This window comes from Zootoca vivipara, chromosome 11 (assembly GCF_963506605.1).
Source record: "Zootoca vivipara chromosome 11, rZooViv1.1, whole genome shotgun sequence".
Classification (NCBI taxonomy): domain Eukaryota; kingdom Metazoa; phylum Chordata; class Lepidosauria; order Squamata; family Lacertidae; genus Zootoca; species Zootoca vivipara.
The window spans coordinates 62764520-62834868 of NC_083286.1; the positions used below are offsets into that span (position 1 = coordinate 62764520).

The 70349-nt window shown below is 51.9% G+C and overlaps 2 protein-coding genes across 9 annotated transcripts in view; one reads left to right on the top strand and one right to left on the bottom strand.

Annotated features, from left to right (window-relative positions):
- Positions 1 to 24222: 24222 nt before the first annotated feature.
- Positions 24223 to 50093, bottom strand: DNAJB5 (DnaJ heat shock protein family (Hsp40) member B5). 8 transcript variants are annotated; one of them, XM_035100765.2, is made up of 4 exons: positions 49937 to 50093; positions 34007 to 34269; positions 30654 to 31258; positions 24223 to 26738 (listed from the first exon to the last, which is right to left on the bottom strand). In XM_035100765.2, exons 2-4 carry the CDS (start codon positions 34215 to 34217, stop codon positions 26505 to 26507), a joined length of 1050 nt encoding a protein of 349 aa, XP_034956656.1. In that variant the 5' UTR covers positions 34218 to 34269; positions 49937 to 50093; the 3' UTR covers positions 24223 to 26504. The 8 variants fall into 8 exon arrangements, with proteins under 8 accessions (XP_034956656.1, XP_034956655.1, XP_034956653.1 ...); XM_035100764.2 differs by lacking the exon at positions 49937 to 50093 and adding an exon at positions 41659 to 41716; XM_035100762.2 differs by lacking the exon at positions 49937 to 50093 and adding an exon at positions 40537 to 40950.
- Positions 50094 to 66802: 16709 nt separating this feature from the next.
- Positions 66803 to 70349, top strand: part of LOC118077309 (protein huluwa-like) — a 5384-nt gene continuing 1837 nt past the window's right edge. Inside the window, exons 1-2 of the mRNA XM_035100910.2 lie at positions 66803 to 67315; positions 69641 to 69854. Of these exons, the coding sequence (XP_034956801.1) occupies positions 66803 to 67315; positions 69641 to 69854 (727 nt within the window). The remainder of the gene's footprint in view (positions 67316 to 69640; positions 69855 to 70349) is intronic.

Below are 70349 nucleotides of genomic sequence, written 5' to 3' on the forward strand. Positions count from 1 at the left end.
GGCAGGGGGGCATGAATCCCCTCAAGGTGTCTGCCTCTCTCCCTTCCATCTTTGGCAGCTGGAGCAAGCCAAAGGGGGCCCCATCTAATGACCCACCAGGTGCCCATTCCAGCGGCTGATGGCTTCTAATCCTGGAGGTGATCTATATACAGGATGGGGAACTATCAGGACTGGTGGCCATCAATTGCCTTATCCTCCATTAATTTGCTCAACCTGCTTTCAAGGCCACCCAAGTGGGGCGGCCATTGCTACATCTTGTGGTAGCCGAATCCATGGTTTAACTTTTGTGTTGTGTGAAGAAGTCTTTCTTGTCTGTTCAGTTTTGTTGAATGGAGAGCCCCCGTTGGGTTCCAATATTGGGAGAGAGGGTCTCCCACAGAGACTTGACGGAACAGAAGGTGGCAACTCGGACTTTGCCACGGTTGCCCAGCCAGCAGAGCCTCCCCAGGCCAGAGCAGGCCAGGCCAACTGGAAGGGATGACCTCACCTTAGGATAGGAATAGGCCATGTTGCAAATAATGCACCCCAGAGAGGTAGGTAGCCATATTGTTCAAAGCCAAAGGACCAGCCAAACATGTGCAGTGCAGACGTACAGCTCTCAAGCTGCACAGAACTTGCTTCTTAAACTCATTCAGTGATCTTTAGGGGGCCTTTTTCAGAGGACTCTGCAAAGATGATTAAACCCATGAGCAGGACGACAGGAAGTTTAGGCTCCTCTCTCTTCCTTTGCCCTCCCACTGCTCCTGCTCAGTTCTGTACCAAGGAAACCCAAATTCTGTGATCTGAATAAATGATGTCATTGAGCACGTTTGGTTTTTGCATAGTTTTTTTCCTGATTTTCGCAATGTTATTCTGGGTGTTGGACCTTTAAGCCTGAGGGTTTTTGCACAATTTATTCTGGTGGGGTTGGGTGGGGTAGGAGCCATCCAAAACTTTGGCCCACCACCAAAAATCCTCTCCCTCCCTCCCCCAGCTTCTGGGATTACACTCGGCATGGCCCAATATCTTTTCAGTCTCATCTCCTTGCCATGAGGCCTAGAAACTTGGCATTGGAGGCTAAACTTGAAAGCTAACATTTTGGACATTGATATTTGGATCAGATAGATAACCATTGTTCTGAAGTGTGTGGTTTGCATGCAGGTCTGTGATTCTCACATGCAATCCTTACACCCGGTGCGAAGCAACTCTGACATTGAGACATGGACAGACACACAGTGCAATTGTGACCTCTGTCCATGGGAGCAGAATAGGCACCCCAGTCCAGTCCAGTCCAGACTGGTGTGATCCCCCCCCCTCAACCCTCAAGGATCTTCCAAAAAGAGCCCCATCTTCAGACTCACTCCAAAGCTTTTTGCCAGCTCCTGACCAGCATCCTTCCGAAGGCAGCTCTGCACCACCGCATCAATGCGCGTCCCACGCCATTGCTCATCTCTTGATGACTCACAGCCGAATGTGTGAACTGGCCCCCACGGGGCAGCCTCTTTGCATCTGAGGTGATGATGGGTGCCGAGGAAGCTCTGTCTGCGGCGGTGGCATTGCCATGATTCATTCACACATTCATGTCGCCGCCGTCATCCTCGGGTGAGGAACATGCATGTACAATGCCAGCCCGTGGCCACAAAGAACTTGACACTCTCCTCTCTGCCAGCAGACAGAGCTGGGGATGGTCCTGGAAGTGGCTGAGCTGAATATTACTTCAAGGCGGGTGATGGGACAAGGGGGGCTGGCTGGGGGTGCAGGACAGGCTACGAACACACACACACACACACACACACACACACACACACACACACACACACACCATCTCTCAGCACCTGCCACTTGAGGCGGCTGCCTAACAGCAGAACTGGCCCTGGGAACTGGGATGGAGAGCACCCAAGGCAGACATGGGAAAACTGAGAACTTCGAATGAGGCCTTCTGACCATCTTTATGTGGCCCTTGGGAGTCGCCCTCATCTGGTGTTTTTGCCTGGCTACATTGAATGCAGAAACAGCTCAGTCAGCTCCTCTTCTTCCACCGGGAAACCAGATTTCCTCCCTGACATCCCATGTCACATGCTCAGGACCAGTGCTTTTTTTCTTTAAAAAATGTTTAGGGGTACTCTCATTTTCCTACTCTTATAGAAATAAAGGTAAAGGTAAAGGGGCCCCTGTCCATCAGGTCCAGTCGTGTCTGACTCTGGGGTGGCGGTGCTTATCTCGCTCTATAGGCCAAGGGAGCCGGCGTTTGTCCGCAGACAGCTTCCGGGTCATGTGGCCAGCATGACAAAGCTGCTTCTGGCGAACCAGAGCAGCGCACGGAAACACCGTTTACCTTCCCGCTGGAGCGGTCCCTATTTATCTATTTGCACTTTGATGTGCTTTCGAACTGCTAGGTTGGCAGGAGCTGGGACCGAGCAACGGGAGCTCACCCCGTCACAGGGATTCGAACCGCCGACCTTCTGATCAGCAAGCCCTAGACTCTGTGGTTTAACCCACAGCGCCACCTGGGTCCCTTATAGAAATACCACCCCTCAATGAGGCCAAACTTGGGTTCACAAAATGTTTCGAGGTATGCATACCCCAGGGTGGGGGGGGCACTACTCAGGACTGAAAGGGAGCTTCTGGTTTGACATCCGGCACCAAAGCCTTTGAGCAAGAAGCACGGCCACTGAGGGCACCGGGAAGGCAGACTCTTCCATCACGGCCCGCAGGGACTGTCAAGCGCTGCAGAAGACGCGTCAATATTTCAAGAGCGGCCTTCATGAGAAGGCACTTCAGAGAGGCAGGATAATATAGGGCAGCTCCCCCAGCCAGAAAGAGACTTTGAAGCAGATGTGCAGAAGGAACGTAAGAATTAAAATCCGGCAGAAGCAGAACGGAGTAAATGCTAGGTAGGAGCCTGAATGCATGGCTTTGCAATTTAGAAAGTGGTTTTTCCGGAGGAATGCAGAACACCAGGGATTAGGTTTTGGAGAACAATTGACCTGCCAAGGGGGTTATTGGTCGAGACGTGGGCCTCTTTCTCCTTTTGGATGGTGGCAGAGTCTCCCCTCTGCCTTTGGTGACGGGGATGAAACCTCAGTCAAGCGGCGAAGGCTCCCCATGTCAACATTCGCTTGATTTCAGGGCAACATCATGCCTATAATGTTACATACAGTGTGAGGAGGTGAAATCGTCTTGTGGCACCTTCAGGACTCACTCACTTATTGTGGGGGTGTGATAAAACAGCCTTTGGCTCAGTGGTTCCCAAACTTTTCCAGCCCCCCCCCATGGGTCTATAGATTCATCCCCCATGCTTCACACCGTACCCTATTAAAAAGCATTCTTCAAAAGAGCAGTTTGCGTGACCCACTGAGCAAGATAATAAGGCAATAAAATCCAAAGCAGTAACAATTAATTGCATATTGATTCAAAATCCAATTAAAACCATTCAGTCTAATTCATTTAACAAAACTGATGAACTCAACCCAGTGATACCGACTTTTCAGTCCGATAGTCATTGACACCTCCGGTGCCCCCTGCCACCCCCTACTCCCCTTGCCTCTTAGCGTGCGCCCACACACACCTGTAATCCCACTTCGCCCCCCCAGTGGGGGCACCACCCACTTTGGGAACCAGCATTTGCTGGTTTAACAGGCGCCAGGAGCCTCTTTTTGTCATTTTTGCTGCGAGAACAACATGCCTCACCCCCCCCCCCAATCCTGTGTGCCATGTTTCTGAAACATCTCCTTTGTTACCTAGTTCTACACAATCACTCTCTCTTGTTGACTATGGTAATATCCTGCTTAATCATATTCCTCTTGCTCAGCTCCAACCGATTATCTTCTCACTTAATTCTCCATGCATTAATCTGGTTACACCTCCGTTCTCACCTTTCCCGCTATTGTTTCATGCTAATAAATTTAAACACTCCTAAGCTTTCGTCTTGCTTTGTCTCTGTTCTCCACCACAGGCCTCCCATTCATCTAACAAGCACCTCTGCCCTCTCAGAGGGGGAGCACCTGCTCTGCATGCAGAATTGTAGGGTTGGGAGGGACCCTGAGGGACATCCAGTCCAACCCCCTGCAATGAGGAACCTCAGCTAAAGCATCCGTGAGAGATGTCCCAGGTTCAGTCCTCAGCCTCCCCAGACAGAGGCCTTGCCTGAAATGCTGGAGAGCCATGGCTGCCAGCCAGTGTCGACAGTCCTGGGCTAGAAGGCAGCATCCTCTGGAGACTCCGCCTCCCCTCCCTTGGCTCTTCTCGCCCGTCTGCATGGCCTCTTCTGCCCCACTGCAAGAAATGCTTAGAATGGACGTCTCCCAGCTGGGCCTTCTCCAGGTGTTTTGACCCGTATTTTCCAGCGTATAAGATGACTTTTTAACCCAGGAAAATCTTCTCAAAAGTCGGGGGTCGTCTTATACGCCAGGTCATCTTATACGCAGCCGCAGAAGCGATTTCTGGTGCTGTGGACATTTTGGAAATGGGAAACACGGCGCCGGAAATCGCTTCGGCGCATGTCCCGATGCGATTTTCGGCTTCGGGACATGTGCAGAAGCAATTTATGGCGCTGCGGACATTTTTGAAATGGGCAGTGCGGGCATGTCTGGCCCACGGACGATTGTAGGAAGAGGGGTAGTCTTATATGGCGAGTATATCCCAAACTCTATATTTTAACTGGAAAAGTTGGGGGTCGTCTTATACACCCAGTGGTCTTATACACCGGAAAATACGGTGCCAATCTTATTCCAGCTGACCTGGCTGGACCTGATGGGTGCTGGAGACCGAAACATCTGGGGGGGGGAGAAGCCAGCCTGAGGTTGCCTTTTTGTTCGGCCCGTTGTAAAGTGAAGCCAATGTCACCTGCTCCAGAATACAACCTCTGGATCTCAAGACTTGTGAGAACTAGCTCAAGATCTAGAGGAGCCTGACTGCTGAAGTGAAAAGGCAACTCCGGGTAGGGTGCAAGGAGGGTTCTGAGACACGCAGTAAAAAGGGGCTGAGTAAGTTGCATTTCATGGACACTGGCTGGGTGAAAGATGGTGCAGTATTGCGGTGGCAAAAGATGGTTGCAGCTGGGAAGATGGATTTGCCTATACAGTGGTACCTCGGTTTATGAACACAATTGGTTCCGGAAGTCTGTTCATAAACTGAAGCATTCATAAACTGAAGCGAACTTTCCCATTGAAAGTAATGGAAAGTGAATTAATCCGCTCCAGATGGGTCCACGGCATTCGTAAACCAAAAATTCGTAAACCGAGGTGTTCATAAACCAAGGTTCCACTGTACAGTCTGCATCCTAATGGAAATGCTCTCTCCAATTCCCATAATGCATTACTGAATAAAGTCTGACCAATTGGCCAATTGGCCATTGGGTGTGAGCCCCCATTCCTGAACACCCCAGGGGAATTTCCTTCCCAAAACACTCTTGCAAGTGCCTCTCCAGATGTTCTATTTGACTTCTCTTTCCTGCATGCAGCAGATTTTGTTTCAAACGTCTTGCCTCTCAGCTAATAGGTCGTCTCTTCCCCACCCCACCCCAATCTCCCCATCCCCTCCTCTCCCTCTCTTTCTCTCTCTTAATAAACAGAGCCTTCAGCTAAAGTCCTGCTTATTTTCCTTCCTGCGCAGCACCTAGGGGCACTTTTTAATTTACCATATTATATACTCGAGTACAAGCCTACTTTTTCAGCACCAAAAAAGTGCTGAAAAAGCCGCTCTCGACTTATATTTGAGTGAGGCGGGCGGCGTCAGAGAAAGGCACAGGACCGGGGGTTCGGAGAAGCACTGTTCCGTGACTCTCCGAACCCCCATCCTATGCCTGCTCTGTGCGAGGCGGCGGGGAGGGAGAAGCGGCGAGGAAGGGATCCTTCCTCACCGCTTCTCCCCCCACCCCGCCGCCGACAGCTGGGAAAGGCATAGAATAGTATTTATTTTTATTTTTGAAATTTACCAATAGCTGCTGCATTTCCCACCCTCGGCTTATTCTTGAGTCAATAAGTTTTCCCAGGTTTTTTTGAGGTAAAATTAGGTATTTGGCTTATATTCGGGTCGGCTTATACTCGAGTATATATGGGGATTTCCTTTAAGCAACGTGATTATTTTGTTCCCTTAGGCTGGTACCATAATTTGCAGCACTTTAAGTAAAAGGCTGTAGTACCATCTAGTGGCCACATGCAGAAGGCGTTATCACACACACAAAATGCAGAAATTTGGTTTTCCACTGACCACATGAACCTGGGCTAGTCAGTCACTCTCTAACCTACTTTACAGGCTTATTGGGGGGGAGTTAAAATGGATGGTTTTCCCAGTAGTGATGTATGGTAGTGAGAGCTGGACCATAAAGAAGGCTGAGCGCCGAAGAATTGATGCTTTTGAATTATGGTGCTGGAGGAGACTCTTGAGAGTCCCATGGACTGCAAGAAGATCAAACCTATCCATTCTTAAGGAAATCAGCCCTGAGTGCTCCCTGGAAGGACAGATCGTGAAGCTGAGGCTCCAATACTTTGGCCACCTCATGAGAAGAGAAGAATCCTTGGAAAAGACCCTGATGTTGGGAAAGATGGAGGGCACTAGGAGAAGGGGACGAGAGAGGATGAGATGGTTGGACAGTGTTCTCGAAGCTACGAACATGAGTTTGACCAAACTGCGGGAGGCGGTGGAAGACAGGAGTGCCTGGCGTGCTCTGGTCCATGGGGTCACAAAGAGTCGGACACGACTAAACGACTAAACAACAAAATGGATGAATCGTGTGACTTCTTGGAGGCAGGGAGGAACAAAAATGTAGTTTTAACAAATGGTTGTGGCTGACTAGTTAAGCACCACAACCAGCACAATCCAAAAGGTTGCTCTGTGACACAGAATGAACAGTCAGGTCTTCCCCTCCGCCCTGCAGCTGCTAGATAGAAGAACAAAAGCAGAAGTGGGAGAGAGCGGAGCTGGAAGCTGGAGACCCACAGACCTGCTTGCTCTGTGCTGGATCCAAAGCTTTGACTAAGATCTGCTGGGGTGTCGATCCTGTGAGCTCCTCTCTCTTATGCTCGGATTGTATATGTGTGTAAATAAAACTGTGCAATATTTAAAATGCAGTCAAACCAACCATTTGTGTTTTGCTAGACAGGCAGGATAGAAGCTGAAGCACAGAGTTTCCCTGCAAGTTTGCAAGAGGGAACTCTGTGAGAGAGGCTCCCACTGTGCCCTGACAGGCAGAGGGCATAGCTGTCGATATTCTCCTCCCTTCCTGGGCACACACCCTTGCTATCTTTCCCTGATGCCAGCAACATGAGAACATCTGCCAAGTCTAAGCTCCATGTTCTGCCTACATTTTAAGTTAGACTTCGGTATCTCTTTGTAACTGAATTACCATTTGAAGCTTCCTGAGCAAAGATGCTGAATTTTTTGCTCTTCAGCAAGTATTCAGCAAGCGAGCAAATGTGTGCTTTTTTTACCTTTTACAAGACTGTGTGAATATTGTTGAAAAGGGGAAAATATCAGGAGAATCCTGGATTACTTAAACTAAAAGGCTAAAACTAGCCTATCTAAGCTTCCCTTTTAAGCTGCAAAGGGATGGGCACTCTGCTGAACTCACAAACGTGAAGAAGGATGGATAATATCTCATAAATATATTTTCTCCTAGCATCCCAACAAAAACCATGTATCCTGAAGACACCCCTGTCTCCGCTGACCTTTACTGCAAGAAACCCCAACCTGGGCATTTGCCTGGAACCCCTAAGGTCTCTCGCCTCTTGGAGACTGGCATTTAACATTATTCTCTCATGGCTCAGGCTGTTTCCCCAGAGCTACCTGGAGGAGGAAAGGATTCCAAGAAGCATGATTACAATTAAAAAAGGTTGTTTATTGTTGCAAATGATTAAAAAGCAAGAACATTGCCTAGAAGAGGCTGGTTCATGCTGAAAGGTTAAAACATCCCATCACCTCCCATGGAACCATCCAGGTCATGGGGTGAGAGGGAACCACCAATGGGGTCCTGCCCCATAAGCTCCCAGGCTGGCCCAGCAGTGGGAAAAGGCCAAAGGGCTCCCACCAAGAGGGAACTAACAGACAAGGAGGGCAGGAGACCTTTGCTCAAGAGGCCCAGGCAGTGAGCAGAAGATGGGAGTGAAGGCGAGATGGGAGCCTGCTCAGGGCTTGGGCTCCTTAGAGGGACCGGGAAGGGGGGAAAGCTCCGCTGCCTCCCTGGGCTGGGCTGCCCTCCCAAATCTGGAAGGGGAGGTGGGGAGAGGGCTCTGTGGCTTCGGTGGGGACAGTGGAGAGTGACCTGGCGGGGACAAAGGCATCAGACTCTGCTGCAGAGATGCAGTGGCCGGCCTGGGGGCACCATGGGGGAGGTGGGTGGCAGCTAGAGGTGGGGGCCTGCTGCCCAGGGAGTCTGGGGCACCAGGAACAGATGGCAGTGGGAAGGGTGACAAAGGAGGCAAGATTGGGGTCAGGGGAGGGGGCGCTTTTAAAAGCCTGGGCAACCCACGGCTTCCAGGTTGGGATGGAGGTCCTGGAAGCTGGGATGAGGAGCCAGAGGGCAACGAGGAAGCCACAGGTAGGGTCAGGGGAGGAAGCCCGATAGCCTGATCCCCAGCCCCACTGGGGCCCATGAAGGATGTTAAAGGACGCAGAGGGCCGGTGCTAAGGGGTGGAGGTTGGCGCGGGGTCTGCAGCAGGGCCTGGGGGGGAGACGACGAGGGGCTCCCAGGTTGGGAAGTGGGCTTTGGAGCCAGAGAAGCAGCAGAGGACGGTGCCTCAACGCTGTCAGGATCAGGCCCTGCCAGGGAGGGTGGGTGAGGAGGCAAGGGGGCTGCTGTGGGGGGCTGGGGCAGAGGCAGAGGCTTCCATTGCCGAAACCTCCGTGGCCAGGGAGCGGGCTCGAGGACAATTTTGATGTCCAGGGGATATACAGAATTATTATGCCATCGGAAGGAGTAGAGTGAGACTGGCCCTGACCTGGCAAAGGCCCGTGGAATGTCCTGGGCATAGTATGGGGTCTGGGGCGACGGGTTCGGAAAGACCTGGGTGGGTGGCGCATAAGGTGGGGGTGGGAAGACAAAGTGCCCTTCGGGCCCCGGCGGGGCATGGAAGGAACCCGGAGGCTCGAAAGGCTGTGAGAAGAATGTCATGGCTTGGGCAGGGGGCTGCTGGGAGGGAGGGGAGTAAGGGGGAGACTGAGCTTGCTGCACGAGGGGGTCCTGGAGGGGAAAGGAGGCAGGAGGGGACTGCAAAGGGGGAAACATGGCGGCGGGGACAGGGACCCAGGAAGCCTTACCAAGCAGCGGCAGCTGGTACACAGGATCTGGCATGGGGAAGGACGGCCCCTGCTGGAACTGGGCTGGAGGAAGGGGGTATGGGAAGGGAGATGGAGAAGGAAGCAGCACTGGGATCCCAAGGGTGGGGTACTGCACGAGCGGGGGGCCCATTCGGTTCTCCCAGGAAGCCGTGGCTGAGGGAGGTTGGGTTGGAACACCAGCGCTACAAGTGTCTTCCTCCACCAACATGACCTCTTCTTCCTCTGGCGAATCTCCTGTGTCGCTCCCAGATACTGGGGAGCTGAGAGGGATTGGAGAACCTGGCCTCCTCTCCAGCCCAGCACCCGGGAGATTGTGTCCGGAGCTTCCTGAGGGTCTGGGGTGTAGCTCAAGTCGGGAGCTGCTGGTCAAGGGTCCAGGATGGGAGTCAGGTCTGGAGTTCCTCGAGGTCTCAGGGCCCGGATCTGGTCCAGAACTGCTGGTTGAGGGTCCAGGGTGGGGGTCAGGTTTGGAGCTCCTTGAAAATCGAGGGGGCAGTTTGTATTTGGTCTTTCTTGGAGGACCAGGACCCAGTTTGCATCCAGAGCTCTTCCCCGAGCGCCCAGAGTGGCGGTGACTTCTGGGGCTTTTGGGGGGCCTAGGGCACGGAGGTGATTCTGCAGAGTCAGGGGTATCAAGGGCTCTTGGCTCAGGGCTGCTTTTAGTCTCTGAGGAAGGGTCCAGTCCTGAGAGAGAGAGAGAGAGAGAGAGGGAGGGGGTTAGCAGCTTCCAACAAGGCAAGTGGCTCTGTAAGTCAGCTGTGCACTCACAAGTTCCAACCAACCCCCCCCCCCGCACCATCACAACTAGTCCTACATGAACGATGCTCCCCAGTGCCTCCAACCCTAAGGTCACCCTGTCCCAACCTCCAGGTTTTGAACATCTAGACCAGGGGTGGAGAACAGCCCTCCAGATATTGTGGGAATCCCAACTCTTTCCGTTCCAGCCAGCGTGGTCTGTGGTCATGGGTGAGGATGGGAATTGATTTCAGCCACTCAGGCTCCCCAAGGCCTGGTCTCCAAGGAGGCAGGGGTCCCTCTGACTAGTTCCTTCTTCAGAAGTGCCTGCCCACTGCCCATTCCAAACATTTCAGCTGCCGACGCCCAGGTGGTCCTCTTTCCTCTCCTAGGATGATGGGCTCACCTTGCCCAGAGGACCCAGGAAGGGCTCCTCCCTCTTCCGGGAGGGTGGCAGGCTTTCCTTGAGAGAGAACAGGTGGGCCAAGTTGGCAACCTGTTCTTGAGAAAGGATACCCACATCGACAAGATGTTGTGCCACCTCTGGGACAATAGGCTCGCCTTGACCAGAAGGCCCTGGATGGACATGTTCTGCTTCCTCTCCCTCCTCTGGGACAACTGGCTCACCTTGATCAAAATGACCAGAACGGACAAGTTCTCCTTCCTCTGGAGCAATAGCTTCTTCTTGACCAGAATGCCCAGGGATGACAAGCTCTTCTTCTTTCTCCCCCTCCTTTGAGACGGCCAGTGCTCCTGGACCAGAAGGCCCCGGAAGGACAAACACATCTTCAGCCCAACCAAGGTCAGGTGCAGTGGTGGCATTTGCTGTTGGCACCGGTTCCTGCTTAAATTGCCGCAATTGAAAGGCTGCTGTGGAGACATCATATCTCAGGATGTCATGCAGTTCCCAGTAGAAAGGGAAGCACCCGATTCCTCCCCAGAGCACGTCGGCCATGTAGTGTCGCAGGAGCGCATTCAGCTTGCTGCGACACTGCTCTGCAGAGCACCAGACTCCTGCCTGCCTGAGGGCCATGGACATCCTAGAAGGGCTGGGGATGTGGTCTGGTGCCTGGGAGGAGAGGCTCCTCCATGTCATCAGGAGAGCCTTCTCTTCCTTCTCGGTCCATCCTACAAAACAGTCATAGGAGTTGGAAGGTACCCAGAGTGGGATAATCTACAGTCAAAATGAACATTATGTTTGCTAAATAAGCATATGGAGGGGTTAAGACACTTTGAGTTCCTCCATTCCTAGAGAAGGCAGGTCTGGGTGGCGTTATATCATCTTGTGGTAGGATGTAGGACAAAGGATCTCAATCTTTTCTCCTTCCTCCTTGCCCCAGTCTCTCTCTTCCTTTCAAGTAAGCAATGTGAGCAGATGTAATCATAGAATTGTAGAGTTGGAAGGGACCTCAAGGGTCTTCTAGTCCAACCCCTTGCAACGCAGGAATCTCTTTTGCAACTTGGAGCTATTGGTTCAAATCCTACCCTCCAGAACAGGAGAAAACAAACTTGCTCCATCTTCCATGTGACAGCCCTTAAGATATTTGAAGATGGCTATCATATCTCCTCTCAATATCCTCTTCTCCAGGCTTAACACAACCAGATCTTTCAACCGTTCCTCATAAGGCTTGGTTTCCAGACCCTTGGTCATCTTGGTTGCCCTCCTCTGCACACCTTCCAGCTTGTCAACATCCTTCTTAAATTGTGGTGCTCAGAATTGGACACAGGATTCCAGGTGTGGTCTGACCAAGGCAGAATAGAGTGGTACTATTACTTCCCTTGATCAAGAAACTAGACTTGCGTTGATGCAACCTAGAATAGCATTAGCTGTTTTTACTGCTGCATCACACTGTGGACTCATGTTAAGCTTGTGGTCCACCAAGACCCCTAGATCCTTTTCTCATCTATTACTAATAAGTCAGGTTTTTTCTATCATATATTTGTGAATCTGGTTCGTCCTGCCTATGTGAAGGACCTTACATTTGTCCCTATTAAAATTCATTGTTAGCTTGCACCCATTTCTCCAATCTGTTGAGGTCATGCTCAAAGACCAGACTCCATTTTGGAAACTAGTTTTGTATATTGGAATTAAAAACATATTTGTTGTCTGCATTAAAATGTAAGTAAACATTTATGTTTTTACTAAAACATAAGGTTCAAATAAAGCTGTACCCGATGGATGAAAGGATATATGATTTTTTACATGATTGAGAATCACACAGCCAGGGACGGGGAACTTTAAAGCGTCAAGATCGGAATGTGGAAAATATGAGAAGAACAAGCAGGCAGCAGAAATGAAAATAGTGGAGATATACTTCAGAGGTCCAGACTATGGGAAGCCTGGAGAAAAAAATTTAATAATTTGGATTGTAATTTGGCTGTTTTTTATTTTATTTTATTATTTTTAATTGGATTATGATTTGATGGATTTGTTAATTGAATGCTTTTAATGGAAGACTAATAAAAATGATTTAAAAAAGAAAAAGACTGCAATATGCGCAAAGATGGAAAGCCACAGACCTACCCGCTCTAGAAGAATGCCCCATAAAATTATTGGATTTGGCTGAGATGGCTAAGCCAACTTTAATTAGAGGGAAATCATTACTAGCATCCGTTAAGGGTTGGAAATTTCTTGTGGACTTTTTGCATGAAAGAGAAGATGAACTTGTAATATCTGGATTTGAAGACTGAAAAAATACAGTACTGCTTTATAGAAGATAGAATGGTTGGAGCTTAAAAAGAATGAATATCATCTGTAGCTGCAGAGAGCTGGAAGTCCTCTTATTCTACTCTATCTTTCTTCTGTTTTTTCTTCCTTTCCTTTTCTCTTGCTTGCTCCTTTAGATTTCTCCTTCTCTTGTATTTTCTTCCTTCAGACTTGGCTCTTTTTTAGATTAAGCATCTGATTTATCTCAGTCTATTATAAAAAGAGACGTTGTAATGGGGAAACATTTCTGTGTATCTTTGAATTTATCTATCAATAAATGTTAAGACAAAATAGCCCTCAAGGCCAAGAGGTCCACCCACCCAAGGGAGCATACAGGAGGTCCAGTTGGAGATGGCAAGTGGGGAGGGTGTCCAGGAACTGCTGCAAAGTGGTCCCTGTGACCTTTCCTCCTCTCTCCCTGGAGATCTCCCAACTGCGGAACCAGAGCATCTGCAAAGGAGACCCAGACAGACACACAGCTCTCAGCTTCCGGAGCAGCCTTCCATCCGCTGAACCAAATCTGCCCCCCCCCTCCAATTCTGCAAACTGAGGCACCCGTCTCACCTTGGCTCATTATAGTGCTGGCCCACTTAACAAAGAAGTCGCACCCATGGATTACTGATTAAGTCTGTAGTCAGGGAGATTGAGAAATCCCTTAGCAATTTCCACCTGAGATACCCACCTCCCCACTTCCTCTATCTGGCTTCCGATTGGCAGGACTGAGCCAGCTGGTTGTCTGAACCACTGTGGGAAAAGGTAAAGGGACCCCTGACCATTAGGTCCAGTCGTGACCGACTCTGGGGTTGCGGCGCTCATCTCGCTTTACTGGCCGAGGGAGCCGGCGTACAGCTTCCGGGTCATGTGGCCAGCATGACAAAGCCGCTTCTGGCGAACCAGAGCAGCACATGGAAATGCCGTTTACCTTCCTGCTGTAGCTATTGATCTACTTGCAGTTTGACGTGCTTTTGAACTGCTAGGTTGGCAGGAGCTGGGACAGAGGAACTGGAGCTCACTCCGTCACAGGGATTTGAACCGCCAACAGAACCCCTTAAAAATGGCTCTACGGCCCTTGATCCCTCTTGGTCCTTGCCCCCAGCCTGCAGCTGATACCTGAACCAGAATCGGAAGCCCTGATTTAGGTAGCTGGATGTTCCTCCCAGCCGCATTATGGCATCTGCTGCCCTCAGTCCCCCGAGAGATGGGCTGCCTACCTTGACGCCGGGCTCATGCAGGTTGTCCCCATAGAGGGCTGAGATGGGGAGAAATAGCACCGTCTTGGGGTCCCTGTCCCACGCCCAGAGCCAGTCGCACACTTTCCCAACGATGTCTTTGTAGCGGTGGCAGTTGTAAGGCGCCGGCGTGGAGGAGTCCATCTTGTTGACGCACACCACAAGCTGCTTGACCGGGAGCTTGCAGGCTAACAGGATCTGCTTCTGGGTCACGTTCCAACGCGTTTCAAAGTCCCTCTTCTCTGCAGAGACCACAAACAGCAGGCAGTCGACCTGAGGGAGGGAGAAGAGGAAAGGAAAGGGGAGTCGCCTGGCCCTGTCTTTCTTCCCGGGAAGGGTATTCCATAAGTACACCAGAAGATGGCCATCTAGCTCAGCATCCTCTTCTCACAACGGCCAAGCAGATGCCTCAATGGGAAACCGGCAAACAGGATTCTCCCTTCATGTGGCTTTATTGTAGGGGGTGAAGCTCCCACAGCCCCTAGGATGCAAAGTATAGAGTGGTGCCTTGCACCTCAAATGCCTTGGTACTCAAACAACACTGCAAACCCAGAAGTAAGTGTTCCAGTTTGCAAACTTTTTTCAGAAGTTGAACGTGCTCTGCTTTGAGTGCCACCCTTCCGTTTTGAGTGTTACTCTGAGGTCTGCCTGTTTTTGCTATTTAGCATTTTTGCGGCTCTTTTTGTTTTCTTTCTGTGACTGTGCGGAGCCCAGTTCAGCTACTGATTGATTGTGTGACTGCAGTACATTGTTTATTGCTTTCATTTTATGGATCAATGGTCTCATTGGATAGCAAAATTCATGTTAAATTCCTGTCATTGCCTCCTGTGGGATCAGCCCTGCTGCATCAGGGGGTGTTGTGGGGGGGGGAGATGCATTTAGAAGGTCCAGGCCAAGGAAGAGCCCAAAGATTTGACAACACGGTGGTGGCTGGTACCCACTGGAACTGGCAGGGCAGGAGGTGAACAGGAGGTGGCGCCAGAGCAAGCAGCAGGCAGAGCCAAGGAATTCTTGTTTTGTGCCCACCCTCCTCCTTCCTGCTGAGCTTTAAAAGGGCAAAACTGAGAGCGAGAAGGAGGAAGAATTTGACACCCAGCCCCACCCCACCCCCACCCCACACACACATTTACTGCATGTGTAGGACACAACCTTTGGCATGAAACCTCTCCTGCCCCCTTAGCTGCTGAGGAGCAGAGAGTCTTACCTTTTCCCTGCTAGGGAAGGAGCAGCTGCCAAAGATGCCTGCGCGACTTGGGGGGTCTGCAATGGTGACCTCATACTTGGGGCTCTTGTAGCGCCGCCTCCCGGGAGTCGCACCCTTCTCCTCGACTTGCTGGAGGGTCTGTAGCAACTGTCTGTACGACTTGCCTTGCTCCGCCTTCTGCAAATGAGACACTGAGGCAGGCAGAAAATCCCAGGCGGGGGCATACAGCGGACACCACCCCCATCCCGGTTTAACAGCACTTAGGTATGCCCAGAAGTATCTATGTTAACACTTTTTTCATTGGCATCTTTTATTGGCACTGATTTTATGTTCTTTTTTATGTTCTTTTTAATAGAAAATATTGTTGGGTGTTTTGGAGAGGGGCGTCAGTCTGGATGATGGCCTGAGTCCATTCCAGTTCTTGGGGGTCCTGTACCCAGGGAGAATCTAAGATTTCATTTCAGAACGAGTCAGACAAGTTCCTTTGCAAGACGATGGCCTTAGCTGGCTGCTTTAATGTCCCCCTCAGCATCCCTAAAGAATGAGCCGGGTTACAGGAGCAGCAACTGGGTGATGATGGTACCTTCCAGGCTGATTAGGCGAGGGGGCTGGAAGCTGGGAAAGAGCTTGAAGATGGAGACTCAGTGACCTGCTTGCTCTATGCCAGGCATCCCCAAACTTCGGCCCTCCGGATGTTTTGGACTACAATCCCCATCATCCCTGACCACTGGTCCTGTTAGCTAGGGATCATGGGAGTTGTAGGCCAAAACATCGGGAGGGCCGCAGTTTGGGGATGCCTGCTCTATGCTGCACCCAAAGCTGCGACTAATGGATAAGCAAGATCTGCTGGGGCTGTTAGGGCCGTGAAGCCCTCCATCTTACGCTCAGGTTGTATAGATATCCAGATATTCTGAAGACACCACAGTAAGTACCTGCAACTCCTGGGGCCTCTCGCCACTCGGAGACTGGGCTGGGGTGGCATGTGATGACAATACTTTGTATTTTACTTGCTTTGAGCCACCTTGAGCATCATTTGGCAGAAAGGCAAGCCACAAACTTAACAAATAATTCGGAAGGAGGTACCTGTTTCCGGAGAGTCTTCATAGTTTGTGGATTAAGATGCCCACATTTGTAGAGAAGGTGGCCAACCAGGGTTGACTTCCCAGACTCCTCTGAACCTGAGACCAGGATCCGGAGTGGGGGGTTGCCCATCTTCTCTGCCCCCGCAGCTGCCAACTCCTATATAGGGGAGGGGAGGGAGCAAAGACAGGCTGAGAGACAGGCATGGACCTTTGGGAGAGGCACTGAATGAGTGGCAGGGGGAGACAAAGCAGCCCAGGGCACCTGCATTTTATAAAATGTTTGTATACTGCTGCGTCATTTAAAAAAATCTATATATCAAAGCAGTTTACAGCAATATAACCATATAAAAGGTTTTTTTTTAAAAAAACATCTAACCATTGTGGAAGGGTGCGTTCTTAATTTTCTGGAGGCACTGAACAGTTTTCAGCAGGTGTTTCAAAGTTGACACAGAAGGTGCCTGCTGAATCTCCAGTGGCAGAGAGTCCCACCGGACTAGGCCAATGATACCATAGACTCACCAACTCAAGGAACAGCCAACAATGCTCTTGCAGAGGATCTCGGTGATCTTTAGCGGCCAGTAGGGTTCTTGTTGCCAGGACCTCTCCACCAGGTACCCTCCCCCACCCCTGTACAGGGAGGCATCCTGTTCTAACATAATGTGACACTTGAAGGCCCTTGAAGCTACTAATTGTCAGGTGTGTCAGATGAGGGGAGCAACTGAATGAAGGAGCATCAAATTAGCCATGACCCTAGAGGTGCAGGAGCAGCTGCTTCTGAAATCCTAGGATGACAGTCCAATAATTTAATTTTATTAGAGATGCCCGTTCCAGAGGTATGGTTCCACCCACAAGTCCAAGAGCCATTCTAACCTGCATTAACAGAAAGCCCTCCCTAACTGGCAGTGCCCTCCTCCCCCCCATATATATATATATATATATATATATATATATATATATATAATCACACACTCTGAGAAAAAAAGGTCTGAGAGTGGCCCTGGGACCAGCTCCATGCAAACTTGGGGCTCTACCACGAAGCAGATCGCTTCCCACTAGCCAAGGAGATATTAGCTGCAATTCCTGTATTCAGGGGGTTGGTCTAGATGCCCTTTGGGTCCCTTCCAGCTCAAGGATTCCATGAGTCTTCTGTTTCTAGAATCCTCTCTCTATCAACAACACTGAACCCCAGCTATACCAGGCTGCTGGCCCTCAACACAGACACATTCTTCCGTTATCTCTCCTGGTTCCCATCTCCTTTCCCGCAGCTGCCCCCCCTGCCCCACACTGGGTACGCCCATGGTGGAGGTTGGGTGAAAAGAGACCAGCGAAGACTCACTCACACACTCCTTTAAATCTCCTCCCCCAACTCTCTTTCTCACAGGCACAAAACAAACAAACACCCACCCCTAGGCACCCTCAAGTCCAAAAATTTAAATGGATTTAGCCCTTGGAGAAAAAGTTACACCTACAAAAAGGGTTATAATCAAGGAGATATTCACTTCTAATTTGCACCAGTGCAAATAGTAAACGCAATGCTCATTTCAATTGTCTGCTAATTGGAGACCAACTAATTGGGGGAAGAGGAGGAGGAGTCAAGCCATCGCCCTTTGCAAGCATCAACCAAGCCAGACAGCTGAGCCCCCCCAACGCCTCCTCCCTCAGCCTCACATAGCAGAGAGCATATACCTACCAGGCCCAGGTCCTTCCCCAGCTCTGCCCCCTGGTTTCCCCCTTGCAATGCCCCCACCCCTCCCAGAGGAAGCTTTAAGCCCTGACCACGCCCACCGGCAACCAGGGGAACTCCCTGAGCAGAGATTAACCCCACCTGGCCCCCAGCTGAGTCATCCAAGTAGTCAGGAACCCAAGGACAGAGCTTGCTCCTGGGGGGCAGCTGAGGAATGGAAGAAACCTCAGTTCACTCTGTTGTATGAGGTGCAATGGGGTCAAAGGTTTTTGACCCCCAAGAGCAGGCATCCCCAAACTTCGGCCCTCCAGATGTTTTGGACTACAATTCCCATCATCCCTGACCACTGGTCAGTGTAGTGGTTAAGAGCAGTAGACTCGTAATCTGGGGAACCGGGTTCGTGTCTCCGCTCCTCCACATGCAGCTGCTGGGTGACCTTGGGCTAGTCACACTTCTCTGAAGTCTCTCAGCCTCACTCACCTCACAGAGTGTTTGTTGTGGTAGAGGAAGGGAAAGGAGAATGTTAGCCGCTTTGAGACTCCTTCGGGTAGTGATAAAGCGGGATATCAAATCCAAACTCTTCTTCTTCTTCTTAGCTAGGGATCATGGGAGTTGTAGGCCAAAACATCTGGAGGGCCGCAGTTTGGGGATGCCTGCCCAAGAGACTCTCCACCTTCTCCACTTTGTGGCAGTTGCAAGGCTGCCGGGCAGGAATGTGTTGTTCTACAGCTCCCGGATGCTACAACACAGTCCTTCCCAACCTGGTGCCCTCCGGACTTTTGACCTGGTCCAGCAGGCTCTTCTGATGTTCTTAACTCCCATCAGCCCCCCCCCCCAAAAAAATCCTGAATGGGCACCAGGTTGTGGGAGGAAGCAATATGAATGAGCCATGCTGGAATTAGACCTGGCACTGCCCTTCTCTGCTAGGTATCCCCTGCATGGCTTCAAGGAAGCTGCCCTCTCTGCTTACCTTGCCCACCTGGAAGGGAGAGTGGCTGCCTGGGGAGGCCAGGAGGAGGAGGAGGAGGAGGAGGAGGAGGGTTGCAACCCGTCCCTTAAAAAAACAGAATTGTCCCATATTTTAAAATAAATTGACATGTCTTATTTTGAAGTATTCAGTCCCGTATTTACACATCATCAAACTGTGCAGGATGGTGGGTCCAGTGGGAGGAGGAAAGAGAGAGAGAGAGTTTGCACAGAAATTCGCAGGTGTCAAAAAAAAGGTTATTTATGTATGTCACTACTGCGGCCCGTGTTTCGTTAGCCCAAAAATGGAAAACGGGCGAGGTGGTCCCAACTAAAGAATGGCAGCTTAAGCTGACAGAATACGCACAACTCGCAGACTTGATGCATAGAATAAGAGAACAAGAAGAACGTACGTTTAGAGAAGATTGGAAAGTGTTTATTGAATATATGGGGGGGCTTGAAAATGTTGGCAGCATTAAGATAAATTCAACAGTGTACATAAGTTTTGATGGATGTAATAATGGAATACTGAATGGTTTAGTTTATATAAAATATGCAGGGATTTATGTTTTGCAAAATGAACCATGGAAAGAGAAGATGGGAAGTCACTGATATTTTAAGGTTGTTTAAATGAGTATTCTATATTGTAAAACATATAATCTAATAAAAATGATATTGAGAGAGAGAGAGAGAGTGATGCACCTGCCCCATGGTCCTTGTTAGACCTCCAAGGTGAGCTGAGCACCTACTTACCTGCAGGAACAATCCCCACCTGGACAGAAGAGGTGGAGGCCAGCTTGACTGGAAGCTCCCTGGGCTGAAACAACGTAAAGGATTCTCTTTCCAATTATGCTGTTTTCAATGTGTATCCTATAGACCTCCATTGGTAATGTTTTATTTATGAAATCTTTAAGATAATATTTTCGTTTTTTGCTAGTCATGTTGCTTTGAATGTATATTTTATAGGTGACCTTCCACTGCAATGTTTCGCTTTGGAATGTTTATTTGATGCTTTACTGTTGATTGTAATTGGAAACCCCTTTGAGGATTTTTTTCCACCTTAAAAATATAAAGTGGGACAAAAATGAAAATAATAATAATAATAATAATAAATATTAAAAGGCCAAGGGGAACAACAGTGTGTGCTGCCCCTGGAATGACTGCCAGCAGGTTGACACCAAAGGGACAAAGATTTTAGAGGGGGGTGATATGAGGATATTTTTTTAAAAAAAAAACAAACAAACACCAGCTTTTATGCCAATGATCATGGGCAAACAGATCAGCTTCCAAAAGCAACATTGGGCATTTGGTTATCCTAACCGTTTATTACAGACTCTGCAAATGCAATATCATCATTTTGATATGTCTCCCACCAGTTGCCAGATGGAGCGGTAAATGTACCGTACGTTTTCCATATAACGCTGTTGTTGAAACTTCACATTTTTCTTCCTGTGGACACCTGGCTGTGCAAAGAGATATTGTGTTGTTATCACTATTGATTATTGCTCAAGTGTATTTTATACTTTCCCAATAAAATGAGGGAGGGAGGCAAGACTCTGTTCATTTTGCTTGTGGGGTGCTCACGTCATTCACCTCTGTAGCCACCAGAGGGCGGGCTGCCCCAAAAGGAAAGCAACTCCCCCCCCTTTGTTCTCCCCACAGGGCCCATCTGGGACCTTTGCTGCAACCCAGAACTGGGGGGCAGAGAATCTGCATCAGTCACAATCCTCAGGGGCACAGACCCTCCATGGCATCCAAGGAAACACTGGCAGCATCCTTCAGGATGATGGGCTTGAGGGCATCCTGAGCAAGTTTGCAGATGACACCAAATTGGGAGGGGTGGCTAATACTCCAGAGGACAGAATCACACTTCAGAATGACCGTAACAGATTAGACAACTGGGCCAAAGCAAACAAGATGAATTTTAACAAGGAGAAATGTAAAGTACTACACTTGGGCAAAAAAAATGAAAGGCACAAATACAGGATGGGTGACACCTGGCTTGAGAGCAGTACATGTGAAAAGGATCTAGGAGTCTTGGTAGACCACAGACTTGACATGAGTCAGCAGTGTGATGCAGCAGCTAAAAAAGCCAATGCAATTCTGGGCTGCATCAATAGGAGTATAGCATCTAGATCTAGGGAAGTAATAGTACCTCTGTATTCTGCTCTGGTCAGACATCACCTGGAGTACTGTGTCCAGTTCTGGGCACCACAGTTCAAGAAGGATACTGACAAGCTGGAACATGTCCAGAGGAGGGCAACCAAAATGGTCAAAGGCCTGGAAACGATGCCTTATGAGGAACGGCTTAGGGAGCTGGGTATGTTTAGCCCGGAGAAGAGAAGGTTAAGGGGTGATATGATAGCCATGTTCAAATATATAAAAGGATGTCATATAGAGGAGGGTGAAAGGTTGTTTTCTGCTGCTCCAGAGAAGCAGACACGGAGCAATGGATTCAAACTACAAGAAAGAAGATTGCACCTAAACATTAGGAAGAACTTCCTGACAGTAAGAGCTGTTCGACAGTGGAATTTGCTGCCAAGAAGTGTGGTGGAGTCTCCTTCTTTGGAGGTCTTTAAGCAGAGGCTTGACAGCCATATGATGGTGTTTCCTGCTTGGCAGGGGGTTGGACTGGATGGCCCTTGTGGTCTCTTCCAACTCTATGATTCTTTGATTCTAGGTCTTCCCCACACAGCGCCCCAATTTAAGGAGCACCCCCTCCAGGAAGCTGGCATTGCAAGGCCACTGGCCTGTGCCTCAGCCGAGAATCAGAGAGTTGGAAGGCGCCTTCCCAAAACCACCGGAGTCTGGACTTCTTTCATTCTACACTGAACTATGGAACAAGTCTTCAAAGGTTGTATGCAGGTGTTATAAGAATTCTAAGGTCTCATATATATAAATTAAATGTTCACAAATGTACAAGGCAAACACATATACAGTATAAGTATATAAACCATGTGTCTGAAATCACAGGAGAACAATCCTGAAACCATTTTGACTCTCCCAGTGACCTCAAATATTTCTCTGCAAGGAGGAAGGAAATGGGAGACTCTCTCCATTGTCTTTTGCTTACCTGTCTTAAGGCCGTATTTGTGTAGGAATAGGGTGAGCCTGTGACCTGGATTCAGGAATTAAAGAATTTTGGCGCTGTGGGTTAAACTTCAGAGCCTAGGGCTTGCTGATCAGAAGGTCGGCGGTTCGAATCCCTGTGACGGGGTGAGCTCCCGTTGCTCAGTCCCAGCTCCTGCCAACCTAGCAGTTCGAAAGCACGTCAAAAATGCAAGTAGATAAATAGGAACCGCTACAGCGGGAAGGTAAACGGCGTTTCCGTGTGCTGCTCTGGTTCGCCAGAAGTGGCTTTGTCATGCTGGCCACATTACCTGGAAGCTATACGCCGGCTCCCTCGGCCAATAATGCGAGATGAGCGCGCAACCCCAGAGTCGGTCACGACTGGACCTAATGGTCAGGGGTCCCTTTACCTTTACCTTACCATCACAAAAGAATGGCCAGGCTGCCCAGGTAATACAATCAGCAACCATTATCAGGTATCCTGGCAAACAAGATTTCTCTTGGAGACCCCCCCCCCTTCTGTGATGTATGTATGATGCTTTGGGGGGTGGTCTTGGGCTATAGGGTGGGCAATTTCAAGTCTATATAAGGGATTGCGCACCATTGTTCCAGGTCCCTCCAGCCTCCTGCGTGTGGCAGTGAGCACCCTGTTGCAACAGTTTAATAAAGATCATGCTTACTAGCCGCTTTGCTTCTCAATATTCTCTGGTTGGCCTCTATTGTTTTCTCCTTCTGATAGAGAAGGACTCTATACAGGCTCTTGGATACCCCGTAAGAGAAAAGGAGCAGTGTTTTTCTTATAACACAGGTTTTCCAGAGAACAGGGTGCCTCCAGTAAGAACTGGGTGGGCCACTTAGATTAAGTAAGCAGGGCTAATTGTGCACATGAGAGGGCAGGGCAGGGCTGTACTTATCAGAAGCTGTACTTCTGATAAGTTGTTGTTTAGTCGTTTAGTCGTGTCCGACTCTTCGTGACCCCGTGGACCATAGCACACCAGGCACTGCCTCCCGCAGTCTGGTCAAACTCATGTTCGTAGCTTCGAGAACACTGTCCAACCATCTTGTCCTCTGTCGTCCCCTTCTCCTTGTGCCCTCAATCTTTCCCAACATCAGGGTCTTTTCCAGGGAGTCTTCTCTTCTCATGAGGTGGCCAAAGTCTTGGAGCCTCAGCTTCACGATCTGTCCTTCCAGGGAGCACTCAGGGCTGACTTCTGATAAGTACATGCATTTTTTTTATATTAAAAAAAAAACACTGCCAAGTTAACTGGTGTCACCTTTTTAGTAAGAAGGGAAATAATCAGGTTAGCTAATCCACAGAACAACAGCACTATGGGTGGGTGGAGGGGAAGATTGTGGGTCCCTTTGGTGAGAGCAGGGAGCTCCAGAAGTGGCGAGATTAAATTGGAAAGCACACATTAAAGGCCACTCAGCAACCGCAGCAGAAGGCAAGAGACAAATCTATTCAAAAATACTTCAAAGGATGCAAAGGATCTGTGTGGAAAAGCCAGCACGCGTAGCCTGATATTGAACTCCAAATTAGCATCCTTTAAAGCTTTGCATATATAGGTCACTGTAGTCTAGGCTACAAATCGTTCTTGGGTGGCACAGGGACCTCAGAGGCAGAGCAAGGAAAAGCTTTGGTCGTTTTTTCCTTTGCAGAAATCCAAAATACAGAAAGGTCTCAAGCTCTCTCTCTCTCCCCCCCCCTCTCTCTCTGTCCAGGTTGTGGCATGAAGTGCACGGGTCTCGACGAAGGAATATCTTGATTCCAAAATGCAGATTGGGCACATTCAAACATTCTGGAGCTTTGGAAACCTTTTGGGGTGGGGGGGCAGTCTTCCAGGACTACAATTCCCATCATCTCTCTGGTCACCGTGGTCAGAGCTGATGGGATTTTCATAGCCCAACATCACCTGAAAGGTGACAAGAATGGCAACTTAAATTGACGGAATATGCCCAGCTTGCAGATCTAATTTACAGAATAAGAGAACAAGAAGAACATTTCTTTAAAGGAGATTGGAAAATGTTTATTGAATATATGGGGGGGGGGAGTTGTGTACACATGAAAACATCGGCAGCATTAAATCCAACAGTGTAAATAAGTTTCGATGGAAGTAATAATGCAATACTGAATGGTTTAGTTCGTATAAAATATGCAGGAATTTATGTTATACAAAACGAATCATGGAAAGAGAAGAAGGGAAGTCACTGGTATTTTAAGGTTGTCTAAATGAATATTCTAAATCGTAAAACATAAAAATCTAATAAAAAGTGTGTGTGTGAGAGAGAGAGAGAGGTTAGCTGCCCCTGCGCTCAATGGAAACAGCAAGCGTTTTTCAATCAAGTATCTTTGCATTCACTGATCCGGACTCAGACAAGCTGCGTGTAACTTCAACACTTGCTCTGTGACATGTTTGCAGTTAATGCAGCAAAAAAATACATTGCAACCTTCCCTCAACTTGCTGAAAAAGTCTGCAAATATTAATTGTTGGGTGTTAGCTCCATACCCTGCCACATACATTTGGTTTTAAGGACCAGCCTGAAGAGTCCTGGACCTGTGTGACCTGGAAGACTGCATCTTGGAGTGCGATCAAACCAGCCAAACCAGCTCAGTGACTCTCCGGTTCTTTAAGGGGAAGCAGAGCCAGGCAGAGAGAGGTCTCCCGGTGCAAAACACTGCAAGGACAAGGCAGTTTCCATCCCCCCTCCGCGGCAGGCACAGTAATACGAAGGCACACAAAGAAACTATTTTTAAAATACTTTATTTTCTTTAAATATTAATACGGGACATTACAAAAGAATAAAGAAATACAAAAAACCCGCTATAAAACCACTCGGGGTCTCCCTGAAACGGAGAAAAACCCCAAAGGAGCTCCCAGTTCCGCTCTCTCCCACCAGCCCTGCCACAACCACCAGCAGCCTGAGTTTTTTTGTATTTGTTTAAAAAAAAAACACACACACATTGGGGGGGGGGGGCAAAGAAAGGCATCGCCTTAACCATTCAAACTGGTTGGTAAGTTCAACACTGCGTTAACAGTTTCAATCTCCTCAGAGAGAAAAATTGCACATTAAAAGGACCCAAAGTGTGAGGTTCTGTACAGCTATACAGGAAGCCGCGGCAGACTCTCCGCCCGACCACAGGGCAAGTCGGAGGCAGCCAAGGGTCAGCTCAGGAAAAAAAGCCAGGCTGAAGCAGGCGGTCACTCTGCTCGCCACCCCCCCACCCCCCACCCCGGGGCACCGCTGTGGGCAGCCCAGGCAGGCGCCCCCGTTTCAAGTCAGAGAAAGTGGCTTCCAAACAGGCAAAACGGTAAGTCAGAGATCCCCAGGTTTTGGCACCACATTTTGTCAGGGAGGGGTTTTAACAGGGGGTGGGCAGGAGAAAGGGTGCTTTTGCAAAACAGCGTCAAAACCCTTTGGAAGTCAAGCCCCCCTCACTTCCCAGAGACGTCCCTGCGGGTGGAGCAAAGTCTCCGCTGGAGAGGATAAGAAATGCTTCTCTGAAAATGTCCCTCGGAAAAGTTTTTAAAAATGCAGCCTCTAAATAAAGCACCACACAAGCAGCTCTCCCGGCGACTCTCCTCCTCCTCTTCCCCACGCTGGCCTGGCCCTTCCGGATCTCCCTGAAAAATGGCTCCCCCTGTGCCCCTAGACACGCACCCATACACCCCCCTCTCGGACCTCTCCTCGGACCCTGGCTCTGAACCTTGAGGCCTACGTAGCTTGTGCCCTTCTCAGGCCGGCTTCTCCCACCCCTGGCTCCCGCAAAAAAAGGGGGGGAGCCCTCAGATGAACCACACCAGACAGTAGAAAGCAACCCTTGCAAAGTTTCTATTAAGCGACAAAGGAGCTGCCAAGCCAAGCAGGCCTCGAGCTCCGTGGCAAAAGCGGCAGGTTGGCTCGCCGGATGAAGCTGAGCTTGGCCTGGCTCCGCAGAGCCGTCTTGTGGGCTCCGAAGCGAAGGTGGTGTGGGAGCCGAGGGCAAGAGCAGGCCTTCTCCATTCCACACGGAAACACACAGCGACGGAGGAAGGGCAGGTGGCACCGTGGGGGCCCAGTCCAGGTGTGGGCGGGCCCTGCTTCTGCAAGGCAGGATCGGGTGGCTCCTTGGCACATTGCCTCAGTGGCAGCCAGAGCACAAAGGTCCTCAGACCGTCCGCAGGAAGCAGGAGAGAAGTCCGGGTCCTATTTACACCGGAGTGGGTTGGGGGAAGCCACGTCCCAAGTGCTTCCGACGGCCGGCCGCTTGTCAAACTGCCCAGTAGAAACCCTCCAGGAGCGGCGAGAGGGGGCTCGAGGCTTGCACCAGGCTCGAGAGGGAGAGGGGGGGGGGAGAGAGAGAGTGGGTGCCAGCCGGGCCGTGGGGCAAAAGAGGGAGCGCACACACAAGCCAGGCCAGAGCGTCTCTTGGAAAAGGAGGGCATGGGTGGGCAGCCGGGGGCACTTCCCCCTCCCCGTGCATCGCGAAGGCCAAGTGGACCGCAGCACCCGTGAGTGAAGTATTGCTGCTCGGAAGGCAAGGTGGCCGGCCTGGCAGGGAGGCCGGGGGCCGTCCAGCCCGGAGGGGGGGCCCTAAGAGCAGGGGAGGTGCTGCTTGAGGATCTGCCGGGTCTGGGGGGCTATTCTGTCCGGGAAGCGGACTTTGAACTCTACAATCAAGTCCCCGCGCTGGGTGGGCACCTTGGGGAAAGGCAGCCCTTCGCCACGCAGTCTCTTCACGGTGCCCGGCTTGATGATGTCGTTGCAGGGCAGCGGGATGACGCGCCCGTCCACGGTGGGAATGTTGACGGTGCAGCCGCACAAGGCCTGCAAGAGAAGGAGGAGGCAGAGTTAGGCCAGGCTCAGGGCTTGCAACAGATCGAAGCAATGCAGATGACATGCAAACACCAAGAAACACATAGAAGATTAAACTCTTAGAAAATTAAAACAATGCAATATATACATTAGGACTCACATAATAAATAATGGCACAGTGTTATTTTAGGCAGGCTCAGGGAACAGCCACCAGATGCACACAATACCTGGTGTTTTTAAAAATGCGCTTTCTTTCAGAACATTTCTATTATGTCGCCCCTGAAACCCAACCCACCCCCAAAGAATCAGAAAAGGAAACATCGGGGGGGGGCAGAATTATGAAATCCCAGCCGGCAACCTGCACTGTGCCCGAGCGACAGAGCCTGCACAGGCTAAATTTAGAGAGGCTTTATGGCTTAATCCCCAGCAAGGGAACCAGAACTGGATGGGGGGGGGCGCTGGCCGGCCGTGGCTTCCAGCGCCTGCTCAGCTGTTGCACACACAGCGGCCTTTGCCCGCTTGGCAGCCAGTGGCCTCCAAAGGCTCATGAAAGCAAGAGTCCGCGGGAGGGGGCGGCTTTGGCTTTCAGTCCTCTGTGTAGCGGGGGGGGGGGGGGAGAGAGAGAGAGACATGCTACTTCCAGGAAGTTAAAACTTTCGAGGATCTTCTCCTGCCAACTTCAAGGATAATGGTCTGGAATGGCAGAGGCAGCAGCAGCTCAGGCCTGGACCAGGGGCTATTTTTACCCACCACTGCAGAAATAGAGCAGCCAAAGGTTCTTCCTTAACCCTGACCTGTGTGGTGTGGAAGAGGAAGGTGGCAGGGAGGGGGCTCCCTTCTGCACCCTCCTGTCTCTCCCTGTCCCCCAGAATTGTACTTGAAAAAAGGAGGCAACACGTTGGCCAATCTTGAGTGAAAAATTAGTGACTTTAATCCATAGTAAATTATAAGACAGCAATCCAGGTAATATACTGCTTACATCATGCAAAAATTTGATTTAAGCTGTTTTATTTAATTAGATCACTCTCAGGACCTTGGGGTGCATGTCACTTTAACATCTCCGTAACCCTTGTTAACTAGGGTGTGTCCTGTTGGGTTAGTGTATATTAAGTTCTTTGTTCTGTGTAACTGACAGCAGGGGTTACATATGTTTATGACCCTTGCTCCGCAGGACACCCACAAACATTAGGTATGTTGCATTTTTTATTTGCATTTTATTATGATTTTTGTTTTATTGCTGTATCTTCCCGAATTTTTGCATGATGTAAGCAATATGGACTATTTAGATGTGTATTCATACTGGCTGTTGACCTGTCTATATTGTATCATTTATCGATGTGATTGACATGATTATTGACTCATATTTGTTTGATTTATTGTAGTTGTATAACTGACGAAGTATCAGTCGAAACAGTATATTACCTGGATTGCTGTCTTATAATTTACTGCGGATTAAAGTCACTAATTTTTCACTCAAGATTGGCCAACATGTTGCCTCCTTTTTTCAAGTGTTTGGACTTTGATTTGCAACACAGGGGTTGTTTTATTAGCCCCAGAATTGTACAGCAGGGAACTTTGGGGAGCAAAAAACTGGCTGAGTCTCTCCGCTTTGGAGAGAGTCTTTCGCTTCTCTCCCGATGGGACCCTGAGCAACAAGTCTTGAGGTTCCCCAGAGACTCTGCAGGTCTGCCAGGCTTCCTAAGGTACACCAGAGGCAGCTCCTAACTAGGGACATGAAGTTGAGGCCTTAAGGCAGCCTTCAGAACATAACTGCCTCCTGCAGAAGCGAGTTCCATAGTTTAACTGCAAGCGATGCACTTGCTTTTATGCAACCTTCTTCCTGGGAGACAGCGGTTGGGCTCAAAGTATGACATAACGGCGAGATGTTGCATTGAGAAGGCGTCCCACCCCACCTTCCTCCACGTTAGCCCGGCTGCGACAAGAGACCAGGTCAGCTTGCTCAGATCACCTGGTCCTGGTGGCCCCTTGTAACTGGCCGGCAGTGCCCCAGGCTGCATATGTGCCATTGGGGAGAGCAGCTTCCTTAGTTGTTTCCAGCCCCATTCTGTCCTGTTCAGAACCCTTTAAAGCTCTCCCTCAGGTCTGTGGGTCTACAGCAACGTCTCCCATGGCCCCACATCCCCAACACCAGTCCAGAATTGTCAGCATTTCAGCTTGGAAGCCGCTGTGTCTCCAGCCTCCCCCCCACACACACACACACTTCCCAAGGAGCCACCCGCAGACTTTTAGCAATGGATAAATTTGTTCCAGCCCACAGTATCTCCGGGAAAATCCACATGCCTTGGGGCTTCGCCTGCCAACAAGCACAAAGGAGAGCAATTTCACAGCAGATGCCCAAATGGCCCTGACTGGCTCCCACCCAAGAGGAAAAGACGGAGGAGGAAGGCCAGCTGAAGAACTAGGAATGGGAGAGATTGTGCGGGCAGAAGACCAGACAAGCTTCTCCTTTACAGAGGCCTAAAGCAACAACCCTGCAAGGCAGCTTAAGCCAGGAGGGAGGAGGAGGCCCAAGGCCACTCCATGAGCTTGGGGGCCAGGCATCCAGGGTCCAACGGCTGCGATCCAGTCCCACCACAACCTGATCCCTACACCAGCTTCTTAAACGTACTTCCTGTATGCTGCACAGTGCTTCCCAAACTCGGGTCTCCAGCTGTTGTGGGACTACAACTCCCATCATCCCTAGCTAGCAGGACCAGTGGTCAGGGATGGTGGGAGTTGTAGTCCCACAACAGCTGGAGACCCGAGTTTGGGAAGCCCTGATGCAGCGTAAAAGACAGGAGCTTGTGCGCCAATGCAATTGTCTGGGAAAGGGTGAGAGCATAGAATGACTTGGTGTTGATGGGAGAGAGGGGGAAAAGGTGAAGACTCAGGGGATCCATTGGGAGAGCGCCTCTTGAGCCCCCTCCCCACCTGTCGAGTGCCAGAGGCCTCCCATCTCCCCCTAACCTGCCCTCCGTCTCTCTCCTTAAGAGAAGCACCCAGCACGTGGCTCACATCTTTAGCCAGATTCAAAGGTTGTGCAAAGACTGAACTATACACAAGCTGAGGAATCCGGTGGGGGGGGGGGTAGACTTGTAACAAAAGGCTTATTTTATTTGTTTCCTTCAGACAAAGGCCCGTTCTGTCAATCTTATCGTTTCCTTTAACAGCTGCGACCTTCCAGCATCTTTAAAACAAAGGGGAGAATCTAGGAACTTTTTACATGTCTCGATTTCATTTTATCTCCTGATTTTGGAGGAAGCAGCTGCCACCCGGCCGTCTACAAGGCTTGCCCTCACTCTGCCTCTCTTTGTCCAGGCCTACTGGAGTCTGCCTCTGCAGGAATCGCGGAATCATAGAACTGCAGAGTTGGAAGAGACCCCCAAGGCTCATCTAGTCCAACCCCCTGCAATGCAGGAGGTCTTCAACCCCTTCTAGGGTAGGCTATCCTCTTTCTTTGGGTAGCTTCACAGATGCCTGCCTGCCTGCCTGCCTGCCTGCCTGTACACCTCAGGGCATCAAGCTTCCTCTTCTCGTCATGTTGCTTCACCACATATCACAGAATTGTAGGGTTGGAAGGGACCTTGAGGGTCATCCAGTCCAACCCCCAGCAATGTTGGAATCACAGCCGGCGAATCCCTGGCAGAAGGCCTTCCACCCTCTGCTTGAAAAGTGAAGGAGAGCCCACCACAAACAGCTTTTTCTGCCAACGTACCCTTTATCCCAAAGGAATTGCACCCTCTAAAACCCTGGAAAACACAGGAAAGGCCCCTTCTTTGCCAGGAGGGAGTGGGGCAGCAAATAGCAGGCAAGAACCCAGCAAGGTTGCCCCCCCAGCCCCTGCCCTCCTGTGCCAACCTCTCGCCTGCAGCCCCACAGGGGACGCGCAAAGTCCCTACCCCGCCCCTCCTCGACTGGAGGACGCACCTCTTTCAGACTGATCATGGCCGTGTAGATGATGTTTGTCCCGTCCCTCCGGAAGAGTGAGTGGGGCTTGTCCTTCAGGATGAAGACGATGTCGGCGGGGATGTTGTCCGGAGTGGCGTCTCCTTCCTTGGGGAAGGTGATCTTGGTGCCTTCCTTCCAGCCGCGCTTGATGACGATGTTCAGGATCTTGTCCTCCGTCCGCATGGTCCGGCCGTCCGAGTTCAGCCGCCGGCGGGTGATCTTCATCCGCTTGGTGGCCCCGTGGTAGATCTCCTCCAGGGACACCTTGAGCTCGTGGACCACGGGCGGGTCCTGGACCTTCCGGCGCATGTGGATGGGCTCCGGGTGCCGGCGGTGGACGCCATTGAGCCCGTTGAAGCCAAACCGGCCAAAGGCGCTGAACGGGTCGCCGCTCTCGTCGTCGTCGATGTCCATGTCGTCGTGGTCGAAGCCGTTGAAGACCCGGGAGCGGCCGCTGGTGAAGAAGATGTCAAAGGGGTTGGAGCCCCCAAAGAAGGAGGCGAAGGTGGCGTGGGGGTCCCCATGGAAGGTGTAGTGGAAGGTGTTCCCAGGGGTGCCCGACGAGCCGCCACCAGTTTTGAGCCCTGGAATAGAACCACAGAGAGAGCGGGGGGACCATCAAGCAGCTGCTCTGGAAAGGAGGGCTAAAAACACACCAAACTCACTAAGAGAAGCAGAAATGGGCAGCCTGAATTTGCCAGCCAAAAACCTGGGCAAACATTTGATGCTTGCTGGCCAGGAGGGCTCTGTTCTGCCTCCACAGCTCGCGGCAGCCCAGCCGTGCTCCTGAATACCAGTTGCTGGAAACCCCAGGAGGGGAGAGATGCTCTTGTGACCCTGTGAGAGAGAACAGGATGCTGGACTAGGTGGGCCACTGGCCTCATCCAGCAGGCTCTTCTTAGTTTCTTATTTCACCACCACCACCACCATGAATCCTGGGAACTGTAGTTTACCCCTTACAGAGTTACAGCATCCTTAAGAAATCAGCTTCCAGGATTCCCGGGGGAGATCTGCTGGAGGCTGTGGGAGGGGAGAGGGCTCTTGTGCTCGGGTCCCGCTTGTGGGTTTCTCATCTGGGCACCTGGTGGGTCCCAGTGACAACAGAAAGCTGGGTGAGATGGGCCACTGGCAGGATCTTCACAGGTTCCCCAGTGAGAGGGCCAGAAATCCAACAGTGCAGGACACAGAAGCCGTACGTGACCCCAGGGTGCTGGCCCTTTGCCTTTCAGCAGAGCGCTCATGTATCCCCTTAAAATGCCTTCAGGTCACCCCCATTCCCCCTGGCCCAACCAAGCCCCATGTCATGGCAAGGTTGTGCACTGCAAGGAGCCCAGCTGAGAATCCGGGAGGGGGGACCCACACTGAGATTACAGTGGGCATCATTTGGGACTTCAGCCCAAAGCCAGACGTTGAGTTACAAGAAAGGAGATTCGGACTAAACACCAGGAGCAACTTTCTGCCGGTAAGAGCTGTTGGGCAGTGGAACAGACTGAATGGCCGTCTGTCAGGGATGCTTTAGCTGATATTCCTGAATAGCAGGGGGTTGGGCTAGATGACCCATGGGGTCCCTTCCAACTCTGCAATTCCATGGTTCAAAAAGTGTGCAGGCAGGGGAGCTTCCTCCCCTCTAAGCTGCAAGATGAGCAAGGGTTCCTGCAACAGCAGAGACTGAGCGGGGGGAGGCTGGATGCTTCCAAGCCCAACAGGAGACCAGGCGGCAAGACGAAAGGCCAGGGGAGACAGGGGTGCCAACAGCCCAGAACTTGGGGAGAGAAAAGGGAGATTGAGAGGCTGCAAAGAGGAGCAGAGCCAGGCCAGCACTTTCTGGGTCCCCATTTAGCAGCCAGCGAACCTGCAGCTGCAAAGCTTTTAATAGCAAGACATTCTGGTGCAGCATCCCCAACAGCCCTGCCCCCCCCCCCAGGAAAGAGGACAGAGCGTGGCCAAGAGAGCTCTCTGGCCTCCCAGAGGGCCTGCCCCCTCCCTCCTTAGCAGCCAGAGCTTTCCACTGGATCCCAGAGAGAAAGCATCTTAATGGGGCCGGGTTCTTCTAAGGACTCGCTTATTCCCCTCAGGAAAGAGAATTGCAGCTTTTAGCTGAAATTACAGCAATTTCATGTTGTCAATCACAACTGTGGCCTCATGAGACACACACCCAAGTCCCAGGAGGCAGCAGGCGGCAGAGGGCACCTGCCAGAGCCCAGCTTTTATTTCCAGACCAAAGCTGGAAGCCAGATGCTCCTCCTGGCACCTCGAAGCTGCCCCAGGAGAGCATCCCATCTTCCTCCGGCCCCCTCCGCACTTTGGTCACACGATAAAAAAAGCAGACTGGCCCTTAAGTTGGCAGCGAAACTGTGGGACTGCAAGAAGGTGGAGGAGGGAGGGGAGGAGCCAGCAGGAAGAAGTCAAGGCATCAGCTACTGGCCCACCCCCAGGAGCCCCCTAACCCGTTCCCATGTCCCCTGTCAAATGTCCCCTGCTGCCCCTCTAAATTAGTTTAAAAACGATACTTCAGAATCTAGATTCACATAGAGCAAATGCATGCAATTTCACTCAATCTGTGTAACTTCTTCCGATCAAAGAACATGCATTTCCAGGCCAGAATTTGGATAAACTCTGCCGGAGGTTGTTTATCTGAGACCTTCTGCTCAGCAAGTCCTGGGCTGGATGGGCTGATTAACACCCCTGCTATTTGCCAGCAGCTCCCTTCCTCCTGCAGAACCTGACATGTTCCCTGCCAACAGCCTGGGTTTGCTTATGAAACAAGGAGCTATTACTAAAATTGGGAAAGGCTCTCTCTCTCTCTCTCTCTCTCTCTCTCTCTCTCTCTCACTCACTCACACACGGCAGCATGTACTGAAAAGGAAGCGGAGAAGGAAACGGCATGAGCCAAGCCTCAATTATGCCACAGGGAAGATGTTTGCACCCACAGATCATTCCGCCACTGCATTTCCACACACTCCAGGAGGAACCAAGTCCTTGCCATCGGTGCCATTAAAAGTGCCCATTTCTCCAGGGAGCTGAAGCTAGAACTAGCGCTGTCGTCAGCTTTTACCACACCCCAGGCCCACAAGGGGGCTTTCCTCCCCACTTAGCCGCCTTTGCTGCAAAGGTGGGTGAAGTGGCTCCACAGGTGCCCTTCAAAGGTTATCACAGGGAAACAGGCCAAGACACTCCCTCCGGCACATCAGGCCAGCGGCTGGATTAGGGCGTCTTGATCCCTGCAAGCCGGCAGCTGCACAGGGAGGGGCTGTGACCAGGAGGCAGGCCTAGACCCACCCACCCAACCACCCAAATAAACCGCAAGCCAAGAGACCCGGCCACCCGCTTACCTTCTTCCCCGTACTGGTCATAGACGGCCCGCTTCTTGGGGTCGCTCAGCACATCGTAGGCCTCCGCGATCTCCTTGAACTTCTCCTCCGCGTTGGGGTCCTTGTTCTTATCCGGGTGGTACTTCAAGGCCATCTTCCGATAGGCCTTCTTGATCTCGTCTTCGTTGGCTCCAGACTGGATCCCCAGCGTTTTGTAGTAGTCCTTCCCCATGTTGGTGGTGGAGACGGTCCCAGCCGACGACGACGACGACGACTCTTTATTCCTGGGGAGGGAGAGGAGAGAGAGGGAGAGGGGGCATCAGAAAGGCCTCAAGGACTCCAGGCAGACCACCAAACGGCTCCTCCACACCCCCTCCGTCCCCGGTCAGTCGGTCCACACGGCTGCCTGCTAGCTCAGCACCAACCTGTGCTACGGGAGGGGGGCGGTCGAGGTTCTAGTGCCCAAACGCCAAGGCTGGGGCCTGGGGAAGGCCTCTCAGAGCTCTGCCAGCCGCTGCCCCTCTGGATCTGTCAGCAGTTTGGGTTGGGGGAGGGATTTTTAAGGAGGTTGACTCACCCTCCTCTCCTGCACAATTCACAGGGGGGGCAGAATGCAGAGCGAGAGGGATGGGTCAGTGTTGTTATTTGGAGGGCAGCACCACGTGACGCTGTAACTGGAGAGGACGGCCAGTTTTGCCAGGCCACAAATAGGTGTGCAGGGAAGGAGTCTTGGGAAGGACAGAACTGGCCGCCCTTGGACCGGACAGCGGAAAAGCAGCTGCCGTGCGTATGTCGAGGGCAGCAGGCGGCCAGGGAGGCTGCCTGGCCGGTCTCAGCATTCCCAAAAAGGGGAGGAAGAAGGCAGGGCTGCCGGAGCGTGGAAGGGGGCAGAGGAATGTGTTGCAAGCAGGCTTCATAATGAAGCAGAACGAGAGGTTAATTAGCCAAGGAAGGATTCCTTCCCCCAGCTTTTCTCTCTCCCTTCTGTGCTTTCGCAGATTGCCTTAAAAGAACTTTTTAGAACAATACAGCACTGGGAGTTCAAGCGGGGACATGTTCCCACCATGTACCAGCGGAAAGACGGCAGAGGATGAAGCTGTTAGACGGAGACATCTTGCAATCGGGGGGGGGGGGGAGTTATTTTTAAAAGTGAGCGCCAAGGAGGAGAGGAGAGTCTGCGATTTGCAGAGGGACGCCAGAGGAAGTGACCAGGAACGCAGAGAGGGGAAGGAAACAGGACACACCCAGGCAAGCAAGGGGGCATGTCAGATCTAAGGGACGGTGGTCGCTTCTGGCTGCGCACCCCACTCAAAGGTCTCAGACCCACGTCCAGCCCGGTCCTCTTGGTGGTCAGACGCTAGAGCAGACCTTGCACAAAATCCTTCACAAAAGGGAGTCCTTCCTTTGCAGAGCTTCCGAATTCAGGCAGGGACCCAGCTTCCTGTTGCTAACTCCCCTCTCTTTCCGCTGTTTGCAGAACTCTGATGAACCTCAAGGGCTGTCTCACCAACACACACAAAACACCCTCCCCTGCCTTGGCGTCTGAAATCCTGAGCATCTGAAACGGCCACATCACACCTTGACCTCCAAATAAGATGTGAGGTCAGCGACTGCCCATCTTGGGCCAAACCAGAACCATCTCTGGGCACCCCCACCCCACCCACCCCATGATGCAAGAGTCTCAGGCAGGGGAGGTGCTTCAGCCAGTCCCCCCACGTGCAAATTTCCCAGTCAGAACTGGTCCCCAATGACTTTTGCCTAAGCAGGCGGGGAATGAAGGGGGAATTTTGTCAGGAAATGCTAAAGCATCCGATCCCACTCAATGGCTAGACCAGGCACCCCCAAACTCGGCCCTCCATATCTTTTTAGGACTACAATTCCCATCATTCCTGACCACTGGTCCTGTTAGCTAGGGATGATGGGAGTTGTAGTCCCAAAACATCTGGAGGGCCGAGTTTGGGGGATGCCTGGGCTAGACTGATCAGGGTCACAGTCTTCCCTATATTACATTTTTTTAAATAATAAAAAAGAATGCACACACACACAAACACAAAACCGGGAGTCTTTTCACAGAGACTGCCCCCGTTCTAGCCCTAGCAACCATCGAATGGATGCCTGCCAAGAGATTCACACACACAGCACGGAAACAACTTCCTCCCAGAAACTGAACAGCTCTGTGAAGGTCACACATGAGGCCATAGCAAGAAAGAAACTCTCGCATTCGGCACCCGCCTCCCTCTTGCCTGCTCAGCTCATGGTCTCCCACCCCACCAAGTTCCTTGGGGTTCCTTGGGGGAGTTCCTCATCCCCGCCTCCCAAACACCAGCAGCGCCGCTCCTTCCTCTCTCCCCACCCGACCCCGGGGGACCAAAAACGTTTCTCTGACAAAGCAACCAGGCACTCCCCTGTCCCAAGTTCCTTCAAGAGGCTCCAGTGGTATCTGGGATCACAAGATGAAACGCCTGCGGCCACTTTTAATTTGAAACAGACTGAGTGGCCTTCGTAGGGTCTCCTGCCTGTGAAGCAAGTCACCGCTATGCCCAATTCACAGGTGGGGAACTGAGGCCGACGGAGCAATTGCGGTCAGAAAAGTTAAGACCTGGGTCTCTGAAGCCCAGGGTCTCTCCCTGCCATAAGCACCTGAGAATAGCACCTGCAGGATCCGGCCAAGGGCCCACCTAGTCCAGCATCCTGGTCTCACAGTGGCCAACCAGGCGCCCATTACGGGAATGAGCAAGCTGGGCCCAAGCACAAGAGTCGCACTCTCCCCTCCTGGGGTTTCCAGCAACTGGGGTTCAGAAGGCCAGGAGCCCTCAATAGCCCCCTCCTCCATGAACCTGCCCAGTTATCTTTTGAGGTCCTCTAGGTCAGTGTTTCTCAACCAGTGTGCCTCCAGATGTTTTGGGACTACAACTCCCATCATTCCTGACCACTGGTCTTGCTAGCTAGGGATGATGGGAGTTGTAGTCCCAAAACATCTGGAGGCACACTGGTTGAGAAACACTGCTCTAGGTGGCTTGCCACCCCTGCCTCCTGGGGGAGGGAGTTCCGCCAGAGATGATAGGACAAGCACAGGGCAGAGTGGGGCAGTTTGGGATAAGCTGCAGGGAAATCTTGAAGCTGCTCTGGGATACAGAATGACAGGGGTCACGGTGCCCGGCATCAGCCAGCAAACTCCTGCCAGGCCCCAAAGTTTCCCGTTTATTTATCTCCCTTTCCTCGCTTAATCTCCACCATTGCCCTGCAAGGTGGGCTAGGCAGAGAGGTAGCGACCGGCCCCCAAGGTCACCCAAGTGAGCTTCATGGCAGAATGGGGATTCGAACCCTGGTCTCTCCCGGGCCCTCATCCAACACTCCAACCATGACCCCAACACTGGTTCTGACGTCACAGTTGCAGACACTTCTCGCCAGGCAAAGCCCTTAAGACACCCCCTTCTGCATCCGCATGGCTGAGAGCCTCCTTCTCTGCTGGGCAGAAGGTTAAGGGCCCACTGTGGGTGCCCCCTCCACCGCCAGCCCCACGGCTGCCGACACATGGCACCCAGAGCGCCCCCACACATCACACTCAGCCCTTTCCTGGAGAGGCATCTTCTGAAGGGTAAGCCGGGAGACAGAAAGAGAGGCGCTGGCACAGAAGCGGCAATTCCCTCTGTTAATTAGTGAGATCACTAGCTGGAAATAAGGATCCAGCAGGTGGGGGCAGCGCTGACTGGGCTCCTCAGCCCCACTCATCATGGTGGGAGTTTCTATTGTTAGACACGCAGGGAACACGGAGGGAGGGGGCAGGCGCACAAGGCGGCCCACGGGAGGTGGGCTTGAAATGCCAGGCTGCGTCTGGAGGAATGGCATTCCCAGGCCAAGCAGCTCACCTGGCGGCAGGTAGCAGCTCTGGAACACACTGGCAACAAGGAATGCGGAAGCCACGGCGACAGTTCCAAGATGCTGCTGGAGCAGACATTCCCTGCCCAAGTCTCGGGTGCTTGGCATGGCAGCTTGACAGGGACTTGACAGGGGCCAGGAACAAGTTCCAAGGCATAGACTCAGGCTCTGAGGGGCATAGACTCAGGCTCTTCCACTGGTGGAAAGGGGGGGGGCTGGAGGAGGAATCGTGGACTCAGACGGGACCCTTAAGGGTTATGTAGCCCAACCCCTGCAATGCAGGAAGGAGGGGTGGAAGGGAAGCGATGAGAGACTCCCCCCCAGCCTCAACAGTGACCCAGCAGGGCTGATCCTGCCCCCAGCTCCCCCAGCTTGGAAGGGCATGTGGAAGCTGCCCCCCTCCAACAGGCACCTCAAGAGCGGAGAGAAGATCTTCTCTGTGTGGGGGCTGCCTGACGTCAAGCTGCAGGAAACACTGCCAAGCCTCATAGGTCTCCTCTCGGAGCAGCACCCCACACAGATTTTGGTAATACACGACTCAGTCCCTGGATCACCCCCTCCCACCCACCGGGAGCCAGATCCACAGTTTCAGCAGCGCAAGCCTGAGCGTGCTTCTCAGGAATCCCTGGGTAGCACAGCCCTGACAGAGTCTCAAGCGGAAGGGGGACAGGAGCCCATTCCCCACAACACACAAAATCACACATATCAGCCCTTTCCACAGATAAACCCACACACAAAATGCAAGGCGACCCCAGCCCAGCCCCTTTGCGAAGGGATCCGGACCCCCAAGACCACCCACTAAGCATCCGCTCCCTCCGAAGCACAATCAATATGCATCTCCAGCCCATCATCCTGCCCCCCCCCACCCTGGGCAATGTCAGAGCTGGGTCAGGAGGCCAGGCAGATATCAACCCCTCTGATCCTCCAGCAAAGGGAGTGATGTGGGGCAGGGGGGGGGGATCAGAAGAGAGACACAGGCTCTTCTCCTCAAGCTCCCCATCCATCACCCTCCACAGCAGATGCCAGACGCTGCACACGAGACAAAGATGGATGCCAGCAGACAGACCACCACCCAAGCGTGGCAAACGCTAGCAGGCAAGGCAGCCACTTACCGAAACTTCACAAACACATTCATAGCCCAGGCGCTCATTTTTAAAGGCTCCAGCTTGATCCGGAACATGGCTTGCGGGGCCTGGAGCTCCCAGATGCAGCCGCTAAAACAGTTGCCCAGGAATGGAGGCAGCAGCAGGAAGCAGCCCTTCACCACGGCAGCCAGGCTCCAAAAGCAGCCCCCTCCCCAGAGCCAGAGCCGGATAGGGGACCTGGATCCAACACACACAACTCGACTCTGAAGTCAGCTGTTCAGGAAGAGGGCAAAAGGCTCCCCCGACAGAGGGAATTTGGGGAGCAGCAGCGGTTCACAAGGCAGCAGCCTCCCAGAAGCTTCCCTTCCTGCGCTTTCCTGCAGCCCCCTCCCTCACCGCTTGCCACAGAAAATGCTCAATGAAATCACTCGACAGTCAGGATTCCTCCTCTAATTGGTTTCTTGCTGGGTGCTCTGGCTGAAAAGTAGACCTTACCAACCTTCCTGCCCAGCTGAGGGGGGGGGGGTGCCAGTCTCTTGCCCTTCTGCTCATCCTCGGAGACTGAGCAGCAGGTGCAGAGCCCCACACCGGACAGCCTGTTGGCGATCCTTCCCCATGAGGGACAGAACAGGGCAGGGAATGGGTAGCCAACTTAGCTCCCAGAGCCATCAGGAGTCGGCTTGGCATCTTCAATGAACCGGTGTTTGAGAAGAACGTGCCAAATTCTTAAGCCTAAGCGGGGAGACAGTCCGCCTCTCGAAAACCTTCCCTCCACCCCGGAATGCATACTTCAAGGCTTCCACACAAGAGACAATCAGCTCAAAGCTAACGCTGTCCCTGCGAGGTCCACCAGTGTCAGAGAACGCCAAGAAAAGTGACTCTTGCTTGGCGCTTTGTGGAGTTCAGTGTTCCCTGCCCTGCAGCATCTATCCCTGAAGCGCATGTGGAAAGCACCAGCCCCACGCTGACTCCCGAGTCTAACTAGCACCTGCGCATGCAGTCACTCCACTTCCTGAAACCCAAGTAAGCGCAAGTAAGCAGGAGACCTCACCGCTGAGCAAAGAGGCAGCTCGGGACGACCCGGAAGCCGCTCTGCTCCCAAAGCCACTCTCGGCTGTCGCTGGACGTCCATCCGAAGCCACGGCAGCGGCAGCCACAAGGAAGAGCGCGAGAGATCCCCGTCCAGGGATCCCTCCCCGGTCACACTGCCCGATCACCTGGTCCGCTTCAGAGTCCCCAACACCCAGCGGCCACCCCAGCGGGATTTTGCAGGCAGACAAAAAAAGCAAACAACAGCTACACAATGGTCCTTCTCAAACAATCCACAGCCGTCCCCTGAGATTCCAGAGAAGCCCAGACCGGACCAGGGGGCCAGGTGTCCCCTAACTGGCAGCCGCTCCTCTGCCTCCCAAACAAAGGGGCATTTCACCCACCACCGAACTAGAGGCAGGCACAGCCGCGTGGCCCCGACCCTCAAGGGATGCAGCTGGCGCTGGACCACTGGGAAGGGGGGTGTTCTTCCGCATCCCCTGCCTGAGGGTGGGCAGGGAGAGCGGAGTCCCGATCCGGAGAAAAGAAAGCGGGTACCTCTCCACGCGGCTCCAGAAGAGCAGAATTGCTGGCATATCAGCCGGAGGGAGTCACTCAGTAGTGGCAGCAGCAGCAGCAGCAGCGCTCAAAGCCCAAGTTTGGTCAAGGCGCGCAGAGTGTGCGGGAGCGAGCGAGCGAGCAGGGGATGGAGCGCGCACAGGCACCCGCAGGCAGACAGGCAGGCAGGAATGCCGTGCGCTGGCTCGGGCAGGCAGAGGGACCAAGTTCCAGCGCCACCAGCGACGACGACAAAGACGGCAGGGAGTCAGCGTGCAGAAATGTCATGACTACACTTCGAGTGAATCATCGCCAGCCATGCCCACCCGGTGCCCACACACACAGGCAGCAGCGCCAGGGGAGAGGGAGCCGGCAGCAGCAGCGGCCGCCCCCAGGCCCCTCCCCACTTCTCCGCCCCCTGCCACACACACACACACACACACCCGCACTCACAGCCGGAAAGTCAACTCTCGCCCCTCCTGGCAGCGCGCAAAGGCTGCCCTCGCGAGGGGGTGCTCTGCCCCACTTCGCAGCTGGGACTGGGGGGGGCAGGGGAGGCGCCCCGAAGGGGAAGCGGAGGAGAGGTCCATAGGCATCATGTCAGGACGGACAGGGCGAAAGGGGCGCCTGGGGCGGAAGACGAGGCGGAGGGGAGTTTGGCTGGGCTGGGGGGAGCGACACCCCCAGGGCCCCCCCAGGAGACCCCCAATTGCCCTGCGCAAGGAAGGGGGGCCGTCCTCTCCTCCACCCCTCCCCCCTTCCGCAGCCAGGACCCCCTCCCACAAACCAGCAATGGGAGCCCGCCTGGGCAAAGTGGGGAGGGGGCGACAATTCGCCCAACACCCCCCCCCCTCCCTGGGAGCCTTTATCCGCCCGTCCCCCCACCGGCCCAAGGAAGGGGGTCGAGTTCCAGCCCCTCCCCGCATAGGACAGCTAAGACGGGACCCCCCCCCCATCTATCCATGGGGGAGAGGAGCCATTAGCCCCTCCCCCGCCAAGGCCGCTTCCAGGGGTCGATGGGGGCGGGACCAGAGCCAGAGCCCCGCCCCCTGCTCCTCTCCCGTCGCCCCTCGTCAGGTGGGGCGCCGCGTCCCTCCTCCTCCCCCTCCAAACGAGACTCACCTCCGTCCCGTCCCGTCCCGCCCGCCTACCGGAGCCTGGCCCTCGGGCGTGCGGGGGCCGGGAGCCCGCCCCTGCCTAGCAACGGCCCGCTCCTGCACCGCCCTCGCACGCCTATTGGCCCCGTCCGACGCCCATCTCGACAAGACGCCGCTCCCTTTGGCGAACGAGGGAAGGAGGCTCCGCCCCCTGGGCTCCGCCCCACCCCCGCTCCCCTCCCTCAGCCTCCCCCAGACTCTCTCTCCCGCCTCCTCTATTGGCCTCGCTGCCAGCCAGTCACGCCCATTCTCGGCTGTCATTGGTCTCTAGGAGACCGGGAGCGGTCCCTCCGCGTGCGCGCCTCACCATTGGCCAGAGGTGCCTCGCGTGCCGGTTTTCAACCCACCCATCCGGCCGCGAAGAGAAGCGTGCGGGAGGCTTCTGGAAGCCCCGTGACGTCACAACGGGGAGCGTTCCAACCAGGGAGCCTCCGGCGGGAGGCCACGCCCACCGGGCGGGCGGGCAGGGTGCCACGTGGGCCCCCGGGCGGTGACGGCGCCGATGCACGCGAGTAAAAGCTGCCCTGCCAGGCGGTCTCCTCCTCGCCCGACTGGTGCTCTGCACGAGCCTTGCATCCCGAGGTGAGCAGGCACAGGATTGTGGCCTCGCATGCCGCTTACTCGCGAGGAAGCCGCACTGGCCCCGGCGGCTCTTGCACGGTGAATTCGTGAAGTTTGTGCCTGCAAAGGTTTCGTGCTTTCCATCCCGTGCGAGTCCCGGAACTCCTGCTGCTGAAAGTGGCCCTCCGTAGGACAGCTCGTGTCCTTAGGCTTAGCTGCATTTACAAGTGAAACTCGGAAATTTAGAATATCGTCGAAAAGTGCGTTTATTTCAGTAATGCAACTTTTTATTTTTTATTTTTACAAATGCTTTCTTTTGGAAATTCCACAGTAATAAAACATATAGTTACAATAATACAAAAATAATCATCACTATTACATTTCATTAATTACATTCTATTTATAATTGAGCCGCCTAACAAATTATTATTATTATTATTATTATTATTATTATTATTATTATTATTATTATTATTATTACCGTATTTATACCCCACCCATCTGGCCAGGTTCCCCCAGCCACTCTGGGCAGCTTCCAACAAAACATTAAAATACAGAAATCCATCAATCATTAAAAGCTTCCCTAAACAGGGCTGCCTTAAGATGCCTTCTAAAGGTCTGATAATTGTTGTTCTCTTTGACCTCTGGTGGGAGGGCATTCCACAGGGTGGGTGCCACTACCGAGAAGGCCCTCTGCCTGGTTCCCTGTAACTTGGCTTCTCGTAGCGAGAGAACTGCCAGAAGGCCCTCGGCGCTGGACCTCAGTGTCCGGGCAGAACGATGGGGGAGGAGACGCTCCTTCAGGTATACTGGACTGAGGCTGTTTAGGGCTTTAAAGGTCAACACCAACACTTTGAATTGTGCTTGGAAACGTACTGGGAGCCAATGTAGGTCTTTCAGGACCAGTGTTATGTGGTCTCGGCGGCCGCTCCCAGTCACCAGTCTAGCTGCCGCATTCTAGGTTAGTTGTAGTTTCCGGGTCACCTTCAAAGGTAGCCCAACGTAGAGCGCATTGCAGTAGTCCAAGCGGGAGATAACTAGAGCATGTACCACTCTGGCGAGACATCTGTGGGCAGGTAGCGTCTCAGCCTGCGTACAAGATGGAGCTGCCCTGGACACAGAATTGACCTGCGCCTCCATGGACAGCTGTGAGTCCAGAATGACTCCCAGGCTGCGCATGTGGTCCTTCAGGGGCACATTTACCCCATTCAGGACCAGGGAGTCCTCCACGCCTGCCCGCCTCCTGTCCCCCACAAACAGTACTTCTGTCTTGTCGGGATTCAATTAAATAATTACAATTACAACAAATAAAAGCTTGACATATCTTGCTTTGCATGTCATGCATCTATCTCATATTGGTTTCACCTTTTAAGTTGCATTACTGAAATAAATGCACTTTTCGATGATATTCTAATTTTCCTACTTTCACCTGTATAGAGCAGTTTTTTTGCTCTAAGGAGTTCCAGGCGGTGTACATGTTTCCCCACCACCACCCTCATTTAATCCCCACAACAGCCCTGCGAGGTAGTGGCACATACACACAAAGGCACCCCAGTGCGTTTTATGGGCAAGTGTGTGGATTCGGGCCCTGGTCTCTCTCAGGACCTGTTCGGCGCTCTAACTACTAGGCCACACTGGCTCTCCACTCAGTGACAGCAAAGCAACGGCTGAGCAGAAGGATGTTTGGATGGGCCAGTGTAAATGCCACCCCCAAGCTGCTCCTCTGGCTTCAATGACCTGTGGCTGAATGTAGGGGAAGGAGGCACCCCAGAGAGGCCCTAGGATTGCAGCCAAGCCATTGTGGCCGATGCCCTGGGCTGCATCCTGATCTTGGCACCAGCTTTGACCCTGGCAACAGCAATCTATGTCAGTCTTTGCCTCTTGCTCTCCCTTCCATGTAACACAAAAGAGCTGTGCCTCTTTGAACGGGGGAGTTTAGGAGAGCCAAGGCAGCCTGCGCCACCCGCCTCTTGGGTCAGAGGCACGCCAGGATGGACCAGAAGTCATCCCTTTATTTTTTAAAATTGCATAGAATCCCACAAGCAGGATTTGAGCACAAGAACAGCCCTCTCCGCTCCTGCAGTTCATAGAATCTAGTGTTCAGAAGATGCATCGCTGCCTCTGAGTGTGGATGCAGGGCATAGCTATTGTCGATAGCCCCCTGCTCCTCCACCACGAATTTGTCTCATCCTCTTTTCAAGCTGTCTAGATTCGGGGCCATCCCTCCTTCCTTCATCTCCCAGCTGGCCACGGTGCCTTTCTGCATTCTGCATGGGACACACATAGAGGCAACAGGCAGGAATCCGGAGTCCGAAATGTCATCCCTCAGAATGTTTCCGTTTCCCTGGACACTCTGCTGCCAACTAGAAAAGTTGCCATCCTCCAGGAGAGCGACTTCAAAGGAAGGAACCAGAGTGAAATAGCTGAATTGGAGCAAATAACAAAGTGTGGTTCTATTCATTGGGCACTGAGGGAAAATAATGGCTTCCTTCCTGTCCCCCTTTAGGTGTTAATTTGCTTAGCAGCAAATACAGTTGTTCTGCCACCAATTACTGCAGGTCACTGCTTAATTTGCATAGGTCTAGCCTGTAATTGACCGGTCACAGGCTGTACTTTTTTGCTATTATGTCCCATTGTTTACCATTCTCTCACCTTCCAACTCAGAATGAGACTAACGCTCTGCGCATCTGGTGATGTGGACTCTAGTCATAGTAGTCTATTGTGCCGTAATAAATCTCTTTCCCTTTACTGCTACATAAACATTCAATAGAAGAAGGTGCATTATTCTGCCAGGAATGAATGAAAAATTGCCCGTTTTGAAAGTCTGCCCTGACGTTGTTTTTCCTTTCAAATCCTTGTGTAACAGATCACCTTTAGCAGGACAGCATAAGGACATAAAGAGGAGTGGGAAGGATTGGGCCAAATGCCCATCAACACCTGTATCCTGTTCTCACAGGGGGCAGCCAGATGCCTCAATGGGGAACCGACAAGCGGAAACTGGGTGCAACAGCGCCCTCCTGACCTGTGGTTCCTAGCAGTGCTATTCAGAATTAAAAAATTCCTTCAGTAGCACCTTAAAGACCAACTAAGTTTTTATTTTGGTATGAGCTTTCGTGTGCATACACACTTCTTCAGATACACTTGAAACAGAAGAGTCAGACCCTTATGTATATACAGAGGGGGGTGGGGGTGGGAATGGGTGATGGGCTGATGGGAGTGGTAAACCTGTGGATGGCTGTTAATGACTGCTGATGACTGCAATTGGTCCTGCAGGGGGTAAGCAAGGGCTGAGGCGCTAAAGAAAGCTTGATCATGCATAATGAGATAAGAATCCAATGTCTTTGTTCATCCCAGGTGGCTCCATGGTTTTAAGCTTGGTAATGAGTTCCAATTCAGCAACTTCTCTTTCCAGTCTGTTCCTGAAATTTTTCTGTAATAAAACAGCTGCTTTGAGATCTTGTATAGAATGTCCTGAGAGATTGAAGTGTTCTCCTATTGGTTTTTCTGTCTTGTGGTTCCTGATGTCAGATTTGTGTCCATTTATCCTTTGGCGTAGGGTTTGGCCTTTTTGTCCAATATAGAGAGCTGAAGGGCACCGTTGGCATTTGATGGCATACACAATGTTAGAGGATGAGCAATTAAATAGTCCTGAGATGGTATGTTGGATGTTGTTGGGGCCAGTAATGATGTTGTCCGGGTGTACGTGGCAGCAAAGTTGGCATCTGGGTTTATTGCAGGCTCTGGTACCAATGTCCATGTTAAGTCTGGTGCTTGTATTATTGTGGGTGAGGAGTTGTTTAAGATTGGGTGGCTGTCTGTAGGCAATGAAAGGTCTTCCTCCCAGAGCTTGAGAAAGGGAGCTGTCATTGTCCAGGAGAGGCTGTAGATCTCTGATGAAGCGTTGTACTGTTTTAACTTGGGAGCTGTATGTGATGACTAGTGGTGTTCTGTTATTTTCTTTTTGGGGTCTGTCTTGCAGCAGGTTCTCTCTAGGTATCAGTCTGGCTCTGTTGATCTGTTGTTTAACTTCATCAGGTGGGTATTTTAGTTCTAAAAAGGTTTGCTGTAGATCTCTTAGGCTATTCAGAGTCTGCATACTGCCTCTGACAGTGGAGCACAGCCATATTGGCTAGTAGCCATCAATAGCCCTCCCCTCCTCTTTTAAGGCCATCCAGGTTGGTGGCCAGCCGGCCCTGCCTCTTGTGGGCATGAACTGGGTGCTGTGTGACGAAGGACCGTCTTTTGTCTATCCTGAAAGTTAAGGATGCAGAGGCTGTTCAGCACCCGGCACAAATAGGATTCAGTCCAGCTTTGCGAGAATCCACAGGAATCTGGCTTTCCTCCAGGAAGTAGCGAGCGCCTGGATCTTACCCTGGCATTTTGGCAGAGGGCAGGGTGAGGCTAGCAGAACAACAGACGGGGTGCCCAGCAGTCCCAAGTTTTTACACTGGGCAACAAGAATAGACTTGGCAGAGCCCGTCAAGCCTGTGCACACAGGCAGAGAGAGAGTTGAAACATTCAGATTGCTCTGCCCATCCCAGAATATGCTCAGACATGGGCTTCTGGTGGCCTCAAGGGGAAGCAGGGCCATCCCAGGGGAGCAGCTACTCCAGAGAGCACCTCATCTCTCTGAGGATGCCTCCTGCCTTAAAGAGAAATCCACACGATTTCTGGACCCCGTTGATGTTCTTCAAGCACCTTGGAATTTGCTCATTGTCCTGCCAGCAACTCCAAGACAGGACTGGGAAAGGGTGGTGCCTGGATGTTGTGTACACCTAGATGCCTGCCGTTCCGGAGATGTTTTCCTTGCCCCGTCTATGCGGTGATGAGGGTGATTATGACACAGATCATTCCCAAGTGATGAGTATTGTCTCTGCTCTGTAAACAGAGTTTTAAGAGACTTGCTCACAGCCCTTGCGGAATGACGGAACGGAACATCTTCCGAGGCAACCCTTTTGCTCAGACACTTTCATGCTATTTCAGAGCATGCACAAACATTGCTAACATGACAGAAGCAGAAATGAAGCCTGTTTTTCTTTTTTTAAAAAAAAAATTGTACATGCTAGCCTATATTAATGTTATGTTTATACTGCAGGCGCCTGCAGGAACTGCAAAAATCACCTCCATTGACAAGTGTGAAAGTGGTCTAAGCATTAGATCACCACAGCTACAATCCAGTTCCTAGTCCAGGTTCTACCCTAATTCCAACCTAAGACTGGATGGCACCCAGAACCAATAAATCCACCATTCTGAAATTTTGCTCCTCCAGACCAGCATTCTGTGTCCAAGAGTGCCCAGCCAGACACCATGAGATGTGAAAGCACAGCTCGCTCTCCCCTGCTGTTTATCCCCAGAGCCTGACTGTCCCATCTACCATTCAATGCACACAGGCAGGGGCTGTTCCTTGGAAGTAAGACAGAGATCTTTATTCAGGCAAGGAACGGTACAGGCTCAGCAGCAGACACAGGGCTCGCTCCTGTCAGCAATTAAGCTGCAGCATTCTGCACCAGCTGCAGCCTCCAACTCAAGCAGGAGGGAAGCCCCACACATAATGCATTGCAGTAATCCAGTCTCACATTTTGAAGAGGATCTCATTCCAAAGTGTGGGTGCCACCACACTAAAAGCTGTGTAAGGCACTCACAAGAGGGCCTCAGTCAATCCCTTCAGTGTCCAAGCTAGAAAGACACCCTCTATATAATAAATGAAACTGCAAGCTCTTTGGGGCAGGGACCTGTCTTGTTTTCCCACGTTGCTCTGTAATGAGAGCCAGTGTGGTGCAGTGACTAGAATGAAAGACTAGGACATAGGAAACCAGGGTTCAAATTCCCACTGGGCCATGAAGCTCGCTGGGTGATTTGGGGCCAGTCACTGTCTCTCAGCCTAACTTACCTCACATGTACCTACGATACATTGTACCTGCGATACATTGACGATATTTTTATTATCTGGACACATGGACAACAGACCCTGGAAACCTTCCACCAGACATTCAATGACTTCCACCCCACCATCAACCTAACAATGAACCAATCTATGCAAGAAATACATTTTTGGGACACTACTATAAAAATACAGGATGGACATATAGACACCACCTTATACAGAAAACCAACTGACCGACAAACATATCTACATGCTTCTAGCTACCATCCCAAACATACCAAACAATCCATCGTATACAGCCAGGCCTTACGTTACAACCGCATCTGTTCCAACTCTACAGACAGAGAATCTCACCTAAGAGATCTACAGCAAACCTTTTTAGAACTAAAATATCCACCTGATGAAGTTAAACAACAGATCAACAGAGCCAGACTGATACCTAGGGAGAACCTGCTGCAAGACAGACCCAAAAAAGAAAATAACAGAACACCACTAGTCATCACATACAGCTCCCAAGTTAAAACAGTACAACGCATCATCAGAGATCTACAGCCTCTCCTGGACAATGACAGCTCTCTTTCTCAAGCTCTAGGAGGAAGACCTTTCATTGCCTACAGACAGCCACCCAATCTTAAACAACTCTTCACCCACAATAATACAACCACTAGACTTAACATGGACACTGGTACCAGAGCCTGCAATAAACCCAGATGCCAACTTTGCTGCCACATACACCCGGACAACACCATTACTGGCCCCAACAACATCCAACATACCATCTCAGGACTATTTAATTGCTCATCTTCTAACATTGTGTATGCCATCAAATGCCAACAGTGCCCTTCAGCTCTCTATATTGGACAAACAGGCCAAACCCTACGCCAAAGGATAAATGGACATAAATCTGACATCAGGAAACACAAGACAGAGAAACCAGTAGGAGAACACTTCAATCTCCCAGGACATTCTATACAAGTTCTCAAAGCAGCTGTTTTATTACAGAAAAATTTCAGAAACAGACTGGAAAGAGAAGTTGCTGAACTGCAACTCATTAGCAAGCTTAAAACCATGGAGCCACCTGGAATGAACAAAGACATTGGATTCTTATCTCATTATACATGATCAAGCTTTCCTTAGCACCTCAGCCCTTGCTTTCCCCCCCTGCAAGACCAATTGCAGTCATTAACAGTCGTTAACAGGTTTACCACTCCTATCAGCCCATCACCCATTCCCATCACCCCCACCCTCCGAATATACATAAGGGTCTGGTGGATTCTGTTTCAGTGTATCTGATGAAGTGTGCATGCACACGAAAGCTCATACCAAAATAAAAACTTAGTTGGTCTTTAAGGTGCTACTGAAGGAATTTTTTTATTCTACCTCACATGGTTGTTGTGTGGATTAAATGAGGAGGGGACCAATCATGTAAATCACCTTGAGCTCCTTTGGGGGGGGGGAGGTAGGCTATATATGCATTGAATAAATAAAGTACCATATAAGCTTAACAACAAGAGCAATGGCAGTGATAAGCAAACACACCAATTGGCAGAATCTTCAAATTCACTTGGGCAAGTCCAGGGCAACGTTCCCAGAGGCTTAACCCATTAGGACCCAACTGCAGGATCCTTCACAGACACAAGAGGCAGGGGCCCTCGGAAGAGAAGCACCAGTGGCCAAACCCTGCAACCCTTCCACACACAGATTGACACCCTCTGCAACAGTTGCAGCCTTGCATGTGAAAATCTCCCCGAATCCCCTCTGGCAATCTTGAGCTGCTTAAAAATCCCTCCAAACTCACAAGTAAGTCCTCTTCTTGCCTCTCCGTTGGTGGTGGGTCTGGCAATTCCTCTCACACTCAATTTAGTGCAGTCAGGGGGGTCCCCGTCCTCTGTGAGACCTCTTTTTTCAAGGGGGATTTCGGCTCCCCCAGATCTTTCCTGGATGTGGCTCTCGCCTCCTGATGGCCTTCTGCCACCTTCTGTGCCCAGGTACATAATCACCGGTACATAATCACCAGGTACATAATCAATCCTTCCCTGGCCCTCCCCTGTCACATGGCCTCTGGGCTCCACTTCCCAGCTGCACTGTGGGGCCTCCCCATTGCCCAAAGCGGTGGCCCCAAGGCCCTCAGTGTCACCAGGCAGGCAGGCACCCTTGAGAGGATGACGCCCCTCCTTCAGGGTGACGTGGGGGAAAAGAGGCTGGCTATTTGCCACCTACAGGATGTGAGCAAGTGCCATCAAGGGATCCTCTCATCTTGCTGACATGGAGTGTTTATGGGATGGGCTTCTCTTGGAGCCGGCAAGGTAAATATTTTCCCTGGATTATCAGATGGGATCCTTGAGTCATCCTGGTTGGAAGCCACCATGGGATCCACCCAAGTCTCCAAAAAGGCTGCTGCACCCAGAGAAGTGGTGGCCACATCCGGTCTCCATGGCAACCGCTTGAAGGATGCTTTGGTCCATGGTGACTTGACAGCATGCAGTTCCGTGCTGCTTAGCCCCCTCACCCTGGACTGAAATCAATAAGGGGGGCGGGTGAGGCCCAAATGTTCTCAATAAGGAGCAGCCCAGCAGGGGACTCAGCTCCATTCAGGCAAGGCTGGCTGGCTGGATTTCCATTCAGAAAGAAGGCTGGGATTTCAGGCTGAAAGCAGAGGATTTCAAGAGCCTTCCTTGAGAGGAGGAGAAGACAGGGGTGGGCAGGGGAGACTTCCAGGGGCCAGACACAGAGGGCCACATTTAGACCCTGGGCCAGAGCTTCCCCACTTCTGCTCAGGCATTGTGAGTCCCGCCACCGACTTCTACTCTGCAAGCAAGTCCTGCTCTCACCTTCACACATTGCCAGTGGTGCAATTTTTCTCACACTGGTGAGAATCCTTGTTCTCTGGCTGAGATTTCAGGTTAATAGAAGCCTGGCTTGCTGGCTGGAGCTCTTCAGGCACACCAATGGCACAACCATAGGGCAGTTTCCAACTCTCCACCAGCCCTTCTGCCTGCAACCACACACAGCACCCCTTCCAAAGTGGGGGGAAGACTTCCCAGTTGCAAGCATAAAGCCTTGTTCATGGAACCAATGTTTATCAAAAAATTACACTCCTGCACAAGAACATACAAATAACTTGCTGGATCAGGCCAGCGGCCCATCTAGTCCAGCATCCTAATCTCACAGTGGCCACCCTCTTTTAAAGCTATCCAAGCTGGCAGCCACCATCACCACCTTTTGTTAAACTGTGGGAACTCCACTGGAGGCAGCGATGGCCACCAACTCTGATGGCTTTAAAAGAGGATTGGGCAAATCCATAGAGAAGGACAGAGCTATCAGTCAATGGCTACTAGCAACAATGGCTTTGCTTCCACAGTCAGAAGCAGTGGTGCTTCAGAATCCCAGTCGCTGGAAACTGCAGGAAGGGAGATTGTGCTCAAATCCTGCTTGCTGCTTTCCCTTGGGGGCATCTGGTTGTCTGCTATGACAACAGCAGACCCTCCAAGTGTCCCTATTTTCCAGGGACAGTCCCGGATTTACAGAAGCCGCCCCGGTTTCTGATTTGAGCCCAGAATGTCTTGATTTTCCTTTGAAGGTGATCCGGAAACTGCAACTAATCCAGAATGTGGCAGCTACTGGTGACTGGGAGCAGCCACCGAGACCACATAACACCGGTCCTAAAAGACCTACATTGGCTCCCAGTACGTTTCCAAGCGTTGGACAGTGTTCTTGAAGCTACGAACATGAGTCTGACCAAACTGCGGGAGGCAGTGGAAAACAGGAGTGCCTGGCGTGCTCTGGTCCATGGGGTCACAAAGAGTCGGACACGACTAAACGACTAAACAACAACAACACGTTTCCAAGCACAATTCAAAATGTTGGTGCTGACCTTTAAAGTCCCAAACAGCCTCAGCCCAGTATACCTGAAGGAGCATCTCCACCCCCATCATCCAGCCCGGATACTGAGGTCCAGCTCCAAGGGCCTTCTGGCAGTTCCCTCCCTGCGAGAAGTGAGGTTACAGGGAACCAGGCAGAGGGCCTTCTCAGTAGTGGCACCCGCCCTGTGGAATGCCCTCCCTTCAGATGTCAAGGAAATAAACAACTATCTGACTTTTTTAGAAGAAATCTGAGGGCAGCCCTGTTTAAGGAAGTTTTCAGTGTTTGATCTTTTATCACTTTTATTATTTTTATTAATAATATTCTGTTGGGAGCTGCCCAGAGTGGCTGGGAAAACCCAGGCAGATGGCCAGGGTATAAATAATAATAATAATAATAATAATAATAATAATAGGGATGTCCATACTGTATTTTCATCAGAGAAATGTTGGAACAGGATTTGGATCAGGATACTGATGGGCCATTGCCCTGATTCAGCAAGATCTTCTTCTGCAAGGGAGAAGACTAGTCACAATGGTTATGCTTTTGGCCTCTGTTAAGGCCTCTGACCTTTGGCACTAGCCACAATGGTTATGCTTTGCCCTGATGGCCAGAGGCAGCCATGCTTCTGAATCCCAGTCGCTGGAAACCGCAGGAAGGGAGATGAATCTTGCGCTCGAATCCTGCCTGCGGGCTTCCAGTCTGGGCACCTGTTTGGCCACTGGGAGAACAGGATGCTGCCCCACGTGGCCACTGAACCGGCGGCTCCTCTGGTGTTCTTCCGCTCAGAAAGCTAAGGATTATTTTGTCCCTCACCTCCAGTTGCTTTGCAGAATCCCCCTCCCTTGTTATTTTATTGTTTCCAGGCTGCTTCCACTCCTGCTAAGCGGAGGCGGCGTTAATGAACGCAATCCCCATCTCAACCTGAGCCAATTCTCCGCCTGGCGCGCCGAGGCTGCCAGCTGGGTGGTTTCTCCCCCCGCTTGTGTTATGCAAAAGTCATTCACCGGCTTGCCAGCCAGGCAAGTTTCCCCGCAGAAACAGCCCAGCCCATTCCTTCCTCTCCCGTTGACCCCTCCAGCTTGCTCTTAATGTGTCTCTCCTGGCACACGGTCGCTAACGGAAAGGGCTAACGGGCACGCAGAAAGTGTCCACCATCTCGCACTTGCAAATGTGCCCCACGTTCCCTTGAAACGCTTCCTGGGGGCTCCCGTTTCCTTCCATCCCGGCGAAAAACAGGATGCCGCCGCCGCGAGAGGCGTAACGTGCGCGCCCTGATCCGACCAGCTGCTTCTGCGCTGAGTAATGCCTGAGCAGGGCTGCTTTTCCCAGGCTGGGTGAGGCCTGCTAGTTAATGAGAGCAATTCGAGGTAATTTCGCTGGAAGAGCCTCCAAATGGGACAGCCCAGCCACAGACACGTGTCGTTTTGAGGAGGAGCGGGGAGTGTGAGCCTGGGAAAAGCCATAGGGAAAGCAGCGGAAGGTGGTGGACTCTCCTTCTTGGGAGGTTTTCAAACAGAGGTTGGATAGCCATCTCTCATTGAGGCTTTAGCTGAGATTCCTGCATTGCAGGGGGTTGGACTGGATGACCTTTGGGATCCCTTCCAACTCTACAGTTCTATGAGTCTATGGCCTCAGAGGGTGGTGGCCTCTCCTTCAATGGAGGTTTTTAAGTAGAGGTTAGGGGCCCAACCGTCAGGGATTCTTGAGCTGCAGTTCTTACATTGCAGAGGGTTGGACTAGATGACCCCTTGGGGTCTCTTCCAACTCTACGATTTTATTATTGTAAGTTGTGGGATTAGAACTGCGATTTAGGACTGGGTGCATTTGAAGCTGTGGCTTATATTGCGCACACTCTCAGCTATAGATTCAGGTAGGTAGCTGTGTTGGTCTGACACAGTCGAAATAAATTTAAAAAATTAAAAATTGTCCAGTAGCACCTTAGAGACCAACTAAGTTTGTTCTGGGTATAAGCTTTCGTGTGCATGCACACTTATTCAGATACACTGTATCTGAAGAAGTGTGCATGCACACAAAAGCTCATACCAATGACAAACGTAGTTGGTCTCCAAGGTGCTACTGGAAGGAATTTTTCTATTTTATTTTTACTTTGTTTCAACGGTAGACCAACACGGCTACCTACCTGTAACTAGGCTCATCTCATGTTCTTATATACAGCAATACTGTTAAGGCCTCTGACCTCCCTTTCCTTTGTTAGGCAAATGGCTGGCAACCAGGCCAGGCTGGTAGCAAATGTTTAATCTGTGGCCTCAAATGCAGGGGCTGATGGGAGTTCCAGTTGAAAACATCTGGAGGGCATCCAGTTGGGGAAGGCTTGGCTGGAGAGAACAGAGGAAGTGCGAGGGTTTCTGTCTGCTGCCTTCAAGTTCCCTTGCTGGGTCTCCTAGAGATGTCTGCCTTGCTCTCTGGGGATTGGCTGCCTATTTTTAGGACTGTCTCTTCTATAACCTATTTGCTTCCAGCAGGCTGCACTTGCCTGTTTGTAAATAAAGCAAATATTGCAAAGACACTCTCTCTTCCCAAGGAAACGGGATGCATGCACACGAACGACATATGAACTTTCTCAATCTCAATTGAAGCACGTTTGGGGAAAACCCATTCAGAATGCAGTGCTGTGTGTGTGTGTGTGTGTGTGTGTGTGTTGTAAGAAACAACGGGATGGATATAGGATAGGTTTTGTTTAATCCTATTTTCAAGCAGAATAAATCGGAGTGTGTGCACACAGCCTTATTTGACTTGGAAAGGCATAAGAAACAAGTCCGGAGAAGCAGGCTCAAAAACTTTGGTAGAAAAGGAAAGTTTGCTTCTCCAGAAATCTGTCCAGGGCGGGAGAATCAAGGGGGAAAGTTCATTCCAGATTTCTTGGTTGCGGTTATTGCAGGCCAGAAATGCAGCAGACTCATTCTCCTGGGAACTGGGCAATTGACCTGAAATGAACCTGCAAGGTTACTAAGAACAAAAACTGGTTTCCGGTAAGAAGGAGGGAGCCAAGTGTGGAGATCAGGGACACAGCAAGCCGAGTCGCCCTTTCTTTGTGGCTTGAGAAGTGACAGGCCAATTGCAGGTTGGGCTGCTGCTGGGAGGAGAAGGCGGTGAAGAGTCTTGCAGGTGCTGGGCTGCCTCTTGAGCAGCTGGAAATGCTAATCACCACCATCAGAACCCGCTCATGCCATGCCCTGACCCTGATCTGGGAGGGCAATGCTCACTGGGGTGGGTGAGACTGCAAAGGGGGCCAGAGGCTGGGCTGGGGCTCAAAGGGAGCTCTTGTGGGCTTCTCTCTGACAATTCCCAGAATTAAAAAAATAGAGTGAAACTCTCCTCACTGCCTCCTTGTTGAGCATTAATTTTGCCCTGATTTTCTTGCACAAAGGTTAGATTGTATCTGATCTTTATTGAGCATTCATCCGGATTTGCCTGCGGCAGCCAGGGAAAGAGATGCTCAACAAGGAGCATTCGCCCTGCATTCATGCTGAATTGCTTGCGAGCTGCTCATTCGTTTCCCCCATTGATCACTCCATCATCCCACCTTTTTCAATGCACATCCTCATCACTTTCCAAACTGCAAACAGTCTGATTATTCTACAAAGCAGATTTGTCAGCCTGGGGCAGTGGAACTTTTAACTCCACTTTTAATTCCACAAACCTATATTTCCCAGGGTGTGCTTGAATTCCCTCCCTCGCACAAAACACTCACAGTCCAGATGTGCCCTTAGTTATCTCCTAAGGAATTCTCTTAAGGAACTGTGGAGCGATGGTTGCATTCTGCTCCTGCTCAATGACTCTCAGGGCCCCTTTCAACCCCTCAGTTCTACAGTGACCAACCAGGCACTTCTGGGAATGCCGCAGGCAGGACACAAGCCCAACAGCACACGGCAGCATTCAAGGAGGCAAGAGTCTGCCTCTGGGCCCAGACAGGACAGGCGCTTTTCTGCAGAACTCTAGAAAAGCTACAACATCCAACATACCATCTCAGGACTATTTAATTGCTCATCTTCTAACATTGTGTATGCCATCAAATGCCAACAGTGCCCTTCAGCTCTCTATATTGGACAAACAGGCCAAACCCTACGCCAAAGGATAAATGGACATAAATCTGACATCAGGAACCACAAGACAGAGAAACCAGTAGGAGAACACTTCAATCTCCCAGGACATTCTATACAAGATCTCAAAGCAGCTGTTTTATTACAGAGAAATTTAAAGAACAGACTGGAAAGAGAAGTTGCTGAATTGGAACTCATTATCAAGCTTAAAACCATGGAGCCACCTGGGATGAACAAAGACATTGGATTCTTATCTCATTATGCATGATCAAGCTTTCTTTAGCGCCTCAGCCCTTGCTTTTCCCCCGCAGGACCAATTGCAGTCATCAGCAGTCGTTAACAGCCATCTACAGGTTTGCCACGCCCATCAGCCCATCACCCATTCCCACCCACCCCACCACCCTCTGAATATACATAAGGGTCTGACTCTTCTGTTTCAAGTGTATCTGAAGAAGTGTGCATGCACACGAAAGCTCATACCAAAATAAAAACTTAGTTGGTCTTTAAGGTGCTACTGAAGGAATTTTTTATTCTAGGAAAGCTGATTGCTTCTCCCAGTCCTGGGGTGCTCTTCTGCACCTTGGGAAAACAAACGCATGCCAGATACCTCGCAAGATTGCAAAAGGAAGAGTTTCCCCTACTCCATACAGCCTTAGGGCTCAGCTATGCTGTCGCATTGATTGACTTCATTTATTCAACATTAAGTGCTTGCCCCCAATCAGCGGGGTGGTAACCTGGGCTAGCAAAGTTACCCAGGAGAAGGCAGGCATAGATAGTCATACTACGTGGACCAGGGATGGGGACCCTGGCACACTCCTGAGACAGCTGCAATCCCAGCTCTCTCCAGCCAGCATGTCCAGTGGTCAGCAGGAAGGGCGGGGTTGAAGTCCCCCCTCCCACATCTGGAGGGTCACAGGTTCCCCCTCCCTGATGCGCCCAGAAGTTGGTGGTGTATGTTTCGTGCCGGGGCAGGTGAGGTAAACATACATTTCTGTTTAGGGGAAACACGTGTGACTCATGGCGAGAAGGAGAGGAGATCTCGGCAATGAATCACATCGGAAAAGGGCAGGAATATCCTCAGGTATCGGATGCGAGGAAGCAGTGGGTTATCCTTAAAGGACCGCGCCAGAGACAGGCAGTCAAGAGATGCAGAGGGATGTGTCTCTCTGGGGAAGCCTCCCCCAAACTCCCCCCCCAATATAGCCAAACTACAGACCCCAGCACCAGCACCCCTGGCCAGAGGCCATCCTGGGTGCTGGTCATGGTGGGTCAGCGTCTCTATTGGGTCAGCTTCTCCGGGGTCACAGAGGGTCTGGGCACCCTCCTGCTTTGGGGCTATGTGGAGGCCTCTGGCTAGCCAGCGCTGGCACTGGGAGAAATATTCTGAGCTGGATGCCCCCTGGTCTGAGCAAGCAGGGTGCACCTTCTGTCCTGCTAGGCCAGCCCCTTTGCCAATCTGGTGCCCTCCAGATGTTTTGGTCTATAGTTCCCACAAGCTCCAGCCAGCACAGAAAAGGGTGGGCAGGTAGATTAGGGAACACCTCTCTAGAATGGGCAAGGAAGGTCTTGGGGGGCTTTTCAGTTTAGAGAAAAAGTGAGGCCACAGGAAATAAATTTGTGACATCATCGTGGCATTGAGGAAGCGGATAGAAGCTCAAACTTGGGAACATTCACCAGCTGAGTGTTGGAAGATTCAGGACAGATAGAAGCACGTGCTTTTTCATGCAGTGCAAACTATGGAACTCACTGCCACTGGAAGCAGTGATGGCCACCCACCTGGATGGCTTTAAAAGAGGATCAGACAAATTCATGGAGGAGGAGGAGGAGGAGGAGGAGGAGGAGGAGGAGGAGGAGGAGGAGGAGGAGGAGGAGGGCTATGGGTTGCTTCTAGCCACAGTGGCTAAGTCCTGCTCTCCACAGCTGCACTGCAGCCAGTTTGCAAACACCAGTCGCTGGAAACTGCAAGAGGCGAGAGGCCTCTGGTGCTCAAATGCTGCTTGTGGGTAGACCACTGTGAGAACAGGATGCTGGACTGAGGCTCTCCTTATGTGCAAGAGATGCGCAAGTGTGCACAGAGCCCAGGAGGCTGCCCTATGCTCCCTACAGCAGCCCGTGTATGGCGTGCTGACGTCTGCGGGGTCTCCAGAGCGACTGCATGAATGAGACCATTCACTCCCGTCAGCCGTGTGACATCGAGCGGATCCCTCTCTGGCGGAGGGAAGGAAAGGTGTGCCCGTGAGTGGGCAGGCGCGTCAGCGAGGGGGCGCGTGGCAGCGTATGGCTGCAAGTGGGGAGAAGCCGTTCGCCACGTCACGGGATTCACTCGCAGGGTCTCTCGCCCCCACACTGCTGGCTGCGTCGCCTGCTGGGAGCATCTTGCAGCGTTGTATAACTTCCGACGCCCCCGGCGCATCGCCTAAAGTGGGCAGAGCGGGAAGCAAGATTTGGGGCAGGGGGGGGGGGAGAGAGGAGCAGCAGTGAGGTGGGGGGAGGGGGCAACTCCTGCCCATTCAGAGCATTTAGTACTCCCCAGCCTTGGAAGGCGGAAAGGCAGCCACTCCCGGCCTCTGGTTGCCAAGCACCAGCGAATCGGGTTGCCAAGGGTACGGTAGCCACGGCAACGCAGCCCTGCCACAAGCTATGCACACTCGGAACGTGCCTGTGGCTGTTCACACACAACCTCCTTTTTAGGTGTGTGTGAAAAACACCCCCTCCCATGCAGAAACTGGGGGTTGGTCATGCTGGTGCTTGCCCCCCACCCCTCAAAGAAAGCGGGAATGGGGTTACCTGAAGCTCATGTAGCTCAGCCTCATTCCGAGCCCACACGTTTTGTTAAGGAAATTGAGATGGGGAAGAAGGTGAGATAAGAAAACAGCTTCCCCCAACCTGGCGCCCTCCAGAAGACTTGGACTGCAGCTCCCGTGAGCCGCAGAATCATGGCCTGTGCTGGCCGTGGGTAATGACAGTGGCAGGCAGTCCCCACACACCTGGGGGGTCCAGGGCCGGATTTAGGTTGGATGAGGCCTATAGAGCGCTGCAACCAACCCCAGAGTCATCCGCAACTGGACCTAACGGTCAGGGGTCCCTTTCCCTTTACCAAAGCTCCTGAAGGTGATGGGGCCCTTTCTATGTCCAGCTGTCCTTTGTCAACAACAAATTGTCTCTGTTTTTTGTGTTGAATATACGATATACAGTAATTTATCTATGGTAGGGTATCTAAAGCCATTTGCACATAATAAAACATGTATTTTATTAAATGTACATCCATGGGTTTTTCCTTTAAAAAAATTTGGGGGGCCCAAGAGAGTAGGGTCCTATACATAGCTTGTTTAGCATATACGTAAATCCAGCGCTGAGGGTCCCAGGCTGGCGCAAAGGACTCTCTGCAGCTTCTTGTTCCTGCTTTGCAGGGCAGAAGAACACTTGAGTGCCTTTGCAAGAGACGATGGATCCCATAAGAGGAGTTAAGAGGCTGGTAGGGAAGTGGAAGGTTTGCATCTCGTCCCACATTTCCCTGAGTGACCTTGGGGCTGGGGTATTCCCTGGCTGTTGCTGGGGCAGCAGGAGCCCTTGGGAGGTACAGTTCCGTGATCCTGAGGTCCCTTTTTGGCCTGATCCAGCTGCCTCTTTCTACGTTCTCACATCCCCACATCCTTAGAGCATGAGATGGTCCAGAATCCCTGGGGGTGACCCAACTCCCCCCCCCCAATCTCATGCCCTCCAACATTTCTCTGATGAAAATAGGGACATCCTACTCAACCGTGATGATGATGGTTTTATTATTTATACCTCGCCCACCCAACTGGGTTGCCCCAGCCACTCTGGGTGGCTTCCAACAGATATAATAAAACACTCCACATTTAAAAACTTCCCTCTACAGGGCTGCCTACAGGTGTCTTCTAAAGGCTGCATGGCTACTTATCTCTTTGGCTTGGGGGTCGTATAACTCTGTACTTTCCAACATTTCTCCAATGAAAATAGGGACGTCCTAAGGAAAAGCGGGACATTCCAAGGTCAGATCAGAAACCAGGACGTCTGGGAAAGAGGGACCCTTGGAGGGTCTGCCACCTTCTACAGGCAGAGAGAGGCCTCTGTCTCCCTTGGGGAGATGACGTCACATCCTTCCTGCCACCAAGAGGGTTTCCAGCCCAGCTCCTGGCAAGTTTCCCACCTGCACAGCGACAACGGCGACTGTTGAGTGGGAGGACACACAGTGCCTTTCGTGGCGGCGGCGGGGGGGGGGGAGAGGTGCATCTCACTTTTCACCTAGAACAATTCCCACGCTTGCCTGGATGCTTATTTACAGCCTGCCAGCCCCCACGCCACCCCCAGACACCGCTGAGCTCCCAGCCAGCAGTCCTGATCCACAGGTGTCCCCCTCCTCTTCCATCAACACAGACGCTTTTCAGCTGCCCGTCTCCAAAGGAGGCTCCCCAGGCAGAAATTATCCCCCCTGGGGCACCAATGCCACCTGCGCCCCCTCCACCCAGCATCCTTCTCAAGATGCATTGGGAACTAAAGGACACAGGCTGTTCCCTGTCACTGGGCACTGATCCATTCTACCACAACAGTGAGCAGCCATGTGAGGGGGTGGAGGAAAGCCCCCCACAATCAGGCTGGAGGGGCCATTCCTTGGTTGTAGCTCCTGCAACTGGGCTCATTCTTTTGGGATGCTGGTGGAGACATCTAGTTGGCCAGCTGAGGTCAGGGGCGCCTTCCGGGTGGGGCTGAGGGGCCAAGGCCCCCCTCAAATTTTCAAGGACGGGGCCAGGGCCCCTCCATATTCTGCAGCGATGTGTGCATGCCGTGTACATACTCCATGCAATGTGCTCACATCACTCACGCCGCGTGCCATGCCCAGGCATGCGTGTGACACATCAGCACATTGCGCAACATGCACAAATGATGCCAGCATGTTGGGTGGCATACACAAATGACATCGGCATGTTGTGCAGCAAGCATGCATGACGTGAGCACATCGCATGGTGTGTGCTCATGACGTGAGCATGCTGTGCCAGCCCCCTCGATCGTGGGGGAAAGCCAGTGCGCTTGGCTGAGGTCCTGGTCTTACAAAGGAGCTCATCTGACCTGTTCCGCATGCTCCTCTGTGGAATTCTAACCCTCCCTAGGTACAGGACCCCAAGAATTTTAGGGGATTCAGCCCATTTTCCCCAATTAACCCTCAACAACTCCTAACACTATGTGGGTTTCCGTGTGTTGGTGAACTAGATGGAGCAATGGTTTTGTTGTTGTTGTTTAGTCGTTTAGTTGTGTCCGCCTCTTCGTGACCCCATGGACCAGAGCACACCCGGCACTCCTGTCTTGCACTGCCTCCCACAGTTTGGTCAGACTCATGCTTGGCAGGGCCCAGTGGTTGGACAGGATGGCCCTTGTGGTCTCTTCCAACTCTATGATTCTATGTGGGTAGCTTCGAGAACACTGTCCAACCATCTCGTCCTCTGTCGTCCCCTTCTCCTTGTGCCCTCCATCTTTCCCAACATCAGGGTCTTTTCCAGGGAGTCTTCTCTTCTCATGAGGTGGCCAAAGTCTTGGAGCCTCAGTTTCACGATCTGTCCTTCCAGTGAGCACTCAGGGCTGATTTCCTTCAGAATGGATCAGTTGGATTTTCTTTCAGTCCATGGGACTCTCAAGAGTCTCCTCCAAAAGCATCAATTCTTTGGTGATCAGCCTTCTTTATGGTCCAGCAATGGTTTAGCTCACCATAAACAGAGCTTGGGCAGCCATCAGCCACACACGTCTTTAGTGTGATTCCTGCATTGCAGAGGGTCGGACTAGATGACCCTAGGTTGTCCCTTCTGACTACTATTCCGTGATTCCATAAGGTTGTTTTCTGGGCCCACTGTGAGTCAGGGGACCACCTGCCATCTTTGCTCAGGGCGAGGCCAACGCCAGGGTCCCGTCAACTCCCGACGTGAGCCAGGCATGTTTTCTCCCAGGGAAAAATGCAGCCTCCTTCCACAAAGGACAAGTCACCGTCCCAGTAGCTCATGTCTCTCCCTGCCCCCTTCCACCACCTGGGGAGCTAGAAAGCTGCTGCTGCACCCCCCTCCAGTTCCTGAGCAAGGCATGCAGCTTGCCAGCCTCAGCTGCAGTCAGGAGGGGGGGGGTTGTGTATTTGTGTGCTTGCACAAAGCGGGGGGGGAGTGTCTGGCAGCGTGCGGCTCCCCGTCAAGTCTGCAGGGGCTGGCAGCAAGTGGGTGGCGGAAGTTGGTGGCACAGACATTACAGCTGAAGGGTGCCAAGGCGCCCTCTCCAGGGGATGCAGCTCCATCGCCGTCTGGGTCTCCAATGCTGCCAGCAACGGCAGAAATTTCCCCTTTGAACCCATCTCCTGTCTTACCAGGATACCTCTGCCCTTAACCTAGGTAAAGGTAAAGGGACCCCTGACCATTAGGTCCAGTCGTGACTGACTCTGGGGTTGCGGCGCTCATCTCGCATTATTGGCTGAGGGAGCCGGCGTACAGCTTCCACGTCATGTGGCCAGCATGACAAAGCCGCTTCTGGCGAAACAGAGCAGCACACGGAAACGCCATTTACCTTCCCGATGTACTGGTACCTATTTATCTACTTGCACTTTGAGGTGCTTTCGAACTGCTAGGTTGGCAGGAGCTGGGACCGAGCAACAGGAGCTCACCCCATTGCAGGGATTCGAACCACCGACCTGATCAGCAAGCCCTAGGCTCTGTGGTTTAACCCACAGTGCCACCTGCGTCCCTACCCTTAACCTATATTTGACCAAAAAGAAAGGCACCCTATGCATGCCCAAAGGTCTTGATCACTTGTTCCAAGGCTTAGCTTCAGGACCGAGAACACCCTAGGGAGCTTTCCCTTTTGCAGTCCTGCAGAGAAAATGGGGAGTCTTGAATGACAGGCAGGCATCACCAATTCCCCTCCCCCACTTCCTGGAAGAAGCTCTAGGGATGTGGGTGAGGGGTGAGGTGTGCATCCTCTGCTCTCCCCATCCATGCCTCCCACAACACAGGAACTGGGGTCAGAGGACGAGGAGGCCTCCTCTTTCCTCCTCACCCCAAAGGCAGCTTGGAGAGGGGCAGGGAGAGGCAAAGGAGCCCCTTCACGGTCAGTTGGGGCTCAGAGGGGGCAGAAGCAGGTTTGGGAAAGGAGCCCTGCCCCCTGCTTTGCCCATGGCAAGGCCACCCTGAGGGTGCAGGAGGTCGCTGCCTTGGGAGGTAGAAAATCCCTAGGTATGTCAGCCACGCGGTCCGCAATGCCAGCCCAGAGCTAGCCTAGATTCAGCTCCCAGTCTGGTCAGATTTTGCGCAGAGAAGGGAGATGGGCACCATCTTGTGCTTTGGCTCCAGGGACAGAGAAGGACTCAAGGTGCCCCACACCTCAAGCAGCCCAAGGAGGCTCACCTGCCGCCTTCCTTATACACCTTTAGGCACCAGGTGAAAACGTTCCTCTTCATCCAGGCCTTGGGCTGATTCACATCACATGCTCTTTAAAACGTGTTGCCGGAGGGGCACCGGCATAGCCAGGGGGTGCAGCTGCCCCCCCTAAACCAAGTAAATAAAAATACTTAACTGACCGATTGTGCCCCAGATAACTCAGCTCTGCCCCCCCCACATAAAGCCTGCCCCCCCCCAATAAATTCTGGCTATGCCTATGGGGAGGAGGGATTATTGGTTTGTTGTTATTTTCATTATGAATTTTGTCTTTTTTATACTCCATTTTTATGTTGTGATATGTAATAAAGAATAAGAATAATAAACACCCACCCCATTCCACTCCATCCAACTTTTAAGAGACGGCAACATTTGCCGCTTCTCAGTTGGGCAGAAGAGACTCTCCTGGCCTACAAACCTGACAGGCCATGGATTGCTATGGCTACTCTGTTTTTGTTTTTGTATATAATTTTTATTACGTTTTCTGTTTTACAATTTAAAATACTCATTTTATGTCCTTAAGATATCAATGACTTCCCTTCTTCTCTTTCCATGGTTCATTTTACTTACCATAAATCCCTGCATATTTTACAAAAAAAACTATACCATTCAGTTTTCCATTATTACATCCATCAAAACTTGTTTACGCTGTTGAGTTTATCTTAATGCTGCCAGCATTATCAGCTGTAAATTGCCATGACTACTCTGAGCACACTGGCTAAAGATGCTAGACAGGCCTCTCCTCCCTGCCTAATCCTCCTTTAAAGCCATCTCGGTTGTTGGCTAGTCTTGCCTCCTGCGGGAGCAAGTTCCATAGTTTAACCATGTGTTACATGAAGAACTGACGGCCCATTCACTTCCACGGCTCCTGGGCCCACTGCTTAATATGGTGCTTAGGAAGTGAGGGCTGCCAGTGACTCCCCAGTGCTTTGGTCCCCCTGAGAGAAGCCAGACTCCTTGTCCCTCACTGGGTTCTGGCAGTTCTGCCACTTCCTGCTGCCAGCCCAGGCTGTTCTGGGAACATGGACTCCTGGCGGCACAGCCAGTCTCTGCGCCGAAAGAGCAGACGGTGCTTCTGCCGCCCTGCCGGCGTCTTTGTCGATGTCCCAGATGGCATCGCTCTGGGTGCCGATCAGGGCCACGTGCCCACGTGCTGCTGCCGTCATAGAGAGGGTGCCAACTGCCAAGCAAACCAAAGGCCAGGCCAGGCCACAAATGGTTGGGGAAAGAGAGAGACCCTCCTCAAGGAAAGGAGAGCTCCAGCCCCCTCTGGGGCCTGACCAGGCATGGATGGGATGAGCCATAGGGAGGGCACACACTCTTCATAGGATCATAGAATTGTAAGAAGGGACCCAAGGGGTCATCTAGCCCAACCCCCTGCAAGGCAGAAACTGCAGCCAAAGAAAGGAAACTGAGGTCTCTCAGCCTGTACATCACAAGCTCGCACCCTTTCGCTCTGGATGAATCCATCGGGAGCAGCAGGCACCACCCCTGGCCACGGGCTCACAGTCCCAAGCACAATCCAACGAGAGGCAGTGTGGTGCAGGGGTTAGAGTGCCTGACTAGGACCCGAATGACCAGGGTTCAGATCATCACTTAGCCTTGGTAGCTGGTCCCTGCCTCTCAGCCTAACCTTCCTCACAGGGTTGTTGTGAGGTTTAAACAAGGAGGGGAAGAACCATTTGGGCCACATTGAGCTCCTCGCAGGAAAAGGTGGAATTGAAATGCAAGAAATAAACAAATCTGAGGCCCCACCAGAAGTCTGGATCAGGACTCAGGGGGAGGGGGAGGGAAATAGCACCACCCCGCCCCAAACGACAGCTCAGCCACACATTGGGGTTAGGGACATGTCCAGGTTCTGGCAGGAGCATCCTAAATGGGGGAGGGATGTGGTGTTGGAAAAGGAAATGGGTTGGGCTGGGGGCTGTTAGGAGACGGGCAAAGAGATGGGGCGGGTGTTAAGAGGGTATTCCAAGCACAGGGTTTGGAGAGCACATGCCAGTTAAGTCAGGGAAGCAGAGAGACCCCAAGAGGAGAGTGCACGTGTCCCATTGGGACCATCTGGGTCGTGGGAACCCTTCCAGCCTCTGAGCGATGAGAGAGCGCCCCCTGCCGCGTGGCTGAAGAATCCCTGCCCAGGAACGCGGCCCCTGTGCGCGCAAGGGAGTGAGGAGGGGGAGGCCGCCATGGGGACCCTCCCTAGCTTTCACTCTTAAAGGTGCAGGAACCCTGGCCTCTTCTGCCCCACGCAACCATTGCACACAGTGGTAGCAAGGAGAAGCAGCCCCTGGACTAGACTCTTGACCCTTGTGCACTGGGCGGAACTTGCTTCCAAGTGAGTGTGCATACAGTCTCACGCTACTAGGGAAATTTTCAGCAGTACAGATTCACACCCCCGGCGTGTTTAGTGGCCAAATGACCAGAGAAAAACACTGTGCTTGCAGCAGCAGCAGCAGCTTCACCCCCAGCAATCAACAGATGAAGCGAGTTTAGAGAAAAAGCGAGGAAGAGGCGGCATGGCAGAAGCGTTCAGGATTACGCGTGGCATGGAGACGGCAGGCGCAGAAAAGTTCCCATGACACTAGAAGTTCGTGGGCATCCGGGGAAGCCGATTGTTGGAAGATTCAGGACGGAGAAAAAGAAAGCCCTTCACGCAGCGCAGATGACCACCGACTCGGCTGGCTTTGAAAGAGGACTAGACGAATTCATGGAAGAGGATAAGGCTACCTAGGCAGGGTGGCTATTTACCCCTCCACTGTCAGAGGCGGTTATGTCCCTGAAGGTCAGTCATTTTGCTGGACGCCGCCCAGAGCGGCTGGGGAAACGCAGTCAGAGGGGCGGGGTATAAATTATAAATTTATCACCACCACCATCATCATCATCATTGGGGATCTCATGCCAGGCTCTTCGTTTTCCCCAGGCCCGTGCGGATAGGATGAAGTATGCAGCTTGGGTGAGCGTCGCAGGCTAAAGCCGGGCGCCAAGTTCCTTTGGAATGTATGTAGCCAATTGAATTCAACGGGCTTTACCTTTGAGTAAACATGCACAGGATTGGGCCCACAGCAGGTTACCAAAGGGCCCAAGGTTTTTGCCGTTTCCCTTCCCGGTGTCCTCATCTGCAAGCAGAAAGGCAGCTGAGATCCCATCCCTTTTGCAGAAGCGGCGCGTGCCTTGCCCAGCCTCCCTCCACACCTGAATCCCATTCTGGTCGTGAGCAGGAGCAGGCTCGACCCAGCTGCGCGTGCTTAAGCCTCATCCTCGGCCTCTCCCTGCCTTGTGCAGGCAGAAACCCCTGCCCACATTTAACGGATCAGAATGGATCCCCCGGCGGGTGTGGAGGAGCAGGCGCCCGCCTTGCAGCCCACCCTCCGCCTCCTGGTGGGCTTGCTCATCCCCTGCCTGCTTCTCCTCTTCCTCCTGAACTGCCTGCTCTTGCTGGGCTGGAGACCCACCTGCCGAAGGGTCGGGAGGCGGGAGCTCGGCCAGGGCCCCCCGGCTCCCCCCCAGCTCTTCCAGGTGGTATCGGGCAGCGCTGTGCTGAGACAGGATGGCAACGGCAGGGTCGTCCTGCAGCAGCTCCTGCAGCCAGCTGAAGGTCCCGGGGGGCTCCATGCCTTCCCGCCTCCCTTGTCCTGCAGCGGGAGGGCGGCTGCACCCTCGGGGTCTAGGTCTAGGGGGACGCCCAGGCCCCATCGCAACAGCCAAGCTCCGCTGAGGGGACACCCGGGGAATGGGGCATCCCGGGGAACGGGTTCTTCCTCCAGTGACCAGGGCAAGCAGTCCCTCCTGGCGCCCCCCAACACTCCCGTGAGTGGCTCAGGGACTGCGGTGAGTAGCCGGTTGAGGAAGATGTTTTATGCTGAGTCTGACCATTTTATCTTTTGTAAACTGCTTAGAGAGTTTCTTTCTTTAATTTTTTTATTAAGTTTTACAAGTATTTAAATACAATCAATTTTTATGCATATACTGTATAGGATTCCCTGAACCCTTGGACTTCCTCCACGGGTTCCATTGTAACTCTTTATCTGCTGTATCTTATAATGTTACCCAAATTTACTTCAAATTTCCAATTTTAATCATAGAATTGTTACAAGTTTTATGACAATTCTGCTAATGTTTTAAAATATTTACAGTGTTCTTGAAGATAACCTATAGAATTTCCCCATTCTTTGTAAAATTTCTTAACTTCTTGGTTTCTGATCCTCCCGGTCAGTTTTGCCATTTTGGCGTAGTCCATCATCTTGATTTTCCATTCTTCTCTGGTTGGGAGTTTATCTTCCTCCCATCTCTGGGCAAAGAGCATCCTCACAGCTGTCATCATCGCATACATGAATAGTCTTTTCTGCTCTTTTGGTATCTCTTCACCTTCACCTATAATTCCTAATAAAAATGCTTCTAGTTTTTTCACAAAAGTTACCTTAAATATTTTTTTTCAACTCCTTTTATATCATTTCCCAGAATGCTCTTGTTATCTTGCACATCCACCACATAAGGTAGAAAGTGCCTTCTTTCTCTTTACATCTCCAGCATCTATTTGTAGCAGTTCTATACATTTTTGCTAACCTAAAAAAGGTAAAGGTAAAGGGTCCAGTCGTGTCCGACTCTGGGGTTGCGGCGCTCATCTCGCTCTATAGGCCAAGGGAGCCGGCGTTTGTCCACAGACAGCTTCCGGGTCATGTGGCCAGCATGACAAAGCTGCTTCTGGAGAACCAGAGCAGCGCACAGAAACGCCGTTTACCTTCCCGCCGGAGCGGTCCCTATTTATCTACTTGCACTTTGATGTGCTTTCGAACTGCTAGGTTGGCAGGAGCTGGGACCGAACAACGGGAGCTCACCCTGTTGCAGGGATTCGAACCGCCGACCTTCTGATCAGCAAGCCCTAGACTCTGTAGTTTAACCCACAGTGCCACCTGGGTCCAATAGTAGGAGTTAAATACCATGAAGAGTTTTTCTTTTACAATCGAGGGCTGTATAAATTTTAGGAAATGAATATAAATAAATAAATTGGGTCAACCTACAGCATTATTCCAGCAGCTCTCTCCCTCTCCCTCTCCCTCTCCCTCTCCCTCTCCCTCTCCCTCTCCCTTCCCTGCCTGATGCTGTCGGGATGCCCTGCATAAGAATTGTGTGCTCTTCCAGGGAGCGATGCTCTTTCCCTTTAAAACAAAGCAAGATTCTAGAGCTCCACCCAACCATACTGCCAGGAGTGGGAGGAGATCTCCCCATCAGCCAAGCGGTAAAGCTGGATGGTAGAATGCCACCCCTCTCACCAACTTGGCAGGTGAGGCATTCTGCAGAGCTTTGCCACCAGTCCCTATCTGCCCCTAGAAGTTGGAGAGACTAGTGGTGGAGCTGAGTGGCAGAATAGGTGTACTGCTGCTTGAGGAGAGCCATCTGAGGAGGCTGCCTCACCCAACATGTGAGGTCTGAGCTGGTTGCTCCAAGCTCAGACCACATGGCTCTAGCAAGCCTCTCTTGAGTTCCTTTACCAATTTAGGACTTTCAACTCTGTAACTACTGTAAACCAAGTTTTACTGCCTGTACAACCCCCAAACCCCGCCCCCCATGGAAGGCTACATGGAAAAGCACATGAATCTGAGAGTTTGTAAGTAAACCATTTTTTAACTTCTGAAATGTGTGGTCTTTTTTGAGGAAGAGGGGAACTTTGGAAGGAACTTAGAAGGGCATATTTCAAAGGTCTAACAGCCTATATTTCCATGCTTTTCTTTGCTGAATAATTTGTGGTTTTAAATCTCTGTTGGGGGTTCTCTCACCACAGAGTACTTGCCCCAAACCTGGATCTTGGCATCCAGTTAATTCTCCTTTTATACCATTTTTTTTCTTGCCACCAAGTTTCCCATTTCCAGAAGCTGATAGAGCTCTCCTCCAGCACTGGACTTCCCCTCTTGGGAGTCTAGTGGCCTTGCTTGTGTAGGCTTTACGGCAAAATGGTAACCATAGGGCAAGGCACAAAATGGACCCTCTGCCTTCTCCAGAGAAGACAAGAGTCAGGCATGGGTTTATCTAGCTCAGTACTGTCTACACGGACGGCAGCTGCTCTCCAGGGTTTCAGACGAGGGTCTTTCCGCATGCAAGGCAGATTCCCTATCACTGAGTTGAGCTCTTCATTTGGAATTGCTGTTTGGTTTTCAGGGTACCCCAGATGGCACATTCAGCCGCTGCCACACCAGCACCCAGAACAAAGTTTGCCGCAGTAGCAGGCCAGTGTCTGCCACCCACCCACAAGCGGTGCCTTTTGAGCACGGCAGCAGCATCCGATGTGACGACCAGAGGGCGCTGCTCAACTCTGCAAACTTCACAGCCTCTCAAGGACCAGGCCTGGATTCGGACTTTGGTGCCAGTGCTGGTGAGTGCCGACACCTCACACCTGGGAGTGGGGGCTGCTTTTCATAGAGACTGCCCAGTGGGGGTTAGATTCTGTTGTGTTCAGCCCCAGGCACCTTGGGAGAAAGGTGGCTGGTGATGAGCAGGACAGGAATTTGAGGGGAGGATAAAGCTCTCGTCCCAGGAGAACCAGCTGCAGGAAATAGAGTGAATTTTGTCCAGTGAAGGGACGGGTTCTTCCCCATTCCAACAAAGACAGGACAAGAAATAAGTACTGTACATAAGATGAGCTTGCTGGATCAGGCCAGTGGCCCATCTAGCCCAGCATCCTGTTCTCACAGTGGCCAACCAGATGCCCCCAAGAGAATCCCCATGAGCTGAACCCAAACACAGGAGCCTTCTCCCCTCCTGTGGTCCCAGCAACTGATCATTCAGAGGCATCCCCTAGTCTGGGTTCAATGAACTGAGCTTGGGGTGACCCTGCTGCTGTGGGAATGTTGTGAATAGTAGGAGAATA

What these genes read in the sequence shown, in the direction of transcription:
- DNAJB5 (XM_035100767.2), bottom strand. Translation starts at nt 39,044, where the DNA reads ATGTTCCGGATCAAGCTGGAGCCTTTAAAAATGAGCGCCTGGGCTATG. An exon ending in AATGTGTTTGTGAAGTTTCG is followed by an intron (nt 34,270 to 38,976) that starts GTAAGTGGCTGC and finishes CTCCCTCCCCAG; the next exon opens with GAATAAAGAGTCGTCGTCGT. An exon ending in TGACCAGTACGGGGAAGAAG is followed by an intron (nt 31,259 to 34,006) that starts GTAAGCGGGTGG and finishes GTTCTATTCCAG; the next exon opens with GGCTCAAAACTGGTGGCGGC.